Source organism: Nyctibius grandis, chromosome W (genome assembly GCF_013368605.1).
Source record: "Nyctibius grandis isolate bNycGra1 chromosome W, bNycGra1.pri, whole genome shotgun sequence".
In the NCBI taxonomy this organism is placed as follows: Eukaryota; Metazoa; Chordata; class Aves; order Nyctibiiformes; family Nyctibiidae; genus Nyctibius; species Nyctibius grandis.
The window spans coordinates 18,610,075-18,682,163 of NC_090694.1; the positions used below are offsets into that span (position 1 = coordinate 18,610,075).

The 72,089-nt window shown below is 43.9% G+C and overlaps 1 pseudogene; it reads right to left on the reverse strand.

The window, feature by feature from the left end:
- Positions 1 to 1,394: 1,394 nt before the first annotated feature.
- Positions 1,395 to 42,954, reverse strand: LOC137675720 (myocyte-specific enhancer factor 2C-like; annotated as a pseudogene).
- Positions 42,955 to 72,089: the final 29,135 nt, after the last annotated feature.

Sequence of the window (72,089 nt, forward strand, 5' to 3'; positions counted from 1 at the left end):
TGCATGGGGTTGTTCCTCCTCAGGGGCAGGACTTTGCACTTCCCCTTGTTGAACTACCTGAGTTTCCTGTCAGCCCATTTCTCCAGCCTGTTGAGGCCCCTCTGGATGGCAGCATGACCCTCTGGCTTATCAGCTACTCCTCCCAGTTTTGTGTCATCAGCAAACTGGCTGGGGGGTATGCTCTGCCCTATCATCCAGCTCATTAATGAAGATGTTGAACAGGACTGGACCCACTATTGATCTCTGGGGTACACCGCTAGTGACTGGGCTCCAACTGGAATTTACGCCATTGATCACCACTCTCTGGGTCCAGTCATTCAGCCAGTTTTCAATCCACCTCACTTGTCTGCTCATCCAGCAGATGAGCAGATCTCTATGAGGGTCTTATGGGAGACAGTGGCACTCTATTCAGTGATTAAAATCCAGGCTTCACTGAAGTTAGAGACAGGATTTCAATTTCAAATAAGTGAGGGTATCTGGCCATTAACTTCTCTTGTTCACAATTCTGCTGGTAAAGTGTGAGTAATGGAATTTCCTCTGACTTTGTGGGATGATGTGTGGTGGGGCATTAACATTTGTGAGGCACTGAGATGCTCATGGTGTGTGACCAATCAATGAAGCCCTACAATGGAAGAAGGCTCAGAGAACATACGTAAGGGTGATGAGCTCATGAACCTCAGAAAAGAATATAGGGAGCGACCACAGCTAGCATAAAGGAAGCTGAATTTATCTCAACACCAAGGGGACCAAAGGGTAGCCTTTTTTGTAGATAAACAACTATCGAGTGCATCAACTGGTTATGTAAATGGCCTTCCTAAAATAATCAATAGAAAGTATTATCTTCCAGAGCCAGACAGACCAATATGGGGGAAGGGTATATGTTGCTCAGCCTAACATAAAGTATAAAAATCAAACAGCCAACAAAATGAACTTTGAAGAGAGCAACAGGCTTGAGCTTGCTTCAACCCATGTATTCCTTTCCAGTGATTGGAGACACTCAGTGTTGTGATGGTGAGCATATAGATACTGGTAATGGGAATTATATTTGTACTGTGATTCAGCTGTATATTGCAGTGTTGATTCTTTTGTGTGTTACAGTGCAAAACATTACAAATGGAACATTATTTAAATTAATAAAAAATACACCATATACACTGTATCACTAAGCAAGCCATAACTTTACTGATTTGTCTGCAAAATACAAGTTGTACCTTATTTCCAGCAGGAGAATCTTCTGAAATTTTCCAATTTTTGTTCACTACAGACAGCTGAATTAAGTCACTTGAGATACACAGATGTGGTTTAACTTAGTTATCTTGTCATCTAGTGGCAACAAAGTCCAGCTTATGCTGCTGAAAAAAATCTGAGGACAACAGGTATTTTTATGTTATTCATTAAAATTTGCTGAATTCCTCTTCTGAACTGCTACAGCTGCTCAAACTGTCAACAGGAGATCTTCCTGCTTCATGGCACATATGCTGTGAGTATCTTGAGGGTGCGTTGGTACGGTCTCTAGGAGGAGAAACAAGTTCTGACTTGATGTTGAGGCTTTGAGTAGAAGGCAGGGAGATATTTGTATTCTGAGATAAATGAGTGCTAGTGCAAGCTCTGTAGGAGGAAAGGACTGAGGAGGCATGGAGCCCCTGGAAATGCACAAACACACAAAACATCAGTGTAAAGGCTCATGCAATACTGGTGGATGCTGGGAGAATGAGGACTGTTTACTAGGAGGTATTGTGAAAAAAAATCAGGGAGATGAAAACATCACAACAGACATGGTTCTCTTGAATGGCTCTGGGATATGCCTTGGGATTGAAAGTAAGTCTTTCTCTTTCGTTCTCTCATAACAAATAACATATCAACATATTTGTCATAACAAATTTTGGAAGCTGAGTCTTTGCACTGTTGGAACCACCTGTAGGTTTCTTTATAACTAATGCTTGTGTGTGTGTATGCACTGGCTGAGACAGGGGAGGCATGGACTTTCTGCTGGGATTAATTTGATTAGTTCAAACGCACCAAACATTTTTATCACTGTTCATTTTGTCATGCAACTTTAGATGCAAACTGTATAACAAAAATTTGGGCTCTGTACATGTTATAGCTTTTGGAATGCAGTTAAATTTACTGGTCCTCAGATTAACATTGATAAAATACCAGAGACAAGTAAGGATTTAGATATGATTTTATGGTATAAATGTATGAATTCATAATTTACACCAGAATTTTAATGAATAAACTACCAAAGAGAAGCTGAAAAGTAGTGGAAGGTATCAGAAGAGTATATTGATTTGCATGTAGGAGAACCCAACTCAGAGAATGTTGCAAACATCAAGAGAAACTGTTGCTCTAAAGCTTTTAAAAAGATGAGCTATATACCTATTCTAAGTTCATTTTCTTTTTGTAGGCAGGTTATGGCAGAAGAAAGCTGAAGTAGGCAAGGGGGAAAGTGAATACTGAGAATGCATTTTATGTCTACGGGAGAAAATGAGATCACTTGCATCTGATGAATGCTTTGTACAGAAGCACCACCTACCGGTAAAATCTGACTTTATTTTATTATTAAAATACAGTTCTCAATATGTAATTCCCATTATGCTCTTACACATTGTTCCAGTTCAGAGACCATTTACTAGTCTGAAGTTAGTGCCTAATCCCAAACACACAGTTTCAAGGTTTCTAATAGTGAGGATTTATACAGGGAGAGATTGAAGGTAATAGGGGCAATAGGCCACTCGGCCACAGAAGATTTTAAAACCAAAGGAGTATTCAAACATTTTTACAGCAAGCAGAAGGCATTTTGAGATTTGGAAGTATGTTTTAAACATGTAGGAGAAACTGTTAAGTTTAGACGTGGTCATTTCAATTTCTTGAAATATTCCACTTTTTCTGATACCTCATTGAGTTGAGCTTTACTTAGGCAACGTCTACTATAAATTTCATGAAAGGCAAAATGTTTTATTTTCTTTTGACACATTTATACTTGAAACTATATGGCTTCACTATTGAATGATATCAGCTGCTTTTATCACTACTTATCGCAATGTTAAATAACAGAAGGATCTTGTTAGACAACAGAGAAAACAGGATGTTCTATCTCCAATTGCTTTCTTACCCTTCATTCCTATAGAGACAAGTTTGTCAAAATTTGCAGCAATCCCTTTCATGAGTCAGAGAGTTAGTGACTAATAGCCCTCACTGTAGCAAATGTAGGTATTTTTCTGGCAAACAGGACATTTTTTGCTTTTGTAACTATTAAATAAACTGTATTGTGTCTGGCTGGGATGGAGTTAACTTTCCCCATAGCAGCCCTCATAGTGCTGTGCTTTGTATTGGTAGCTAGAAAGGTGTTGATAACACACCAATGTTTAGCTACTGCTGACCAGTGCTCCCACAGCATCAGGACTGTCTCTCCAACCCCCCACCCCCAAAGGCCAGTAGGCTGGGGATGGGCAAGAGGTTGGGAGCGGACATAGCCAGGACAGTTGACCCAAACTGACCAAAGAGATATTCCCTACCAATGACTTTTTTGCCTCAGTCTTCACCGGCAAGTGCTCAAGCCACAAGGCCCAAGTCGCAGAAGGCAAAGGCAGGGACTGGGAGGATGAAGAACCGCCCACTGTAGGAGAAGATCAGGTTCGAGACCATCGAAGGAACCTGAAGGTGCACAAGTCCATGGGACCTGATGAGGTGCCTCCACAGATCCTGAGGGAACTGGCGAATGAAGTTCCTAAGCCGCTATCCATCATTTTTGAGAAGGTGTGGCAGTCTGGTGAAGTTCCCACTGACTGGAAAAGGGGAAACATAACCCCATCTTCAAAAAGGGAAAAAAGGAAGACCTGGGGAACTACAGGCCAGTCAGTCTCACCTCTGTGCCTGGCAAGATCATGGAGCAGATCCTCCTGGAAGCTATACTGAGGCACACGGAAATCAAGGAGGTGATTGGTGACAGCCAACATGGCTTCACTAAGGGCAGATCATGCCTGACAAATTTGGTGGCCTTCTACGACAGGATTACAGTGCTGGTGGATAGGGGAAGAGCGACTGATGTCATCTACCTGGACTTGTGCAAAGCATTTGACACTGTCCCGCATGACATCCTTGTCTCTAAATTGGAGAGACATGGACTTGACAGATGGACCACTCGGTGGATAAGGAATTGGCGGGATGGTCGCACTCAAAGAGTTATGGTCAACAGCTCGATGTCCAAGTGGAGACCAGTGATGAGTGGCATTCCTCAGGGGTCGGTATTGGGACTGGTCCTGTTTAACATCTTTGTTGGCGACATGGACAGTGGGATTGAGTGCGCCCTCAGCAAGTTTGCCGACAACACCAAGCTGTGCGGTGTGGTCGACACGCTGGAGGGAAGGGATGCCATCCAGAGGGACCTTGACAGGCTTGAGAGCTGGGCCTGTGTGAACTGCATGAAGTTCAACAAGGCCAAGTGCAAGGTCCTGTACCTGGGTCGGGGCAATCCCAAGCACAGATACAGGCTGGGCAGAGAATGGATTGAGAGCAGCCCTGAGGAGAAGGACTTGGGAGTGATGGTTGATGAGAAGCTCAATATGAGCCGGCAATGTGTGCTTGCAGCCCAGAAGGCCAACCGTATCCTGGGCTGCATCAAAAGCAGCATGGCCAGCAGGTGGAGGAAGGTAATTCTGCCCCTCTACTCCGCTCTCATGAGACCCCACCTGGAGTACTGCGTCTAGCTCTGGGGCCCCCAACATAAGAAGGACATGGAGTTCCCGTGGCAGGGGGGTTGGAACTAGATGATCTTTAAGGTCTCTTCCAACCCAAACCATTCTGTGATTCTATGATTCTATGATTCTATGACGTTGTGCTCAATAATAAAAGCTAAGAGAAAGGAGGAGGAGGGGGGGCATTTGTTATTAAGGCATTTGTCTCCCAAAGCAAATGTTACGTGTACTGAAGACTTACTTCCCAGGAAGTGGCTGGAAATTGCCTGCTGATGGGAAGAAGAGAATAACTTTTTTGTGTTTCCTTTGCTTCCATGTGCGGCCTTTGCTTTTATTTATTAAACTGCCTTTATCTCAACCCACGAGTTTTTCATTTTATTTTCTCCTCCTGTCCAGCTGAGGAGGGGGCAGTGCTAGAGCAGCTTGGTGGGTACTTGGCATCCCGCCAAGGCCAGCCCACCACATAAACATATATAAGAAACTGTAGCTATCAAACTTGGTCATTTCAATTTACTGAAATATTCTAGTCTTCTCCTGAAAACTTGTTGAAAATAATCCAACAAGAATAAAAAAATACATGCCTGGGTTTTGTTTTGCTTTTAATTTCCCGTGACATTATTTTTCAGTTGCTTAGGAGATGCTAGGACTCACATGGAAAAACAGGCTGGCAGTTTAGCACGTATGATAAGATTACATATGATTTTAGATGACAAATCTATAGCTAAACCTGAAAGTCCCTTAACACAGTATGGTGGAGCCTGAGGATTTGTTTTAAAAGTGTTTGATAGAAATGAAGATCAGGTTCGAGACCACCTGAGGAACCTGAACATACACAAGTCCATGGGACCCAATGAGATGCATCCTAGGGTCCTGAGAGAATTGGCTGATGTAGTTGCCAAGCCATTCTCCACCATATTTGAAAATTCAGGCAAAGTCCCCAGTGACTGGAGAAAAGGGAATAACATATTCATTTTTAAAAAGAGTAAAAGGGAGGAACCTGGGAACTACTGACCAGTCAGCCTCACCTCCGTGCCCAGTAAGATCATGGAGCAAATCCTCCTGGAAGACATGTCAAAACATATGGAAGACAGTGAGGTGATTACAGACAGCCAACAATATTTCACCAAGGGCAAATTGTACCTGAGTAATCTGGTAGCCTTCTATGATGGAGTGACTGAATCAGTGGACAAGGGAAGAGCTACAGATGTGTACTGGGTCTGGATGAGATGGAGTTAATTTTCCCCATAGCAGCCCTCATAGTGCTGTGCTTTGTATCCATAGCTGAAAAGGTGTTGATAACACACCAGCATTTTGGCTACTGTTAAGCAGTGCTCCCACAGCATCAAGGCTGTCTCTCTAACATTCCCCCCCCGCTCACCAATAAGCTGGAGGTGGGCAAGATCTTGGGAGGGGACATAGCCAGGACAGCTGACCCAAACTGACCAAAGGGATATTCCATACCATATGACGTCTGCTCAGCAATAAAAGCTAAGAGAAAGGAGCAGGGGCATTTATTATTACGACATTTCTCTTTCGGAGCAACCACTACACGTACTTGTCCTGGTTTCCTTGGGATTTTGTTTGAGTTTGTGGCCAGCCATGGTGATCAGGGCCATTAGCAGCTAAATCCAGAGCAGCTGACCCAGGCTGGCCCACAGGTGTATTCTATGTCATTAACAATCAAGTTCACTATAAAAGGGAGGGCTTGGGGGGAAGAGAGGGGCCTATTTTTGCTCTCCTCTCTTCTGGTCTTGCTTTTTTTCCCCTCATTGCTGGTGATTGCTATTCCTGGACAGCTTGCTGCAACCTGTAGCTAAGTATACTTTTTTGTTTTGTGTTAGCATTTATATTGGTTTCTTTATTTTGTTAAATCTGTTTAATTTTAACCCATGAGTCTACCTCTTTTTATCAATTTCCTTCCTCAGTTGGGAAAGGGTTATTGGGTGAGAGAAAAACTGTTATTGTTTAGCCCTGGGTGCGGGCTAAACAAAGACAGTACTGAAGCCCTGCTTCCTGGGAAGTGGCTGGACATCATCTGCTGATGGGAAGTAGAGAATAAATATTTTGTTTTCCTTTGCTTCCATGTGCGGCCTTTGCTTTTGCTTTATTAAACTGCTTTTATCTCGGCCCATGAGGTTTTTTTCTGTCTTTTTTTCCCTGCCCTGCTGAGGAGGGGAGTGATAGAGTGGCTTGGTGGACACCTGGCATCCAGCCAAGGTCAACACAGCACAGGATGTTATCTACCTGGACTCGTGTAAGGCTTTGATATGGTGCCACACAACATTCTTGCCTCTAAATTGGAGAGATATGGGTTTGATGGATGGACTAATCAGTGGATAAGGAATTGGCTGGATGGCTGCCTCCCAAGAGTTACAGTCAATGGCTCAATGTCCAAGTGTAAACCAGTAACAAGTTGTGTGTCTCTCAACGGCCTGTACTGGGACCAAAACTGTTTAATAACTTCATCAATGACAGACAGTGGGATTGAGTGCAACCTCAGCAAGTTTGCTGACGACACCAAGCTGTGTGGTGCGGTCAACACCCTGGAGGGAAGGGATGCCATCCAGAGGGACCTTGACAGGCTTGAGAGGTGGGCCTGTGTGAACTACATGAAGTTCAACAAGGCCAAGCGCAAGGTCCTGTACATGGGTCAGGGCAGTCCCCAATATCAATACAGACTGGGGGATGAACTGATTGAGAGAAGCCCTGAGAAGGACTTGGGTATATTGGTGGATGAAAAACGGAATGTGAGCTGGCAATATGTGCTAGCAGTGCAGAAAACCAATTGTATCCTGGGCTGCATCAAAAGAAGTGTGGCCAGCAGACTGAGGGAGGTGATTCTTCTCCTCTATTCCACTCTCATGAGACCCCACCTGGAGAACTGTGTCCAGCTCTGGGGTTCCCATCATAAGAAAGACATGGACCTGTTAGAGGAGGTCCAGAGGAGGGCCACAAAGATGATCAGAGGGCTGGAGCACCTCCCCTATGAGGACAGGCTGAGAGAGTTGGGGTTGTTTAGCCTGGAGAAGAGAAGGCTCCGGGGAGACCTTCTAGCAGCCTTCCAGTACCTGAAGGGGGCCTCCAGGAAAGCAGGAGAGGGACTTTTTACAAGGGCATGTAGTGACAGGATGAGAGGGAACAGTTTTAAACTGAAAGAGGGTAGATTTAGATTAGATATTAGGAAGAAATTCTTTACTGTGAGGGTGGTGAGACACTGGAACAGGTTGCCCAGAGAAGTTGTGGATGCCCCCTCCCTGGAAGTGTTCAAGGCCAGATTGGATGGGGCTTTGAGCAACCTGATCTAGTCGAAGGTGTCCCTGCCTGTGGCAGGGGGGGTTGGAACTAGATGATTTTTAAAGGTCCCTTTCAACCCAAACCATTCTATGACTATTCTATGGTTCTATTTGAGAAGATGATGTCACTTTGCAAAGCTGGGGAAACTGAAAAACCCATGCTAGTTAAAAAAACTACACATATTAATTCAAATTTGTTCATGTGGAACAAATTTGACTGTTACATGCATACTATTCTGTTACAGCCCCCAAAGGACCAAATCTAAAGAGATAAGCTGCATTTTCTAAGAAATACAGCTAGTATTGTTATACTGCAATGTTACTTTTCTAATAGTGTTTCAGAAGTGAGTATAAGGATGCATTTCTATAGACACTTCTTCAGATTCCTTGTGATTCTTCACAGGTGTTATGTAAATAAGTGGCATACAAGTTTGTGGCAGTCAAAAATATTACAGATTGATCTGCATTTTGAACACTTAAAATTGGAAAAAATCATTTTGGCAGATCAGGACTAAAATTTTGAGGTTTAAAACTATAAATATTAAAACAATTGATATGAAATATTCAAATTTTTCATTTAAAATATTGAAATATTGTCTTAAAAAAATTTTTTACTAAAACTATTTCATAAATTTAATAGGTGTTTTTGGTGATGATAATGTACATTATTTGGTTAAAATCTTCTGAAACACTTTTACTAGAATCTCATATAAGCTGACATGGCCAATTACAAGGGAATCGTACTGTTATACATAGGTGTAAATGGTAAAAGAGTACATACTTAGGTGCAGTATTTAGTCTTGTATTTTAAACAGAGTATTTGACCTCTACTTAGAATGGAAGCTTTCTATGTTATAAAAAATGAGAATTCTTTTTGCTACTAAAGGATTTCTTTGTGTGTATGAGTGTGGAAATGGCTGTTTATGTATCTGTATGTAACGATGTATATTTTACACAGTTGCTTCATATAAATATGCAGTTTTGGTCCAGGCATATATTATATTCATCATTTGAAACCTGCACTAAGTTCACTGAAAACCAAATAGAGAGAAAGAAATCTACTGAAGAAAGAAGGAACCTCACATATATGTTTTCTTTTAAACCCATGCTTGTTTCTCTAATTTACCTTACCTCCTCACTTCAAATAAACTTTTTGTTCATAAATGTATATAAGGAAACAGTGAAAAATCACTGTAAAAATTAGTTATGTCTGTAACTAGGAGAACAGTGGATATTTTTGACTTGCTAGTAATTATTTTTTTCAGGTAAAAGCAAATTATTTTTTCACATTTTTGATCAAAGCAGAATAACAATTTTTGTGTCATGATATTTTGATTAGCTTTCACACTTCAAGGTTTATACTTTTAAAGGGAATTTCTAAACAAAGAATAATTGGAAATGGAATCACTGGAACATCTTATTTACAATGGTGGCTGTCCTGGTTTGGACTAAAACAGAACCAATTTCCTTTCAGTGATTTTTCTTTTCCTTTCAGTGATTTTTCTTTTCCGCTAAGTCTCTTCTAAGTAACTGCACTTTCTGAAACTAACTGCATGTTTTGCAGACAGTGTCTGCTTCTAGGATCGATAACACTCGAAGTTTATAGTTATCACTGAGGTACTGGTAGGAATGGTATGCAGAAAGGCTCTTGCTTGTACTTGCAAGCTATCTCAATCCTGTTGTCTGCCACGGTGATTCTACCCCCATCTGCTACTAGTGCTCAGTGCAGATGCTCTATGGCTACTACAACCCCCTTGGGAAGCACTGCAGATGGACCAGAGAACCAACCCATGCCAGCATCAATTACCCCTGTAACCAGGAAGAAATACCAGAAGAAATCAGTTAGTGTAGTGAAAGACAAGAATGGAGATGAGGGTCTTTCTCAAGCAGGGCCATCCCAGGGGGAAGAGTCAGAATCAGAGGTAACCATCCACTTCTTATCCCTGAAGGAGTAGTGAAATATAAGAAAAGATTTCAGCTGTCATGGAGGTGAGCCACTTATGACCTGTTTGCTCTGATGCTGGGATAATGGGGCCAATAGCTTGGACTTGGAGGGTAGAGAAGCCGGACAGTTGGTATCCCTGGCCAGAGAAGGGGGTATTGATAAAGCGCTTGGGAATAGGATAAACACTCTCAGCCTATGGAGGTGAATCTTGTCAGCTGTAAAGAGCAGGTATTCCTATAAGGATGATATTGTATGCTGAGAAGCAAATGGACCACTATGGAAAAAGGTATTAAGTACCTGAGAGAATTAGCTGTGTGAGAGAGAATTTATAGTGACCCACAGATAATTGTAGATCCTGATGAAGCGTAATGCAACTGACCTATGTTGCAGAAGTTTGTGCAGAATGCACCATTGACATATGCCCATGCATTGACAGTATTGATCTGGGGAGGAGATGAAGAGACAGTAACTACTGTGGGTGAGGTGGCTAACAAAATGCAACAGTATGAAGACAGTCTTTCTTCCCCAATGCAGGCCTGCATCTCAGCTGTAAAACAACTGACTGAGAAAAATGAGAGCTTGTTTGAAAAACTCTTGGACAAAATGTCCAAGATAGAGAATAAACTTGACTCTCCACCTGCACGGGCCTGCATTGCAGCCATTAAGAGAAGATGCCCTCCTACAAGACTGGCTCAAGGGAAACGGAACATGCTGTGAGATACCCTGTGGTTTTCCCTGGATGATTATGGAGAGGACATGAGAAGATGATAGGATAGAAAACCTACTACTGCCCTACAGGCACGAGTATGTGAGTTGCAAGGTAAAAGAAATATCAGAGTGTGTTTTTCTAGGAGGATGGCTGCTCCAGTTTCCAGTGAGCAGTACCCCAGTCAGGGTAGATGGGCCTCAGATCCCTATGTACCAGATATGAATGAGGGGAATGAAGGTCTAATCCACATTAGCTGCATGAATCCATTCCTTAATTAGAGGGGCCTTGCTTCCAACCAGGTGGAGGAGAGGGACAACTGAGTTTATTGGACTGTGTGGATTTGATGGCCTGGCACATTAAAACAACAAAGGTATAGAGCCCTGGTAGACACTGGTGCACAGAGCACCCTGATGCCATCAAATCATATAGGGACAGAATCCACCAGCATTTCTGGAGTGACAGGGGGATCTCAGAAGATATCTGTATTGGAGGCTGAAGTTAGCCTAAATAGGAATGAATGGAAAAAGCACCCCATTGTGACTGGCCCAGATGCTCCATGCATCCTTGGCATAGACTACCTCAAGAGAGGGTATTTTAAGGACCCAAAAGGGTATAGACGGGCCTTTGGTATAGCAGCTGTAGAGACTGAGGACATTCAACAGCTGTCTACCTTGCCTGGCCTCTCAGAGGATCCTTCTGTTGTGGGGTTGCTGAAGGCTGAAGAACAGGTGCCAATTGCTACTACCACGGTGCACCGACGGCAATATCGCACCAATCGAGACTCCCTGATCCCCATTCATAAACTGATTAGACAATTAGAAAATCAAGGAGTGATTAGCAAGACTTGCTCACCCTTTAATAGTCCTATATGCCCAGTGCGAAAGTCTAATGGGGAATGGAGACTAACTGTAGACTATCGCGGCCTGAATGAAGTCATGCCACCACAGAGTGCTGCTGTGCCAGACATGCTAGAACTTCAATATGAACTGGAGTCAAAGGCAGCCAAGTGGTACGCCACCATAGACATTGCTAATGTGTTTTTCTCTATTCCCTTGGCACCAAAGTGCAGACCACAGTTTGCTTTTACCTGGAGGGGTATCCAGTATACCTGGAATTGACTGCCCCAGGGGTGGAAACACAGCCCTACTATTTGCCATGGACTGATCCAGACTGCACTGGAAAAGGGTGGAGCTCCAGAACATTTCCAATACACTGATGATATCATTGTATGGGGTGACACAGTAGCAGAAGTTTTTGAGAAAGGGGAGAAAATTATCCAAATGCTTTTGAAAGCTGGTTTTGCAATAAAAAGAGGCAAGGTCAAGGGACCTGCTTGGGTGATCCAGTTTTTAGGGATTAAATGGCAAGATGGGCGTTGCCAGATCCCGATAGAGGTGATCAACAAAATAACAGGTATGTCTCCGCCAACAGCTAACAAAAAGGAAACACAAGCCTTCTTAGGCATTGTGGGCTTCTGGAGAATGCATATTCCAGATTACAGCCAGACTGTATGCCCTCTTTATCAAGTGACCAGAAAGAAAAATGATTTTCAGTGGGTACCTGAACAATGACAGGCTTTTGAACAGATTAAACAGAGGATTGTGCATGCAGTAGTCCTTGGACCAGTCTAGATGGGAAAAGATGTTAAAAATGTGCTCTACACTGCAGCCGGAGACAATGGTCCTACCTGGAGCCTCTGGCAGAAAGTACCAGGGAAGACTCAAGTTCAACCCCTAGGATTTTGGAGTTGAGGCTACAAAACTCTATACTCCAACTGAAAAAGAGATACTGGCAGCATATGAAGGAGTTAGAGCTGCTTCGGAGGTAATTGGTACAGACGCACAGCTCCTCCTGGTGCCCCGATTACCAGTACTGGGTGGGATGTTCAAGGGTAAGGTTCCTACTACTCATCATGCAACTGATGCTACATGGCGTAAATGGATTGCATTAATCTCACAGCGGTGTCATGGTTTAAAGCTGGGCCAGCTATTAAACCTGCAGCAGACACTCTCTTTTAACCCTTCCCCCCCCCCCCCCCCCGCCCCAAGGGAAAAGGAAAAGGGAGAGAGACTTCGGGGTTGGAAAGTTAAAACAGTTATAATAAACTATAATAATGAGAAAGAGTATAATAATAAAAGAAATAATCAAAATATATACAAATATATACAAAACCAAAATCCAGCTCCCCCGATGTCGGCCACGTCACCACCAGCACTGCAGGGCAGGCTTTGGGAAGGCCCAGGCTGGGCCTAGCGACAGTCAAGAGCTGGATACAGGAATGCATGGATTGGGGGCAGCAGGAAAACGGACAGAGTCCTCTTTGGACACCGGCCATAGCAGAAAGAGAGCGAGACCCTCGTAATCCCCCCCGCTTTATACTGAGAATGACGTGTATGGGATGGAATACCCTCGTTGGTCAATTTTTGGTCACCGGCCCTGTCTGCTCCTCCCTGCAGGTGCGCCCCCCTCCTTCGGCTCTTCACTTGTAAGCAGTAAGGAATTTAGCAGTGACCTTAGTTTCTCTAAGACTAAGTACAGCAAGAGCCTTTCTGCATAACATCCCTACTGGTGCCTCAGCGATAACTACAAACTTTGAGCGTTACCGGTTCTGGAAGCAGACACTGTCTGCAAAACATGCAGTTAGTTTCAGAAAGTGCAGTTACTTAGAAGAGACTTAGCTGAAAGTAAAAATCACTGAAAGGAAAATTGGCCTGGTTTAGGCCAAACCAGGACAAGCGGGCTCGAATAGGAAACCCTAATCACCCAGGAATCTTAGAAGTGATCATGGACTGGCCAGAAGGCAAAGACTTCGGAATGCCACCAGAAGAGGAGGTGACACGTGCTGAAGAAGCTCCACCTACCAGAGGATGACAAGCGGTATGCCCTGTTCACCGATGGATCCTGCTGTAGAAAGCTGTTGTATGGAGTCCCATATGACAAGCCACTGAAGGACAAAGTGAATCAAGTTAATTTGCAGAGGTGAAGCCATCCAGGTGGCTTTAGACATTGCTGAACGAGAAAAGTGGCCAAGGCTTTATCTCTATACTGACTCATGGATGGTGGCAAATGCCTTGTGGGGGTGGTTAAAGCAGTGGAAGCGAAGCAACTGGCAGCGCAGAGGTAAACCTATTTGGGCTGCTGAATTGTGGCAAGACATTGCTGTCCAGCTAGAGAAACTAGTCATAAAGGTATGCCATTTAGATGCTCACATACCTAAAGGTCAGGCCACTGAGGAACATTCAAACCACCAACAAGTGGACTAGGCTGCTAAAGTATTCCAAATAGATTTGGACTGGGAACATAAAGGTGAACTATTTTTAGCTCGGTGGGCTCATGACACTTCAGGTCATCAAGGGAGAGATGCAACATATAGATGGGCTCATGACCGAGGGGTGGACTTAACCATGGACGCTATTGCACAGCTTATCCACGATTGTTGTTATAGAAATTTTCACATTAATGTAAAAGTTCTTATGAGTTAGGGAGACAAGGATCAATAGGGGTGAAATAGAATGAAGAATAGAATAATTAATATAAGTCTATCTGAATAAACACAGGTGGGCTTTCACAATCCATGAATATTGTTCTCAAAGCTCCTTGTGTAATCCTGACCTATGACTGAACAAATCATCAATCAAAGCTTAATGAGTAGCTAAGCAGGAGTAGGCCTAGAAGTATTACCTTCTGATGATTTTAGTAAAGGGGATGTATGGTTAACCTTTTCTTTACCTTAAAAGAAATATAGGATACTTAGAAATAAACATTAATAGAAATAAAGTTCTAAATAGACTTTAGCTATTTTAGGTTAATACTTAGGAGACGCTGGCAGTGGAAACCAGACTCTGGTCAACCCGGATCAAGACGGGACGCTGATCACAGCAAGAACATTAAGGACGGGGTGTCGACCGGAGTCGGAGCGGAACCAGAACATAAAGATCAGCTAAGCAATGGAAAAGAATGGACTTTTGTGGACATCTAACAACTGAAGAAAAGAATTGAAGTAGCTAGTAGAATTTTAACAGAAGCTTATGAAAAGTTTATGATGCAATTGATTATTAGTTTCTATATAAACCGATAGTGAATTTGAGTCAGGTACCGTTCACTGCGGTGGTGGTCCAACTCTGAGATGTTTAATAAAACCAGCAAACCTAGAGACCCGGACTCTGCCAATTTTCTTTAACATTGTAAAATGTGTGCTGCAATTAAACAAGCTAAACGGTTATAACTTTTGTGCTATGGGGAGCGGTGGTTGAAATATAAATATGGGGAGGCCTGGCAAATTGACTATATCACACTCCCTCAAACCTGCCAGGGTGACTGCTATATGTCTACCATGGTGGAAGCAACCACCAGATGGCTGGAAACATACTCTGTGCCCCATGCCACTGCCTGAAACACTATCCTGGGCTTCAAAAAGCAAATCTTGTGGCGACACGGCACTCCAGAAAGCATTGAGTTGGACAATAGGGCTCATTTCAAAAACAGTCTCATAGACAACTGGGCCAAAGAGCATGGCATCGAATGGGTATATCACATCCCCTGTCATGCACCAGCCGCTGGTAAAATTGAATGGCTGTTAAAAACTACCCTGAAAGCAATGGGGGGTGGAACCTTAAAAAAACTGGAATAAGCATTTGGCACAAGCTACCTGGTTAGTTAACACCAGGGGATCTATCAATCAAGCTGGCCCTGCTCAATCAGACCTTCTACATACAGTAGAAGGAGATAAAGTCCCTGTGGTGCATGAAAGGAATTTGTTGGGAAAAACTGTCTGGGTTCTTCCTGCTACGGGCAAAGGCAAACCCATTGGTGGGATTGCTTTCATTCAAGGGCCTGGATGTACTTGGTGGGTGATGCTGAAGGATGGTGAAGTCCGAGGTGTCCCTGAAGGTGATCTAATCCTGGGTGAGAATACTTAATTCTGAACTGCATGATGTTAATTGCTGCATAATACTAATAGTGTTCATAAGTGTCTTTCAGGTTAATGCAGTGATAATGAGACCGGAGCTAGCTTCATCAAGTGGCATCCAGTAACCTCCTCAAGACTGACATCTTTAACCTGCAACCCGTGGGCATGAACCGTGACAAAGCTCATACCATCTCTCCTGCCCTGAGAGACTGCTATGCCAGATGGAAACCTGCAGTCATGAACTTAATGAACTTTTTGTATAGAGATGAATCATAAGCTAGTCATATCTGTATATATTTGAAAACAGAAAAGCAGTAGTGACCTGATCCTTATGTAAATGGTATGGAATAAGGGATGGAATGTCCCAGTTTGGACTAAAACAGAACCAGTTTTCCTTTCAGTGATTTTTACTTTCAGCTAAGTCTCCTCTAAGTAACTGCACTCTCTGAAACTAACTGCATGTTTTGCAGACAGTGTCTGCTTCTAGGACTGATAATGCTCAAATTTTATAGTTATTACTGAGGTACCAGTAGGAACAGTATGCAGAAAGGCTCTTGCCGTACTTAGTCTTAGAGAAAACAAGGTCACTGCTAAATTCCTCACTAATTACGAGTGAAGAACCGTAGAAGGATCATACCTCCAGGGAGAAGCAAACAGGGCAGGTGACCCAAAATTGACCAACGAGGTATTCCATCCCATACATGTCAGTCTCAGTATAAAGCAGGGGGATCACGAGGGTCTCGCTCTCTTCTGCTATGGCCTGCATTCGAAGAGGTCTCTGTCCGTTTTTCTCCTGCCCTCGATCCCAATCTACATTCCTGAATGCAGTTTCCGTCTGTCGCTGAGTCCAGTCTGGGCCTTCCCGGAGCCTGCCCTGCAGCGCCCGGTGGTGATGTGACTGTCATCGGGGGAGTTCGATCTTGGTTTTGTATATATTTGTAAATATTTAATTATTTCCATTATTATTATACTCTTTCTCATTGTTATCATTTATTAAAACTGTTTTAACTTTCCAACCCGTAAGCCTCTCTCCCTTTTTTCCTTCCCCTTCTGGGATGAAAGACATTAATAGAGAGCATCTGCCACCAGTTGAATAGCCAGCCCAGCTTTAAACCATGACAGTGGCCTAAGAAAAAAGGCTCAATCTGAAAAATTTTAGGCTTTAATTCAAAACAAGGAAATTGGCAGAACTGATACAAATTCACAAAACATGATGTCACTACCTCTAATTTTTTCAGTTAAAAGTAGTCATTGGAAAATATTTGTCCAGGCCCAGTTACATCTACTAACCAAAATTAATCATTGCTGATTAATCAGCTTGGAGGATAAGAATCACAGAACAAGTCAAAAGCATGTATGAATTTGGGTAAATATTTCATTCAGTTGGGCAGAAGTTTGGAGAGACTTCTTGTATGTAAATAATTATCTATATTGAAGATTCTTGAGATGGAATACCATGACTGAGTTTGCATTTATATTTTATGAAAGCTAAACTTTCACCTGTGGATGACACTTAAGGCAGAAAAGATCCTCTCTTAGACTGATAAATATGGAAGAAAGAGAGTGGTTTCCATGTAATGGCCTTGTGCCTAAAAAATACTGTTTATTTCTGTTAGGAATGGAATCCCCTCCTGGTTAACAGCAATTAACTTCTGATAGAGTCTTTGGTCCATGTTAAATAAGTGGTAACCCTCTCTGTAGAAGACATTGCAACAATATTCAGACAAAACCCCTTAAATTTTGTGAGGGATACATTTTGGTTTTTAATGGGATTAATGTGTATTTTTTCCAGATGTAGACCCAGTCAAAAGACTGTGAAAATAATATTTTTCTTTTTAATCTAAAATGTTAAAATGTTTGACTTGCTTTAATGTCACAATCATATCAAAACAGACTCTATGGTGTTATCTTATTCACCAGGCTTAGCAAAAGGCCAAAAGCTTTACAGACATAGAAAGTGAACTACTCCCATATGGTCAGATATTTTCCCTTAGGCCCACTGGCACTAGTACAGTTGTTAATTGCAGAGCCAACATGGAGAGTTAGAGTTTGATTGTAGAAATCTACACTTATCTGAAAGATGGTTCTGACAGTGCTGCTGAAACTGTTGGGGACTTATCTGGAGAAAGCCAATATGTCAATTACTAACCACATTCTTCTGCCATGCATTGAGGAAGAGGAGATGATAGTGAAGCTTTAGGCTCTTGTGAAAAACAAAAAAACCTGCTGGAGAATTGGGATACCTCTCCCAGTAACTTCTGTTCTTTCTTAGGCACTTAGCCACAGCTATTACACTTCTACTTTCTGTGATATGAATTAGAAACAGATAATGATGTATGACATACGTGAAAAAGCACACAGTTACTTCAGGATTTAATTTCTACTTTTTTTTGGTTAACCAAATAGCCTTATTACATTCTTTGATACACCACTGGAAACCATCAGCTTATTGTAAAGTTATACATAGATATTTAACATGTGAGATTTCAATTTATTTGAGACTTTATGCCTTTAGTTGTATAGCTAGCCTGAATGTTGACACAGAAACAGTGCAAGCCTCAAAAGAAAAGAAGTAGAAAGTTAAGACTATTTTTTCTAATACAACAACTATTTCAGTTGTATGTTTTTATGTAGTTAGTATCTATATATGCTTATTTATATAGAAGAGTAGTTCAAAAAGTGTATGTGTCCTCTAAAACATTTGTATAGTTGTCCTTTAAAAACCCAAACCATTTGTACATGGTAATGAACTTACAGTAAATTACAAAGTGCAGTCAGAAAAATTAGAAGGAGAATTCTGAAGTTTTATAGTATTAAATACTTTCAGATTATGGCAACTGTCATAAAAAAAATTAGTGTGCGTGCACAATACCTCTTTCTGAAAAAATATACTCCAGTTGATTTCATAGAATCATAGAATGGTTTGGGTTGGAAGGGACCTTAAAGATCATCTAGTTCCAACCCCCCTGCCACAGGCAGGGACACCTTCCACTAGACCAGGTTGCTCAAAGCCCCATCCAACCTGGCCTTAAACACTGCCAGGGAGGGGGCATCCACAACTTCTCTGGGCAACCTGTTCCGGTGTCTCACCACCCTCACAGTAAAGAATTTCTTCCTAATATCTAATCTAAATCTACCCTCTTTCAGTTTAAAACTGTTCCCTCTCATCCTGTCACTACATGCCCTTGTAAAAAGTCCCTCTCCTGCTTTCCTGTAGGCCCCCTTCAGGTACTAGAAGGCTGCTAGAAGGTCTCCCCGGAGCCTTCTCTTCTCCAGGCTGAACAGCCCCAACTCTCTCAGCCTGTCTTCATAGGAGAGGTGCTCCAGCCCTCTGATCATCTTCATGGCCCTCCTCTGGACTCGCTCCAACAGCTCCATGTCCTTCTTATGTTGGGGGCCCCAGAGCAGGACACAGTACTCCAGGTGGGGTCTCACGAGAGCAGAGTAGAAGGGCAGAATCCCCCCCCTCGTCCTGCTGGCCGTGCTTCTTTTGATGCAGCCTGTGGAAGACCCTTGGCCTGCAAGCAGGTGTGCTTTACTTGGGGAGCAGAAGATTCACTTGGGAACGCTGCACTGAGAATAGTTTTTGCTTGCTTCTAAGATAAAGGAGACGAGACCAGTTCACAGGGCATTTTGAGGCATGAAAGAAGTAAACATGTGTTGAAGGTCAGTTCTGAACACAGAACTGAAAACAAGGAATGGTTGTTGATGTTTTGAGCCCAGAACACTGTGGCTCTTCCCAGAATGGGTGATGAGTGCTTAGCGTGTGAATGTTGATGTTATCTTGAACTGCATAGTCCGGCTCCTGCATTGTAGCAGTTAAATAGGGTAGTAGAATAACAATAAAAAAAGGCCTTAGGCCTTTCGGCTTCAGGCCCTTGCGTCCTTGATCTCAGAGGCCGTGCTTTCTTTTCCACCTGCCGCAAATGGCGCCCGAAGAAGGTTGAAGATTAATGAAGCGGCAGCGACTCTGATCGACCGATTGTCAGGGGCTAGCACGTGCCAGGATTGGAGAGTCCCCAGGACCGGAGAGTCCCCAGGACCGGAGAGTCCCCAGGATCAGTGAGTTCCGCGATCGCAATAAACATGGGACAGGCTAGTTCCCAAGAGCATAAGCTCTACACTGAGGTATTACAGCGTATATTACACAAACAGGGCTATAAGGTCCCATTAGCGAAATTGGTGCAGTTATTAGTATGGATCAAAGACAGCTGTGCCTCGTTCCCTGTATCAGGGACTTAGGATGCAAAGATCTGGGCGAAAGTGGGGGTAGAAATACAAAAATGGAACACGTTGCAGTCTGATATTCTAGAGGATTTAGAAGGAACGTGGAGGGTTGTTTTTACAGCACTCTCTGCACTCCAGCCTGCAGAGGAGTATTTGCAATCTCTGGCATCCACTCCTATTAATACCTTGGTGGATATGAAGGAGCAACAGGAGCCTGCATATGAAACAGTCTCTGGAGAATCAGACGATCCTTATGATCTTGATTTCACAGATCCAGACAGACAGTCCAATTTATACCCACCATTAACATCGGTAAAAGAAACGGCTGCGGCCGTCCCTTCAGTATGGGGGAGTCTCACAGCAGTAGTGGCAGCGGCTACGGCAAGAGCACAGTTAACACCAACAGCTCCTCCGTATCCTGCATCTGCGGAGCCACCTACTGGCCTTTCTGAAAAGGCACCAGAATCTCGGGTAACGAAATACAAAACACTGGCAGAAAAATGTAGAGAGGAAGCTGCTCGTAAAGGAGATTTTTACCATGCTGACGGCGATGCCGGTAATCTATCGCCCAAATCATCCTCCTGAGTATCACTACCTTAGTTATGAAATGATTAAGGAAGTATGGGCTGCAGTGAGAGACTATGGTTTGCACAGTAACTATACTTTAAGTTTAATAACAGTCATGGGGGAATCCTATACTATGACTCCACATGATTGGAAGTCACTTTTACGGATGATTTTAACACCTGCACAATATTCAGTGTGGCTGGCAGAGTACCAGGAGGCTGCTTCTGCAGACACTTTGGAAAATATGGAAGCAGGCTTAGATGAATATTTGGGAACTATTCACTATGTGACACCAGAGGTATAGGCACGGCTACCTTGACAGCGTTTACAACAGATCTCTGCATTGGCTTTAAAGTGCCTGAAACGCCTTCCGGAGGCAGGGAAACGCCAGCCCTCTTTTGCGGCAGTCAGGCAAGGAGCTCAAGAACCCTATGTAACATTTATTGATTGTTTACAAACTGCATTGATCAGGCAGACTGATGATGAAAATGCAGTAGAAACGCTGTTATTACAATTGGCTTATGAAAATGCAAATGCAGATTGTCAGAAAATTTTGGCCCCTCTAAGAAACTCTTACAGAAGTATAGCAGAATTTGTTAAAGCCTGTCAGAACGTAGGCTCTGAAGAGCGTAAAGCTACTTTACTTGCAAGTGCCTTGGCTCAGCAACTCGTTGTGGGATGAGCAGAAATGAAATGTATTGAGTGTAATCAAATGGGACATATTAGAAAGAACTGCCCAAAGCTGACAGTAAAGAAAAGAGATGAGCAGAAAGGATCAAAAAGACCTAGAACACCCCGAGGATTATGTCCTAAGTGTGAAAAGGGCTATCATTGGAGCAATCAGTGTCGATCAAGGTTTGATAAGGATGGAAACCCCATGCAGGGAAACTGGAGGAGGGGCACGAGGCCCGGTGCCCCCCAATACAACAGGGTCTGTTGTGCACATGCTCAGTTAGAGAATCCCATAAACGGACAGTCTCAGAACTCGTTGCCAGCACAGCCGGCAGCGCCGGGTTGGATCTGGCCTCAGCCACCGATACAGAATTGAATGATAAAAGGACTAAGATCATAGATACCAATGCATATGGGCCTCTCCCTTCGGGACTGGTAGGACTGATTTTTGGGCGTTCTTCTGTGGGAAAGCAAAATATATTTGTCATACCAGGAGTTATTGATTCAGATTATATGGGCCAAATTAAAATCATGTTATGGACATCAGAACCACCTTGTTTTATACCTAAAGGCCAGTGTGTGGCGCAGTTGCTATTGATACCATATACTGTGCCGCCAGCTAATCCACATCCACACGGCACAGGAGGATTTGGCAGTACTAATACGCCACAGGTGTTGTAGAATCAAAAGGTAACTAATGATCGGCCTATGCTCACAATAAAAATTGATGGATGGTTATTCACAGGTCTGTTAGATACTGGAGCAGACGTGTCCATCATCAGCAAAAATGACTGGCCGTCAGATTGGCCTCTTAAACAAGTAGCTGCTGCTGTAAATGGAGTAGGAGGGTTGCAAATTCCATTGCAAAGTGCATGTACTCTGTGTGTGGTGGGCCCTGAAGGAAAAACGGCAGCCTTAGTTCCTTTTGTTCTTTCAGTTCCTTTTACATTGTGGGGGCGTGATCTTTTAGCTCAGTGGGGAATTGTATTGTCAGCTATGATGGCGCATTTAACCCAAGGGTCACTGATCTCTTACCCCGGCTCAAACTGACTTGGCTAACAACAAAACCAGTTTGGGTAAATCAGTGGCCCTTTAACGGGGAGACACAAAAACGGGCAGAGGAATTAGTAAATGAACAATTAAGGGCTGGACATATAGTACCCTCAACTAATCCTTGGAACACCCCTATATTTGTGATACCAAAGAAATCTGGCAAATGGCGATTATTGCAGGATCTTAGAGCTGTCAATGCAGTGATGCAGCCTATGGGAGCTTTACAGCCAGGTACACCCAGTCCAGCAATGATCCCTTCTGACTGGCAGTTATATATAATTGATTTGAAGGACTGCTTTTTTACTATACCTCTCCATCCTGACGATCAGCCACATTTTGCTTTCTCTGTACCTTCCATTAATAATCAGGCACCTATGAAAAGGTACCAATGGACGGTTCTCCCACAGGGCATGATGAACAGTCCCACAATTTGTCAGTTAGTGGTCTCTGCTGCAATAGAGCCGACTCGAAGTGTTTCTAAACAGTCTCTTATTTACCATTATATGGATGACATTCTCATTGCAGCTTTGACACAGACAGAACTGATGAAAACTGTAAATCATCTAAAAGACTCTTTACAACAATTTGGGCTGCATATTTCCCCAGAAAAAATACAGACAGAACCGCCCTGGAAGTATTTGGGATGGTTACTGTTTACCAGAACCTTACGACCACAACAACTTTGTTTGGTAAACAATATCTCTACATTAAATGATTTGCAGCAACTACTAGGGACAATTAATTGGATTCGTCCTGTGCTGGGTATTTCTACTGAAGAGTTAAGTACCCTGTTTAACACCTTGAAGGGGGATTCAGATTTAACTTCGCCTCGAATCCTTTCTGACAAAGCAAAACAGGAATTGGCATTGGTAATTAAAAAACTTACAACTTCCCAAGCAGGACGTATAATCTTACATTTGCCTCTTTTATTTTTTGTGATTCACACGAAATTCCAGCCTTATGGGCTATTTGCTCAATTGACAGAATCACAGCAATTAGTTACCCTGGAACGGGTTTTCTTATCACGCACCTTTACAAAAACAATTATGACCCCTTTGGAGATGGTCATTATGGTGATTCAGAAAGGACGGTTCAGGATACAGCAGCTGACAGGTTGAGACCCTGACATTATTTACCTACCCTTTCATAAGGAAACCCACATTACTCTGATGAGGGACAGCCTTGAATTTCAGGCTGCTCTGGCTGATTATTTGAATGATAACCATTTTACTTTGCCACAGAATAAAATCTTGCAAGCCTTACCTTCCCTCTGTTTACAGCCACAGAGAGTGATGCTGCCTCACCCTATACCAAATGCAAAAATGATTTTTACAGACGGCTCAGGTAAAACAAAGAAGGCCGTAGTGGCCTGGAAAGAAAAGGCACAATGGCAACACACATCAATTACTGTGGAAGCGTCCACTCAGATTGTTGAATTGTCTGCAATACATTTAGCTTTTACATTGTTTGCAAGCAAACCTATTAATATTGTATCATCAGATTCACTATATGCTGTTGGCGCTATTAACCGCTTAGAAGCTGCATTTATCAAAGAAATTAGCAATCAAGAGCTGTATAAACTTTTCCTTGCTATTGCAACTCTGCTTCAGCAACGACAGCATCCTTGCTTTATTGTTCATATTCGATCTCACACTCGCTTGCCAGGACCTCTGGTAGAAGGGAATGCAGTAGCTGATAAGTACACTGTTTTGCCCATAACATCATCCTCCCTTACTCAACGATTTCAACATGCACAATTCTCTCGCTCCTTTTTCCATCAAAATGCTTGCAGTTTACAGAAAGAATTTGCTCTGACAAAAACGTAGGCCCGTGATATTATTCAGGCATTTAACGATGGTCAATTATATAATGCTGCAACTTATCATAATGGTGTAAATGTCAGGGGACTGAAGGCTAATGAAATTTGGCAAACAGATGTTACACATTATCCACCTTTTGGCAGGCAAAAGTATGTTCATGTTACTGTGGATACCTTTTCTGGTTATGTTGTTGCTTCTGCAGCTACAGGGGAACGGACTCAGGATGTTAAGAAACATTGGACAAGGTGCTTTGCACTTATGGGCCTCCCCAAACAAATAAAAACTGATAATGGACCCGCCTATGTATCTCAAGCAATGGCCTTCTTTCTACAACACACCGTCTCACGTTACAGGTATCCCACACACCCCCACCGGACAAGCCATAATTGAACGGACACATCAAAACTTGAAAAACATGTTACAAAAACAAAAAAGGGGGAGTGTAGCCACAATTCCTCAAGAACAATTAGATATGGCTGTGTTCACTTTAAATTTTTTAAATCGGTCATCTTCTCGATTAGATACCACGGCAGTGGAACGACATTTTCAGGCTAAAGTTCTTTTTACACAAAATCCTAAGGTTTGGTATAAAGATCTGCCAGGCCCAACTGATGGACGTGGACTAGTAGGACGTGGACGTGGACCCCATTGTTGACATGGGGGAGGGGATATGCTTGAGTTTTACTCCCAACAGGTCCTCGTTCGCTACCTGCGAGATACGTGAAGCCATACCATGAGCTGGAGAAACCACAACCATAACCCGGTACTGGAAATGGAGACGCTGAAAGTACAGGGACCACAGAAGCGACGTAGAACAGTCAACCCGACACCAGGCATTACTTGGGGAATGCTGAAATGACTGGATGAGCACGCAAGTAGCATGCTGCAAGGGGTCTTGGGTGGTCTCTGGTGGTCGTGGTCCCCCCATAGTTGTGCTGTCTTCTGTGTGGCCTCTCTTCCATGCAAGCATGGTTAAGGCCTTTCTGTTGACACATGCAGGTGGCTCTGAGGAGGAGATACTGTTTTGGTTCTCACAGCAGTTATCTCTTCTAGAGCGTGTGAATCAAGTCAATTTGGACACTACAGGGATGTTGTTCACAGTCTTGTTTATCTTTGGCCCTTCTTTGTAATTAGTGATGCTACAGCATCATTGTATAGATATCAATGTTTATTCCCTTTTCTAGATGTATTTATTGCATGCCTCTGTATATTACTCTGTTCTACACCCGCAAGCCAAATGTACACATCCAGCTTTGCACTCCCCAGGAGAAGCAGTCTCTTGAGCGAGGGGGTAGAATGTGGGAATATAACGGAAGATTGGCGAGGAGGATTGTGAACACGCTCAAGTGACTTGCACCTGGGGTGTCGAAAAACAAATCTATCATACTACTAACTGTTGTTTAGTCTTGTGTGCTGGACAAGTAGAGCATCTGCATTCAGATAACATAGGCCTGTGATAAGACTCAGGGGCACCTAATTGTTTATGCCCGAGATTCCTGCCCTGCTGTGAGAAAGATCAAACCACAGTGGAAAACTACCGCCTGCAAGAAACCCCTAATATACAGGCAAAGGCAGCAGGCCCGGAATCTGTCTCTAGCAGGAACCGAGCTCCATGGTGCCTGTGTCTCCGCTTGTGTGCCTTTGCCCTGGGTGCTGCTTCAGAGATCCCTTGGTTTGCGAGTCCTTCACTTTACCTGGTCTACAATCAGAGGACTCTGAAAAGCCGAAGCCCACATCATGACCAGCCTTGTCATCGAATAAACAAAAAAGGGGGAAATGTGGAAGACCCTTGGCCTGCAAACAGCTGTGCTTTACTTGGGGAGCAGAAGATTTGTTGGGAACGCTGCACTGAGAATAGTTTTTGCTTGCATCTAAGATAAAGGAGACGAGACCAGTTCACAGGGCATTTTGAGGCATGAAAGAAGTAAACATGTGTTGAAGGTCAGTTCTGAACACAGAACTGAAAACAAGGAATGGTTGTTGATGTTTTGAGCCCAGGACACTGTGGCTCTTCCCAGAATGGGTGATGAGTGCTTAGCGTGTGAATGTTGATGTTATCTTGAACTGCATAGTCCGGCTCCTGCATTGCAGCAGTTAAATAGGGTAGTAGAATAACAATAAAAAAAGGCCTTAGGCCTTTCGGCTTCAGGCCCTTGCATCCTTGATCTCAGAGGCCGTGCTTTCTTTTCCGCCCGCCGCAGCAGCCCAGGATACGGTTGGCATTCTGGGCTGTAAGCACACATTGCCAGCTCATGTTGAGCTTCTCATCAACCATCACCCCCAAGTCCTTCTTCTCAGGGCTGCTCTTAATCCATTCTCTGTCCAGCCTATATTTGTGCTTGGGATTACCCCGACCCACATGCAGGACCTTGCACTTGGCCTCGTTGAACTTCATGCGGTTCACAAGGGCCCACCTCTCAAGCCTGTCAAGGTCCCTCTGGATGGCATGCCTTCCTTCCAGCGTGTCGACCACACTACACAGCTTGGTGTTGTCGGCAAACTTGCTGAGGGCGCACTCAATCCCACTGTCCATGTCGCCAACAAAGATGTTAAACAGGACCGGTCCCCATACCGACCCCTGAGGAATGCCACTCGTCACTGGTCTCCACTTGGACATCGAGCCGTTGACCACAACTCTTTGAGTGCGACCATCCAGCCAATTCTTTATCCACCGAGTGGTCCATCTGTCAAGTCCATGTCTCTCTAATTTAGAGACAAGGATGTCACGCGGGACAGTGTCAAATGCTTTGCACAAGTCCAGGTAGATGACATCAGTCGCTCTTCCCCTATCCACCAGTGCTGTAACCCCATCGTAGAAGGCCACCAAATTTGTCAGGCATGATCTGCCCTTAGTGAAGCCATGTTGGCTGTCACCAATCACCTCCTTGATTTCCGTGTGCCTCAGTATAGTTTCCAGGAGGATCTGCTCCATGATCTTGCCAGGCACAGAGGTGAGACTGACTGGCCTGTAGTTCCCCAGGTCTTCCTTTTTTCCCTTTTTGAAGATGGGGTTATGTTTCCCCTTTTCCAGTCAGTGGGAACTTCACCAGACTGCCACAACTTCTCAAAAATGATGGATAGTGGCTTAGCAACTTCATTCGCCAGTTCCCTCAGGACCTGTGAATGCACCTCATCAGGTCCCATGGACTTGTGCACCTTCAGGTTCCTTCGATGGTCTCGAACCTGATCTTCTCCTACAGTGGGCGGTTCTTCATCCTTCCAGTCCTTGCCTCTGCCTTCTGCAACTTCGGTGGTGAGGCTAGAGCACTTGTTGGTGAAGACTGAGGCAAAAAAGTCATTGAGTACCTCAGCCTTCTCCATATCCCGGTGTTATGAACTGGTCACAACTAGTTCATAAATCCCTTGGAGTAAATTAAGGTGAAACGACACCAAAGAACTGGTATGAAATTAAGAACAAGTTATTAAAACAGGGAAAGTGGCATGGATGTAAGTGTCTTGGGTTTCTAAAGGCATTGAGAAAAGAAAGAAAAGGAAAAAGGAAAAGAGAAAGAGGATAGAGACTATGAGAGAGAGGAAAAGAGAGATCACCACCCTTGGATCCAGCAATGTCAGTTGTCTGTAGAGTTGGTAAGTTGCTTGCAGAGTTGCTCCTCCAGTAAATCACTTGCAGGATCTGTCCTCAGGTGGCTGGCGGGAGCGCGCACCAGCATCCCAAGTGAGAAGGTCTAAATACTTTAGGTCATTTGCATGCAGATAGGAGAGGGTGGTAACATCCCTCTTGCCTCCCCTCCCCTGCTCGTTTCTCATGCTAATTGGGACGCCTGCGCTTTGTAGTCTTAGATTGTTCTCGAAATGAGCCGGTGGTCCCCCAAGGGGTGTCTGGTGGTCGTGATCCCCCCTAGTTGTGGTGTCCGCTGTATAACCCCGCTTCTGCACAAGGGTGGTTGATGCCTTGCAAAGTTGTTGCATATGTAGGCTGGCCCCAAGGAAAAGATACCATCCTGCCTCTGCAGGACTTATCTCTTCCTCCAGCCAGAGATATAAATCACAACAATTAAAGCACAGCAGGGGTATTGTTCTGTTCCCAAGGCCCTTATCTCTTGCCAGACTTGCAGGCCTCTGTAGCACCCATACCCTCCTCCAGCCAGAGTTGTCAAACAAGTTGTTTAAGGCATACAAACTCTGTCATCACACCCGGGTATCCAGGTCTCATGTTTCCTTCTGGAGAGCGCCCACAGTTTCCTAGTCTTCCTTTTATCACTGACATACCTATAGAAGCATTTCTTGTTGTCCTTGACATCCCCGGCCAGATTTAATTCTGTCAGGGCTTTAGCTTTCCTAACCTGGTCCCTGGCTTCTCGGACAATTTCTCTGTATTCCTCCCAGGCTACCTGCCCTTGCTTCCACCCTCTGTAGGCTTCCTTCTTGTGCCCGAGTTTATCCAGGAGCTCCTTGTTCATCCATGCAGGTCTCCTGGCGTTTTTGCCTGCCTTCCTCTTTGTTGGGATGCCTTGCTCCTGAGCCTGGAGGAGGTGGTCCTTGAAGACTAACCAGCTTTCTTGGGCCCCTCTTCCCTCCAGGGCTTTATCCCAAGGGACTCTCCCAAGCAGGTCCCTGAAGAGGCCAAAGTCTGCTCTCCTGAAGTCCAGGGTGGTGAGCTGTCTGCGGGCTCTCCTTGCTGCCCTATGGATCTTGAACTCCACCATTTCACGGTCACTGCAGCCAAGGCTGCCCTTGAGCTTCACATTCCCCACCAGCCCCTCCTTGTTGGTGAGAACAAGGTCCAGCATGGCACCTCTCCTCGTCGGCTCCTCTATCACTTGGAGGAGGAAGTTATCATCCACGCATTCCAGGAACCTCCTGGATTTCTTGTGCCCAGCTGTGTTGTCCTTGCAACAGATATCAGGGTGGTTGAAGTCCCCCATGAGGACCAGGACTTGTGAACATGAGGCTATTCTGTCTGTAGAGGGCCTCATCTGCTCTGTCTTCCTGGTCAGGTGGTCTGTAGCAGACACCCATTATAACGTCTCGGGTCCCTGCCTTCCCTTTAATCCTGACCCATAAGCTTTCCGTCGGCTGTTCCTCCTCCATCCCCAGGCAGAGCTCCATGCACTCGAACTGGTCATTGACATAGAGGGCAACAGCCCCCTCATCGTCTCCCCTGCCTGTCCTTCCTAAAAAGCCTGTATCCCTCCATTCCAACGCTCCAGTCATCAGAGCCATCCCACCACGTCTCCATGATGCCAATAAGGTCGTAGCCTTGCAGGTATACGCACGTCTCTAGCTCCTCTTGTTTGTTCCCCATGCTCCATGCGTTTGCATAGAGGCATTTCAGTTGGGCCCCCGATGAAGCTGCCTTACTGCCTGAAATTCCTTTCTGCTGCTCTTCCAGCGCTCTCCTGCTGACCTGCCATCCTTCTCCAGTCTCTGGGCACCTATTGCTGGCCCTGGCATCAGACCGGCTGAATTGGGATGGACTGAGGTTCCCCTCCCCTGGCAAATCTAGTTTAAAGCCCCCTTTACCAGCTTGGCAAGCCTATGACCAAAGATGGTCTTGCCCTTCTCTGAGAGGTGGACCCTGTCAGCTGCCAGAAGACCAGGTTTCTCAGAACAAGTCCCGTGGTCTAAGTAGCCAAACCCCTGGCTGTGGCACCAGTTCTGTAGCCATGTGTTGATTTGCCTAATTCGACTGTCCCTTTTAGTCCCCTTCCCTTTGACCGGGAAGATCGATGAGAAAACCACCTCAGGCTTCAAGAGAAGCCTCTTCCTCCTGCTGGTTCTTGACTTTAAGACCCTCCATCCTTCTGCAGTTTTATCCCCCTTCCTCCAGCGGAGTGTGCTGCTGGCAGGGGGCTTTTGCTGTTTGGCCATGGACTGCAGGGCCACTGCAGACTGCGCTTGGACCCCATTATCAAACTCCTTCTCAGCCTCCTTGATGCCACACAGCCTCCTCACTGCCTCCTGCAGCTCAGCCACCTGCTGCAGGATGTCCTCTACCTGGGCACACCTTTTGCAGGCAGGTCTCCTGCTGCCCATCCCTGCCCCAAGCAAAAGATCAAGGCATTTACCGCAGCCTGAGGTCTGCACTCCAGCCTCTCCCTTCAGCTCCATCTGGGTGGAGGCATCAGTCACCGCTGGGGTCGATGGTGCAGATCCCCGAGCCGGAGCTGCAGCCCTTGCTCTCAGGCAAGTGCCTACCGATCTGCCTTGAGGGTCAGGTAGGGTGTCTGCGCTTGCCCTGTGTCGCTCTCCCTGCGCACCCTTCCGCGCAAACTGCCGCGCCACGCTCTGTTTGCCCGCTCTGGTCGCTGGCGCTCCCAAGGCCGCCTTTTGTAGGAGGGGCCGCGGTTGCTCTGGCAATGCCTCCGCCTCGTCAGCGACTCTCGGCGAGAGCCGCCGGCTCCGGGCGACTCTCGCCGCTGCCCTGGCGTTTCCTTACCTCAGGAAAAGCCCCTGTACGCCAAGATTTGCCGCTCCGCTGCGGGACGGGCCGGCTCCGGAGCAGCTCCCCTCGGCGACTGACAAGCTTTCAGCTTGTACTTTTACAGTGAAAACTTTTAAAATTCAAACATGTCTGGCCATATCTTAGGTTAAGTGTGGACTGTTGGCAAATTCTTAGGATCTTACTCAATAGAAACTGCAGATACTAGGATTTTTGAAAAATCATACTCTTAAAGTTTATTTGAATTAGCCAATAGGTTACTTTTTCAATAACTCATTAGGTGATTTCCTTGTGTGAATTTTCACACTTTAAAAAATACTGAAATAATTTAGCAGTATGCTTCACCAACCTTGAATGAATATCTTGAAATTAGCCACTAGGAGGGCTGTCCTCCTCAACATATGCAAATCACAATGTTTTATGGGCTGCCGGGTTCTTAGGCTTAATTATGTTATTTGCTTGTACAAAACATTTTGAAAGAAATGAAATTTGTATGTCACAGCTGAGCAGATGGGAGCATATGATTATTATAGAAGGTTAAGGCTTGATCTAAAGTAAAATCATTATGTCACTGATTAAAAATAATTAGAAATTTTTCAAGTTTATTGTAAAAGTTTGTGCAATAGTAACTGCAAATAAAAGGAATAAAGGGCAAAATAAAGCAACAGTGTTTAGTTTTGTCTTTAGTGGTGAAATAAAATGCTATTTAAAAAAATAAAGAGCAAAACATGAGCAGTAATCTTTACTACTGAGAAAATGTCAGGGACAGAGAATATTTCATTTTAGCTACCTGAAAAGCTTTTAATGAAATATGTAGTTTCAGTTTTTGGAAATGGAGCTGTTATATACAGTAAATATTTGCTGATATGTTGTATTGATATATTCCAGATTTGGGATTACTGGGGATACAGAAGTCATTGTAGAACAATATGATAGTTTAAAGTAAACACTGCTTACCCCAATTGACTAAGGGTAGATGGTGGTATATTATGTAGGTGTTGCTGTTGCCAGCCAGTCACAGAACCAAGATGAAGAGCATTGGCTGTATTAAACCCAGAGAGAGATGATATATCTGCACTACTCAGAGAATATTCTAGATTTGAAAACAGAAAAGACAATAATTAAAAGAGAATTAAGGAGGAAGGGATTAAACAATAACTAGCCTCATAATTTGCACATCACTTAATATGCCTTTTAATTTTAATTACACCAATCATATTAAGTTGCACTAGGAAAACCAGACTCTCCTCTTCAGTCAACTCATTCATTTGGGAGCAAATAATGAACTAAAAATAATTCTGTAATTTACCAGGGCTTTTCTGGATCTGAAAGATCTAAAGTATTCTTAGCCTGTATATCCATCATAACTATATATGCATTTTCATGGAGCCTTGAAAAACACTGTAATATTTCATTTGTGATCTTCCTCACAGAACCTAGTAGGTAGGCTGTGTATGAACAATGCATATCTTGTCTAAAAGCATCTGATATGTATACCAACATGTTTTATACAGTAGCAATGTGCATGGGAACTGGAAAGCATGTCTTGGGGCTTCATTTCTAGGTAACTACATAATAGCCCACAAACTTATTGAACTCCATTTTGAAACCAGTGAAACCGCTTGCTCCCACTACACTTATGACTTTAGGAAGGTGCATTCAATACCTAGGTGAAATTATCTGTTGTATTAAGAGGATTAAGAAGTCTCTTTTAAGTTACATTTCTTATTAAAGCCAATGGAAGAAAGCTATCAAAGCAGTTTTCCATTCAAACAAAATATCTATTTTTAAATAGGTATGTCTCAAGTCAGTGACAGATACAGAATAAGTAAATGAAGTGTGAAAGCATATCAGCTGTGAATTTTTCAGTTTAGCCCAGCAATCATTAGCTAATTCATTACTACCAAGACAGACATCAGCATCTTGTTCCCTCCCCTACCTTTTACACTGATACTTACCAGTACTATATGTTGTTGAGATGGCTGATGGGTATCCTCCCTGGTAGAGTAGGAGTTGCTATGGAAACCACTGGAGTAGCCAATGACTGAGCAGACTGGGAGTTATTTATCCTCTGATTCTTTTAAAGTAAGTAAAATAAACATATTATTGACTAGCTTTAAGTCAGTTAAGTGTATTAGCTTTCTGGGTATGATTTGTGCATAAGAAATACAAGCTGATACAAATTTCTAGAAATTAATCGTTTAACATGTGGCTTTCATGAACTCTGTCAACTCTATAATTTACAATCCTTCAAGAGACCAGTTGTCACCATAGTAACCCATTACATCAGTATCTCCTGGGTAACTGAACTAGTAACAAGTAAGATTGCTTTTATTGTGGATAGAAAAACAGACCGTATGAAAAACTGATGAAATATGTAAATGCTATTCCTATTATTTTGCTTTTCATTCAAATGAAAAAACAAGAAAGCGTTAATGGATTTTATGCTTAATTCAGTGAGTGGCACCCCAATAGAACTGAATACTGAACTCTTTATAGCAGCAGATGGTGCTCTGCCTACTTTGCTTTTTGTAATAGCAAAACAAACTTCAAGGAGTATTAGGTAGCAAAGCAGTTACACATTTACCTTTAACTCTGAGGCACTAGATGCTGTATTGTAAAAATTGCATTTGAGAACTCCAGTCCTGTGAGTGACAGGACAAAACATCCAGAGAGCCACCAAAAAATGTAAGAAGGCCATGTCATCTTCAAGAGCACAAGATTACACACTAGCAAAACTCCAAGCTCCAACAATAGGAAAGCTTTATTTTAACATGCATAATTTGAATATGTGCAAAAAGTGCATCTTTGTCTTCTATATTGCTAGATTTCAAAATTATGATTCTTTTGTTTATAATATAGTAACAGTAAAGTTTTTTATTTCAACCACCACTTCTACACAAATATCAATCAGACAAAAGAACTGGTTTTTTTTCCCTGTTATTAAGATGAAGGTCACTACCACTTACCAAAAGCAGATCAACATCCTCAGACTGAGAGCATAGGAAAGGAGCATTAAAAATTGGTGAATGTGTATATTTACCAGGGTGCAGATTTTCTAGTCTAATGAACAGCTTCATCTGATAGGGGTAGAAAATTAAATATTTTCTGAGCATAGCTTAGAAAAATAACAGTTCATATATCTGTTCTTTGTCCTTTTAATGAGATATTTGTATCAACTGTGAAGACTATCCAGTTTTCAGCACAACTCTGTCTTAGAATTAATTATTTCTTCCACAACCCCAGTGGCTGCAGGTAGTGTTGCTATACCTGGTTTCAGGAGACCTGACCATTCACAGAATTCCTTGGAAAGTATCAGTTTTTAAGGACCTTCAAATAAAACATTTAATGAAGACAGCTTGTCACTGCCTTGGTTGATTTTGAGTATAGCCCTGTAGGAGACTATTTATTACTTATCCTCTCAGAGGACAGCATCACATTTATGGGGGGTTTATTTAGATATTTAAAGTTAATTTATAATGCATCAAGTTAAAGTAGCCAACTTGGAAGTTGTTTTAATAGTGTATCTGTTAAATAATGGAAAAATGTGTTTATAGCGTCACTTAAATTCACCATCAAGATATTTTTTTAATGAAGTTCACTTTTAATGTTAAATCACTCATAAAAGACTTACTTGCAACCACTAATCAACTTTACTTGTAACCACTTTCAGTAGGGAACTGAAAGATGCTCACATGACACTGTGAGGGACCAAATTGGCAAATAGATGTCTCAAAGTTTGCCTATCCGGGTGTACCTGGACACTTGTGTGTAGGAGAACTTGTCTAGACAGCCACTTGTCCCTGTCACTCAAACTTGTTACACTGGAGTGAGCACTGGTCCCCATCACCTGCCTGTCAACACTCAGGCCCGGGACGCATGGACACATCCATTGGATCGAGAAAGCGCGGGCACACGCCCATTGGACGGGACAGGTATGCACACCTGCCCTCACTCCCCATAAAAAGAACTGCACAGACAGGCCTGCAGTTCCCGCTTCTCCCACTGCTTCTACCTCATCTGCGTGGGCTCGCCTTTTCCACTGCTTCTACTTCATCTGTGCGCACTGTTGCCTTTACCCCGCTGCGTCACTCACCACTGGAAGACAGAAGACTTTGCTGGACCCACGGTGGTGACTATCCCTGCGCATCTCTCTCTCTTGGAACACTCGCTTATTTTTCCCCCTTTATTTCCCACCTTTCCTGTCACTCAGTTTTCCTTTGCCTTTGTGCAATAAAGCGGCTTCTTTGGCAGCATTTGGCCTTGTTTGTGCCTTATTCTCACCTCTTGGGATCACAGAGAACCTTCCCAGGGCCCAGACTCGAACCCGGGCTCTGATATAAAACCGGGCTGGTTTTATAAGACAACAGGCGTGACAGTGATACATGGGAAAGGTTTATGTCGTAGGGGAAAAAGGGTTCTGGGACAGGAATTAGCAGGGCTCATTCGGAGAGCTTTAAACTAGATTCGAAGGGGGATGGGGTAGTAGCTGGGCTTGTACCACTGGGGCAACGCTCTAGTGTTGAGGTAGACCAGGAGGCTTCCCATCCCCCTGGGGTGAATTCAGGGGGTGAATCTGGGATGAAACCGGTGTGCCCAGCTCGCTCCCTGAAATGCCTGTACACCAATGCACGCAGCATGGGGAATAAGCAGGAGGAGTTAGAAATCCGTGTTCGGTCGGGGGGCTATGATCTAGTGGCAATTACAGAGACTTGGTGGGATGCCTCGCATGACTGGAATGTGGTAATGGATGGCTATGTCCTGTTCAGGAAAGACAGGCCGCTAAGGAGAGGTGGTGGAGTTGCTCTTTATGTGAGTGAGCAGCTAGAATGTATTGAGTTCTGTCCAGAGGCGGATCAGGAGCGAGTTGAGAGTTTGTGGGTGCGAATTAAGGGGCAGGCTGGCAGGGGTGATACTGTTGTGGGTGTCTATTACAGGCCACTGGATCAGGATGAGGAGGGTGATGAGGCCTTCTACAGGCAGCTGAGAGCAGTCTCGCAATTACAGGGCCTGGTTGTTGTGGGGGATTTCAACTACCCTGATATTTGCTGGGAGGCCTACTCAGCCAGCCATCCCCAGTCCAGGAGGTTCCTCCAGTGCGTTGATGATAACTTTCTGATGCAAATGGTGGATGAGCCAACTAGGAGAGGAGCGCTGCTGGATCTGATCCTCACTAACAAGGAGGGTCTGGTTGAAGCGGTGAAGGTTGAGGGCAGCCTTGGTTGTAGTGACCATGAGATGGTAGAGTTCAGGATCTCATGTGGCAGGAACAGAATAGCTAGCAGAATCACAACCCTGGACTTCAGGAGGGCCAACTTTGGCCTTTTCAAGCAATTGCTAGGGGAAATCCCATGGGACAGGGTACTAGAAGGTAAGGGGGCCCAAGATAGTTGGCTAGCATTCAAGGACTGCTTCTTCCGAGCTCAAGATCAGAGCATCCCAGCAGGTAGGAAGTCAAGGAAGGGTACCAGGAGACCTGCATGGCTGAACAGGGAACTGCTGGGCAAACTCAAGTGGAAGAAGAGGGTGTACAGATCGTGGAAGGAGGGGCTGGCCACTTGGGAGGAATATAAGTCTGTTGTCAGAGGATGTAGGGAGGCAACTAGGAAAGCTAAGGCCTCCTTGGAATTAAACCTTGCAAGAGAGGTCAAGGACAACAGAAAGGGCTTCTTCAAATACATTGCAGGAAAAGCCAACACTAGAGGCAATGTAGGCCCACTGATGAATGAGGTGGGTGCCCTGGAGACAGAGGATAAAAAGAAGGCGGAGTTACTGAATGCCTTCTTTGCCTCTGTCTATACTGTTGGAGGCTGTCCTGAGGAGCCCCAGACCCCTGTGGCCCCAGAAGAAGTCAGGATAGTGGAGGAATCTGTCTTGGTTGATGAGGGCTGGGTCAGGGACCAATTAAGCAATCTGGACATCCATAAATCCATGGGCCCTGATGGGATGCACCCGCGGGTGCTGAGGGAGCTGGCGGAAGTCATTGCTAGGCCACTCTCCATCATCTTTGCTAAGTCGTGGGCAACGGGAGAGGTGCCTGAGGACTGGAGGAAAGCGAATGTCACTCCAGTCTTCAAAAAGGGCAAGAAGGAGGACCCGGGTAACTATAGACCGGTCAGCCTCACCTCCATCCCCGGAAAGGTGATGGAACAACTTGTTCTTGGTGCTGTCACTAGGCACATCAAGGACAGGGGGATCATTAGGGGCACTCAGCATGGCTTCACCAATGGGAAGTCATGCTCAACCAACTTGATAGCCTTTTATGAGGATGTTACCCGGTGGATAGATGATGGTAAAGCTGTGGATGTGGTCTATCTCGATTTCAGTAAAGCGTTTGACACGGTCTCCCACAGCATCCTCGCAGCTAAACTGGGGAAGTGTGGTCTGGATGATCGGGTAGTGAGGTGGATTGTGAACTGGCTGAAGGAAAGAAGCCAGAGAGTAGTGGTCAGTGGGACAGAGTCCAGTTGGAGGCCTGTGTCTAGCAGAGTTCCGCAAGGATCGGTTCTGGGACCAGTTCTATTCAATATATTCATTAATGACTTGGATGAGGGATTAGAGTGCGCTGTCAGCAAGTTCGCTGATGACACCAAACTGGGAGGAGTGGCTGACGCACCGGAAGGCTGCGCAGCCATTCAGAGAGACCTGGACAGGCTGGAGAGTTGGGCGGGGAGAAATTTAATGAAATATAACAAGGGCAAGTGTAGAGTCCTGCATCTGGGCAAGAACAACCCCATGTACCAGTACAAGTTGGGGACAGACCTGTTGGAGAGCAGCGTAGGGGAAAGGGACCTGGGGGTCCTAGTGGACAACAGGATGACCATGAGCCAGCAGTGTGCCCTTGTGGCCAAGAAGGCCAATGGCATCCTGGGGTGTATTAGAAGGGGTGTGGTCAGCAGGTCGAGAGAGGTTCTCCTCCCCCTCTACTCTGCCCTGGTGAGGCCGCATCTGGAGTATTGTGTCCAGTTCTGGGCCCCTCAGTTCAAGAAGGACAGGGAACTGCTAGAGAGAGTCCAGCGCAGAGCCACGAAGATGATTAAGGGAGTGGAACATCTCCCTTATGAGGAGAGGCTGAGGGAGCTGGGTCTCTTTAGGTTGGAGAAGAGGAGACTGAGGGGTGACCTCATTAATGTTTATAAATATGTAAAGGGCAAGTGTCAAGAGGATGGAGCCAGGCTCTTCTCAGTGACATCCCTTGACAGGACAAGGGGCAATGGGTGCAAGCTGGAACACAGGAGGTTCCACTTAAATTTGAGGAAAAACTTCTTTACGGTGAGGGTGACTGAACACTGGAACAGGCTGCCCAGAGAGGTTGTGGAGTCTCCTTCTCTGGAGACATTCAAAAACCGCCTGGACGCGTTCCTGTGTGATATGGTCTAGGTAGTCCTGCTCCGGCAGGGGGATTGGACTAGATGATCTTTCGAGGTCCCTTCCAATCCCTAACATTCTGTGATTCTGTAATTCTGTGATTCTGTGATATTAATTGGCATAGTCAGCAGGATCCCTTGAGGCGAGTGCGCTGCATTTTCTCCGAATAAAGCGGCTTGTTTGGCAGCATTTGGCCTCATTTGTGCTTTAATCTCGCCTCTTGGGATCACAAAGAACCCTCTCAGGGCCCAGACTCGAACCCAGGCCCTGACAGACACCTTAACGATTCAACCATCTATCATACTATTCTGCTTACATTTTTTTACTGCTGGCAGGAGATACAGAAATCTGATGCCCCATTTTATCTTGCTCTATCTATTTACTACCTCTCATCATTATTTGGCCTTTGGAGATCAGTGTGATAGAATTCAAATTAATTTATTTGTAGTTAATCTGCCATCTTCTGAGAATCTGTGTGGTGAGCTGGTTTTGGCTGGGATAGAGTTAATTTTCTTCATAGTAGCTAGTACGGGGCTATGTTTTGGATTTGTGCTGAAAACAGTGTTGATAGCATAGGGATGTTTTAGTTATTGCTGAGCAGTGCTTAAACAGAGTCAAGGCCTTTTTTCTTCTCACACCACCCCACCAGCGAGTAGGCTGGGGATGCGCAAGAAGTTGGGAGGGGACACAGCCAGGACAGCTGACCCCAACTGACCAAAGAGATATTCCATACTATATGATGTCATGCTCAGCAATAAAAGCTGGGGGAAGAAAAAGGAAGTGGGGGACATTCAGAGTTATGGCGTTTGTCTTCCCAAGTAACCGTTGTGCATGATGGAGCCCTGCTTTCCTGGAGATGGCTGAACACTTGCCTGCCAATGTCGTGAATGAATTCCTTATTTTGCTTTGCTTGTGTGTGCGGCTTTTGCTTTACCTATTAAACTGTCTTTATCTCAACCCACGAGTTTTCTCATTTTTAGTCTTCCGATTCTTTCCCCCATCTCACCAGGGGCTGTGTGGTGCTTAGTTGCCGGCTGGGGTTAAACCACGACATGTGGCTAAATATTTAAGAAAAATATAGTGTATTAATGAGACTTAGGGTTAAATTCAGTCTTTATAACAAATCCAGGAAAGGCTCTTCCAGCTACTAGGAAGGAGAGTGCACAAGTTTAGACTGTGCAGGACACAGTTCCCGTTTTGTAACTCAGTAGAAAAATGAAGTAAAAATGACTTCATAAAAGCAATCAAATAATAGGCTCTGCAAAATGTCAAGCCTTAAGGTTAGACAGAAAGACTAAGTAAGCAAGAATATAGAATGTTTTTCTACTGATTTTAGTGGGTTTAGCAGGCCTTGAAATTCTTAAATATCTCTTATTTGAAAGGAGAAAAAAAGCTTTGAGAATCACAGAATCACAGAATCAACCAGGTTGGAAGAGACCTCTGGGATCATCGAGTCCAACCATTGCCTTGACACCACCATGTCAACTAGACCATGGCACTAAGTGCCATGTCCAGTCTTTTCTTAAACACATCCAGAGATGGTGACTCCACCACCTCCCTGGGCAGCCCATTCCAATGTCTAATAACCCTTTCTGAAAAGAAATTCTTCCTAATGTCCAACCTGAACCTCCCCTGGAGAAGCTTGAGGCTGTGTCCTCTTGTCCTATCACTAGTTGCCCGGGAGAAGAGGCCGACTCCCACTTCACTACAACCTCCCTTCAGGTAGTTGCAGACTGCAATAAGGTCACCTCTGAGCCTCCTCTTCTCCAGGCTAAACAACCCCAGCTCCCTCAGCCGTTCCTCGTAGGTCAGACCCTCCAGACCCTTCACCAGCTTGGTTGCCCTCCTCTGGACTCGCTCCAACACCTCAACATCTTTCTTGAAGTGCGGGGCCCAGAACTGGACACAGTAGTCAAGGTGCGGCCTCACCAGTGCCGAGTACAGAGGGACGATCACTTCCCTAGACCGGCTGGCTACACTATTCCTAATAGAGGCCAGGATGCCATTGGCCTTCTTGGCCACCTGGGCACACTGCTGGCTCATGTTTAGCCAGCTGTCAATCAGCACCGCAACTGCTGAATGCATTACCACTGATGGCATTGTATTTTTGCTACCAGGTGGAATAAGCACTCGGAGATCTCATTTATGGTTGTTCGTTCCCAAATTCATTGTGGGTAGAGATTTTGCTTGCATATTCTTATTCAAGTTGCCACATGAGACCAGCAGACCTGGTGAGTTGTGGCGGTTGCCATACCCATTTTCTGCTAAAAAAAAAAAGATAAAAGAAAAAAAAAGAGAGAATGGTCATAAGCTCAAAGGTATTTCTTAAGACTGGACATTAAAAATTTCAAATAAAAAATTCAAATACATGTATCAAGTAATGTATCTATATAGGAAAATACAACTCATGCCATATTTGGAACAACTGGTCTTAAAATGCTTTCTTTCATGGCAGACAACATTTCACTGATGTGCTGAATTTTAACTTGATTATATGGCTCTATTTATAGTACTATAGTATATACAATGATATACTGTGCACTCAAAAGAGCCAAGATCTAACTTTTGCCTTAAAGAGAATTAGGAAAGTCAGACAATATTATGGCTTAATAAAAAAATTCAAAGCTAGGCTGTGTTTTCTCAACAAGTACAGAGGATTCTGACTTGCCTGACTCAGCCCTTTCAAGTTCATGATTTTGTTTTGTTTTTAACCAAAGGATGAATACAGCAAGGCTATAATTTCCAGAAAAGGCAGGGGGAGGAATAGGAAGATTCTTAATTGTTTTTGGCTCTCTTTCCCCACACTTTTTGGATCTGATTCTGTCAACACTAAAGTCAATGGAAGCAAGAGCATGTCCTTATTTGGAATATGCCTCCATATTCTTCATCTTCATTTCTTTGCTGCTTTCTGCAAGCCCCAATAACAATTCTGAGAAGCAAATGCTTAATTATTTTTTTTCAGAAATGTTTCCTTCTCTCACTAAATAATACTGACAATTGTATATCAGTACTGTTACTGACCTACCATCCTGCTAAAAATGAGACCTCCCTTTTTAATCCATCTGATTTCATCTCCTACCCTCACAAAGTTTGGGGAAAAAGATGACTTTTTAGTGTAGCCTTGAAATTCTGTCATTACAGGGTCAAGAGAAATACAGAAATTGCCCAGTCATAGTGAGGAAATAGTATGAAAATTAATATATAAAGAGAAAAATTTCACATATAAATACCAAGAAAACAAATTTTAGGGAAGACATTCCATTCTGGGTTCATCTTTTGTTTACAGCTAGCAAGCTGCAACACATAAGCTAAAAACAGCATGGGAAGATGAGCTAGTGAGCACAGAACAGACCTATGAATTAGAAGCCGTGGAATTTCACAGTTTCCTTTTTAATCCCAAAGTCAGTGAAGCACTCAGTATCTCACTTTTTTCATACGTGAAATGAGGGTTACAGCCCTAATGAACATAACTGCATAATGGAAATAAATTTAATAAAGTCTATGAGGTGGCCATAAAAATAACAGTAAATGAGAGTGAATTTGTTTTCTAGTTTGGATAATAAAGTATGCCCAAGCATTACTACCATTAAATCATATTTTTATTCTGCAAGCACATTAACTATTTGTATTAATCAGATTAGCAAATTCATGAAGAAAATTGATCAAGGGCTATTAAATACAAAAATACCACTTCAGGCTCTGGAACACCCTGAACCATGAAAACTAGGATTGAGACACAGGGGAAGTATTACTAAGTGCTTGACTCTCATATTCTTTGAGTACCTGCTATTAGCCACTGGTCTGCCCTGGCTTGTTTATTCTTATGCTTTTACTTATAATGATCTTCCAACACTTTGAAAAAAGAATTAAGATCAAAACTTAAATGCACTCAGATCACTTCAGAGATTTTAAACAAAACTATTATTTATAGTTAGTCTGGTTGTTTATTTCCTTAAAAATATCTTACAGTTACTGAGACAAAATGAGTTAATTTAAAAAAAAGTGTATTTTACACTTATCAAGCAAAAATAACAGAGCACTGGCAAGAATTTCCCATTTCATGTTAGTAGGATTTTTCTTAAGTCAACAATTTCTCTTAACATGGATTTGCTATATTTTAAGCTCTAACTAATGCTATGTGTTCTTACAGGTGAACAGATTAAAAGGGGCATTTTAAATATACAATTTTTTTTTTCTAGAAACTACAGTGCCTTTTAAAAAGCTGAACTTCAGTTTGTCAAACTGAAGACTGGAAAATCAGTTATGACATGGTGAAAGGATCAAGAGAAGAAACTGAAGAAAAAGAAGAGTTTTTCTGGTGCTGGTTTCATACAGGAGCTATTTTACCAAAAGGAAGTAAAACTGCCTTGTGAAATCTGTTGTAAAACAAGCATTTGTTCAGAGTGTAAAAATAAAGCTGTTTGAAGAAACAATGTAGTTTTTTAAAATTCTGCAATATACTATCTAAGATAATTAAGGAAACAGCATGCACTGTAGCCTATATGTTTGTTTTTATGCTTGCAATTTTTGGAGAAAAGAAACCTTTACAAGAAAACACTCCTGTTTCCTACAGAAGATTTACTTAATATAATTTTCTATTAAAAAACTAAAAGAATGCATCCTTATCAAATTATACTGTTCAGAAACTTTATTCAGACCTTTAATATTATTCACCTACTGATGTAAAATATTTTGAACAGTGATAACATTTCTTACATTTATATTTTTAGAACTTTTTTTTTTAAGAACTACTGCAATCTTCTCTTTACCAATGGATTTCTGCTGTTCGTGGCATATTATGCCAGCTAGCATTTTTGAGCCATAAAATAACCATTCTTCCTTCCAGCCACCAAATTGTTATTCTTTTGGTATAATGTGGATTCTGGAATGTAAGACTGTGGAACTTAAACCAATGATATAGAAACCCATTATTTAAAAATCAATGATGAATGCATGCATGTGGCTTGCAGCTAAGAAAAGTCTGCATTTAAACTCTCTATTTAAACCATATCCTCTCTACTCAGAAAGCTGTGGCTTGCTCTGAGGCAGCTGTCCCAACTTCAGGTAAATCCACCAAAGAGAATGCTCTCATTTACATTCAGAGGCACACACACACACAAAGTATAAAATGCAGCATTTTTTTTCTCCTTTCTTAAATATGTTATCACAGAGGCTCTACCAACATCACTGATTGGCTCAGCTTTGGCCAGCGGCAGGTTTGTCTTGGAGCCGGCTGGAACTCTCTCCGTCCAACATGGGGGCAGCTTCTGGCATCTTCTCACAGAAGCCATCCCGGCAACCCCTCCCACTACCAAAACCTTGCCATGTAAACCCAGTACAATAATGAAAATAAAAACAGTAGATGCACAAGTTTTAAAGGGCATATGTCAGAATTTGTAAAATTTAGAGTATTTTCAATTTTGGAAATTTTCAGAGAAAATTATTTTTCTTAATGTTGTTTGTTATACTGATCTGAAAGAGTAAAAATATTTTACACATAGAAGAGCTTATTTCTAGACAGAATTAGTAGAGCAGCACTTGTCATGAAATGTAGTGCCAGACTTTGTATTTGGACTAATGGCACAATATAAAAAAAAATGCTTTCTGAGCATATAATGCTCTTCTTGGGCATGTTCCCATATACTGCAATTAGGCACAAATGCCATTAACTCTAGGGAGAATTTTGTCCAAGTATGGAGTGCATGATTAATCCTTATGATATCACTTTTTAAAAACTCACATCCAGAAAAGCTATTTTTATGCACCAGTAGTTAGTCATACAATAAAAATTAATACAGAATATTAATCTAGTCATGGAAAACTACTATTTGAACTATGTTCCAAATTAAAGTACAACTATCTTAAATGCTCACTTCTGTATTGTAAGAATTTAAGGGTAAGAATAAGGCACAAGTTTATTCAGGATAGTACAGACAGCAAAGTTTATTTCTCTTCCTTCATACCCCATTAGTAACATCTCCACCTTACATATAGTTTGGGTCACTGATATGACAATGGTTGCAAACTGGCAGGAATTCTCAATATTCTCAGAGTTATGGAAATGCTTCTCTATCGAGCATTTAAGTTTGGAACCTTTCCACATATTAAGGCAACACAAATGAGTGAATAATTTATTTCCATATCTCTCAACATTCTTGAACAGCATTGTCATGAGTTCAAAGTCTCAAAGTATGAAAAATAAGACAATTTTTTGTATTTTGACTTCTTGAAGTTTTGATTCTGTTGATTTTTTATTTTATCATTTCAAAGAGACAAAAATACAATTAATGAACAAAAACTCTATGGTAGTCCTAGAAGAGTTAAGAACAAGTCAATATATATGTCCTTTCTCTGCTTTTTTCTTTCATTTATTCTAATGCTTTTCACTGACCATATGGGTTGAGAATTTAGATGATGTTTAGGAACCTGGGATGCCTACTTTGCATTCATTTTACTAGGAAAGAGCTTTCAAATTTTTGAAGGAGTTTGAATAAATATTAGTGATCATTTCAAGTTCTCAACAAGCATATGCTCTTAATTGTGGAAAATATCATAATTCTTCCAAGAAGAATATGTAAACTCCATTTCATGGAGTATTCCTATTTCTTACTGGGTTACATTAAATACAAATACCATATATGTGACATCATGACTGACCACCAAGACCGTCAAAAGGAATGTTAAATTTAGAATGGGTCTATATAAATATGAGATCAAACTATGCTATAAATTACCCTGGAATTTATAATATAAGAAAAACAAATGAAAAAAGAATAAATGCAGTAATAGAAATTTTGCTATTTTCACATTCAGTTTTACACTCTTCACTCAATTTGGTTTCCCACTAAAAAAAAAAGGGAAAAAGTCCATGGGACCTGATGAGGTGCATCCACAGGTCCTGAGGGAACTGGCGAATGAAGTTCCTAAGCCACTATCCATCATTTTTGAGAAGTCGTGGCAGTCTGGTGAAGTTCCCACTGACTGGAAAAGGGGAAACATAACCCCCATCTTCAAGAAGGGAAAAAAGGAAGACCCAGGGAACTACAGGCCAGTCAGTCTCACCTCTGTGCCTGGCAAGATCACGGAGCAGATCCTCCTGGAAACTATACTGATGCACATGGAAATCAAGGAGGTGATTGGTGACAGCCAACATGGCTTCACTAAGGGCAAATCATGCCTGACAAATTTGGTGGCCTTCTACGACAGGGTTACAGCACTGGTGGATAGGGGAAGAGCAACTGATGTCATCTACCTGGACGTGTGCAAAGCATTTGACACTGTCCTGCACGACACCCTTGTCTCTAAATCGGACAGACATGGACTTGACAGATGGACCACTCGGTGGATAAACAATTGGCTGGATGGTCGCACTCAAAGAGTTGCGGTCAACAGCTCGATGTCCAAGTGGAGACCAGTGACGAGTGGCGTTCCTCAGGGGTCGGTATTGGGACTGGTCCTGTTTAACATCTTTGTCGGCAACATGGACAGTGGGATTGAGTGTGCCCTCAGCAAGTTTGCCAACGACACAAAGCCGTGCGATGTGGTCGACACGCTGCAGGGAAGGCATGCCATCCAGAGGGACCTTGACAGGCTTGAGAGCTGGGCCTGTGCAAACCGCATGAAGTTCAACGAGGACAAGTGCAAGGTCCTGCACATGTGGGTCGGGGCAATCGCAAGCACAGATACAGGCTGGACAGAGAATGGATTGAGAGCAGCTCTCAGGAGAAGGACTTAGGGGTGATGGTTGATGAGAAGCTCAACATGAGCTGGCAATGTGTGCTTGCAGCCCAGAAAGCCAACTGTATCCTGGGCTGCATTAAAAGCAGCATGGCCAGCAGGTCGAGGGAGGTGATTCTGCCCCTCTACTCCACTCTCGTGAGACCCCACCTGGAGTACTCCATCTAGCTCTGGAGCCCCCAACATAAGAAGGACATGGAGCTCTTGGAACGAGTCCAGAGGGGGGCCACGAAGATGATCAGAGGGCTGGAGCACCTCTCCTATGAAGAGAGGCTGAGAGAGTTGGGGCTGTTCAGCCTGGAGAAGAGAAGGCTCCGGGGAGACCTCATAGCAGCCTTCCAGTACCTGAAGGGGGCCTACAGGAAAGCAGGAGAGGGACTTTTTACAAGGGCTTGTAGTGACAGGACGAGGGGGAATGGTTTTAAACTGAAAGAGGGCAGATTCAGATTAGATATGAGGAAGAAATTCTTTACTGTGAGGGTGGTGAGACACTGGAACAGGTTGCCCAGAGAAGTTGTGGATGCCCCCTCCCTGGCAGTGTTCAAGGCCAGGCTGGATGGGGCTTTGAGCAACCTAGTCTAGTAGAAAGGTATCCCTGCCTGTGGCAGGGGGGTTGGAACTAGATGATCTTTAAGGTCCCTTCCAACCCAAACCATTCTATCATTGTATGATTGATTCTAGGATTCCCACTACTTAGAAGAACGGTAATTGTGCCTAATAGTAATTACAAGGCAATGAATAGGTGCCTTTCTCTTCTTGCATCTTATGTGTATATATATATATATATTTTTAATGCATACACATTGTTGGAACACCCGAACAAAATCGAAACCAACAATAATGCACTAATGCCAGGAAGTTGTACTGAATGAAGGAATTAAAAACCAGCTCTCTCTCTTCAGATCTTCATGTTGAGTACTGCCAACTACCTTAATTAACTGTTTACATGGATGAAATAGTCAAAATTAATCCTAATCCATGAACTAGTGCCATCTAAAATTTGGAACATCCTTAGAATCTGTTGTTACATGTTGAATGTTTGCAGGTGCACACATCAATTGCTGAAAAAGGGCATGTATGTCCAATACTGCAATGACCAGGCTCAGAGTTCCTTCAAGACAGAGGCTGCTTCTCAGGCAGAAGTTGAAAATAAAGGAGTAGCTCTTTGGCCAATTGACAGTGCAGAACACACTGCAACACACATTTCTGGAAATCTAAGGCAGTGTCACAAATCTAAGAGGCTAAAAATCTGAGATACTTTTTCAACCAGAGAAACAGATGAGTTTATTCACACACAAAGTGAAAGACCATGAGAACAAAACTATGACTTGTCCATCACAGACCATTACATTTCATGCAAATACTTGAATGTTGAATCAAGTACATGACTAAGTATATGGCAAGCTCATCTGATCACCAACACTGTGGTTTATATTTTTCTACTATAATAAAATACATATTAAAATGTTTTTAAAGTTCTTGCACTAAGCATTCTCCCACCTTAGACTACATAAGGAATTCACACCTTAATAAAATAAATGTGAAGGTGGCACCTGACTACAGAATTAGCCTGTGATCACCTACATGAGGAACTGTAAGCAACCCTTCAAAGCATTTCTTATTGCAACTAGGTTTCCCAAGCTGCAGGCAGACATTTCAGAACATCTCTAGCCTCCCTCCTTCCAACCTTTGTAATAGGTTGTCTTCATTTAGCCCACACCTGGGGCTAAACAATAAACAGTTTCTCTCTCACCCAATATCCCTTCCCCAAAAGAGAAAGGAAGATGGGAAGAGGAGGGAGACTTGTGGGTTTGAAGTTAAACAGATTTAATAAAATAAAGAAACCAATATCAATGACAACACAAAACAACCAAAAATATACTTATCTAGAGAACACTAGCAAGTTGCTCCAGGAGTAACAACCATTAGTAAAAAGAAGCAGGAAAGAAAAACAAAAACAGCCCCACCTCTCCCCAGCAAGCCCTCCCTTTTATAGTGAGCTTGATGTCAATGATATAGAATACACCTGTGGGCCCATCTGGGTCAGCTGCCCTGCATTTAACTGCTGAGGGCCTTGATCACCATGGCTGGACACAAACTGAAACCAAATCCCAATGAAACCAGGACAGGATTCCACCACTTATTCTATATAATTTACATCAAATCACTACTATTTTCCCCATCCCTCAACATAAATGCACATCCACATATACACACAAATGTTCTCTCCAGTCCATGGGCCATCTCTCCAAGAAGTCCATTGAATTAATTCAGTCCAAAACCGTGGGTTCCATGTCTTATAATAGTCTCTCAGGGCAGAAGAAACATTGGTGTGGGATTCATTCAGTTGGCAGATCAGGACCAGGCCTCAATAGAGTGTCATGGACTGGTGAAGGTGGGCACAGCAGGATGATGTATTCCACCTGTAGCTTGCAGCTGGTGTATCTGGTGCAGCCCATGTCCACTGTCTGGGATGATTCTTAAAGGATAATTAGCATCATACAGTTATTGGCGATTCTTGCCCAGAATCAAATCTCCTTGGGGTACACATTTAACTTCCTCATCCTCCTGCATCACCCACCAGGTACACCCAGGTCCTTGAGCAAAAGCAATCCCACGCATGGGTTTGCCTTTGCTCGAGGCAGGAGTAATCCAAACTGTTTTCCCCAACATATTCCTTGCGTGCACCACAGGGACTTTATCCCCCTCTACAGTACGTAACAGTTCTGATTGAGCAGGACCAGCCCAGTTGACAGATCCCCTGGTATTAACTAACCAGGTGGCTTTTGCTAAGTGTTCATCCCAGTTTTTGGATGTCTCAGCACCCATCGCTTTCAGTGTAGTCTTCAACAGTCCATTACATCGTTCCACTTTTTCCCACAGGCTGGTGCATGGTAGGGGATGTGATATATCCATTCAATACCATGCTCTTTAGCTCAGGTGTCTATGAGGCTATTTCAGAAATGAGTACCATTGTCTGACTCTATTCTTTCTGGAGTGCCATGTGTCCTGGTTTGGCCTAAACCAGGCCGATTTTCCTTTCGGTGATTTTTGCTTTCAGCTAAGTCTCCTCTAAGTAACTGCACTTTCTGAAACTAACTGCATGTTTTTGCAGACAGTGTCTGCTTCCAGGACTGATAACGCTCGAAGTTTGTAGTTATCACTGAGGCACCGGTAGGGATGTTGTGCAGAAAGGCTCTTGCTGTACTTGTTCTTGAGAGAAACCAAGGTCACTGCTGAATTCCTCATTGCTTACGAGTGAAGAGCCGAAGGGGGGTCGCAGCTGCAGGGGGGAGCGGACAGGGCAGGTGACCCAAAATTGACCAACGAGGGTATTCCATCCCATACACGTCATTCTCAGTATAAAGCGGGGGGATCACGAGGGTCTCGCTCTCTTTCTGCTATGGCCGGTGTCCAAGGAGGACTCCGTCTGTTTTCCTGCTGTCCCCGATCCCGATCCGTGCGTTCCTGAATCCAGCTCTTGACCATCGCTAGGCCCAGGATGGGCCTTCCCGGAGCCTGCCCTGCAGTGCCGGTGGTGACGTGGCTGACTTCAGGGGAGCTCAATCTTGGTTTTGTATATATATTTGTATATATTTGATTATTTCTATTATTATTATTATACTTTTTTTTTCATTATTATAGTTTATTAAAACTGTTTTAATTTTCCAACCCAGAAGTCTCTCTCCCTTTTCCCTTTCCCTTTCCCTCTGGGGGGATGGGGGGGATAACAGAGGGCATCTGCCGCAGGTTTAATAGCCAGCCCAGCTTTAAACCGTGACAGATTTATTGGCGCCCAACGTGGGGCTCGAGAGAAGCTCCGACAGGTTGCTCTGATAAGTTGAATCCCAGCTCCAGTGGGAGGAGACCCGGAGAGCTCAGCCAAGAGAGTATCAGATTTCTTCCTTTGAGATTTACGAGGGGTTGGAAATTAAAACAGATAGCTAAGATGATAATGTTATTTGTGAGCCTTGTGTTACTTCTTTTCTTTATAAAGCTTGTTTTAGAGTTAAGTGTAATAATACCTTACTTGCCGTATGCGCTGTGTGTTAGTGCTTTCATGTGGTTTAACAGGGCGTGCTGGTCAAAATGTGTCATTTTGGTATGGGTTTTGATACTGATTTATGTCGTGATAAACTGGGCAGTTATTATTCTGATCTCTTATCTCTATGATACAATGATGGGCAGCTTTAATCGCGAATCGGTAGCTGCGCACACCAGGCGTCTTTTAACTGATTTTGATAGTATCTGCTCCTTTTTTGCCAAGCTGATCCCTGCAAAATTCGAACAGGGCATGTCGTTATTTTCGTGTGTCCTGAATGTGTTACTGGTGTGGTATGTGATTAGATGTCAGTGCAGCAACAGTGGTAGGTATCATGCTGCCCCTGTAACCAGGAGAAAACACTGAAAGAAATCAGCTAGTAAAGTGAAGGATGATGACTCAGAGCCTTCTAAGGCAGAGCCAGCACAGGACCCAGGTGAGGGCCCTTCTCAGTCAGAGTCAGGGCCGGACACAGAGGGGGGTTTCCTTGATCGTCTTTTTAAAGAAGGCCCATTACACAAGAAGGACAAGAAAGGTCCTTCTAAAGCAGAACAATCACAGGAGGACTCGGACTCGGACGTAGAGATAACCTACCACTCCTTATCCCTGAAAGAACTGCGAAATATAAGAAAAGATTTTAGTCGTTATGACGGTGAGCCAATTATTACCTGGTTGCTCCGATGCTGGGATAATGGGGCAGATAGCATAGAATTGGATGGTAGAGAAGCCAGACAGTTGGGATCCCTGTCCAGAGCCGGTGGTATCGATAAGATGCTTCCAAGAAGGTCGAACACTATCAGTCTCTGGAGGCGACTCTTGTCAGCTGTAAAGAGCAGGTATCCCTATAAAGATGATGTTATGAGCCACCTAAGCAAATGGACCACTATAGAAAAAGGTATTAACTACCTTAGACAACTAGCTGTGCAAGAGATCATTTATAAACACCCTCAGGACATTGTAGATCCTGTAAATCCTGATGAAGTGGAATGCAACCGATCCATGTTCCGGAAGGTTGTGAAGAATGCTCCACCAACACATGCCCATACATTGTCAATATTAGTCTGGGGAGAAGATGCTATGGCACGACCTAGTGTGGGTGAAATGGCTAACAGAAATACCAGAGAGAATTTTCCTAGGAGGATGGCTGCTCCAGTTACCAATGAGCAGGACCCCAGTCAGGGTAGATGGGCCTCAAATCCCTTTTTTCCAAGAGTGAATAGGGGAAATGAAGGTCCAATCCCCGTGAGCTGCACGAATCCAATCTTTAATTAGAGGGGCCCTGCCTCCAGCCAGGAGGAGGAGAGGGATAACCGGATTTATTGGACTGTGTGGATTCGATGGCCTGGCACATTAGAACCACAAAAGTATTGAGCCCTGGTAGACACTGGTGCACAGTGCACCCTCATGCCATCGAATCATAAAGGGACAGAATCTGTCAGTATCTCGGGAATAACAGGGGGATTTCAAGAGTTATCTGTATTGGAGGCCGAAGTGAGCCTAACTGAAAATGAATGGAAAAAGCACCCCATTGTGACTGGCCCAGATGCTCCATGCATCCTTGGCATAGACTACCTTAAGAAAGGGTATTTTAAGGACCCAAAAGGATATAGATGGGCCTTTGGTATAGCAGCTGTAGAGACTGAGGACATTCAACAGCTGTCTACCTTGCCTGGCCTCTCAGAGGATCCTTCTGTTGTGGGGTTGCTGAAAGTTGAAGAACAACAGGTGCCAATTGCTACTGCCACGGTGCACCGATGACAATATCGCACCAATCGAGACTCCCTGATCCCCATTCATAAACTGATTAGACAATTAGAAAATCAAGGAGTGATTAGCAAGACTCGCTCACCCTTTAACAGTCCTATATGGCCAGTGCGAAAGTCTAATGGAGAATGGAGATTAACTGTGGACTATCATGGCCTAAATGAAGTTACACCACCTCTGAGTGCTGCTGTGCCAGACATGCTAGAACTTCAATACGAACTGGAGTCAAAGGCAGCCAAGTGGTACGCCACTATAGATATTGCTAATGCATTTTTCTCTATTCCCTTGGCACCAAAGTGCAGGCCACAGTTTGCTTTTACCTGGAGAGGTATCCAGTACACCTGGAATCGACTGCCCCAGGGGTGGAAACACAGTCCTACTATTTGCCACGGACTGATCCAGACTGCACTAGAAGAGGGTGGAGCTCCAGAACATTTGCAATACATTGATGACATCATTGTATGGGGTGATACAGCAGCAGAAGTTTTTGACAAAGGGGAGAAAATAATTCAAATTTTTCTGCAAGCTGGTTTTGCCATAAAAAGAGGCAAGGTCAAGGGGCCTGCCCGGGAGATCCAGTTTTTAGGGATTAAATGGCAAGATGGGCGTCGCCAGATCCCGATAGAGGTGATCAACAAAATAACAGCTATGTCCCCACCAACTAACAAAAAGGAAACACAAGCCTTCTTAGGCGTTGTGGGTTTCTGGAGAATGCATATTCCAGATTACAGCCAGATTGTACGCCCTCTTTATCAGGTGACCAGAAAGAAAAATGATTTTCAGTGGGGCCCTGAACAACAACAGGCTTTTGAACAGATTAAACAAGAAATTGTGCATGCAGTAGCCCTTGGACCAGTCCGTATGGGACAAGATGTTAAAAATGTGCTCTACACCTCAGCTGGGGACAATGGTCCTACCTGGAGCCTCTGGCAGAAAGTGCCAGGGGAGACTCGAGGTCGACCCCCAGGATTTTGGAGTCGAGGATACAAGGGTTCTGAGGCCAATTACACCCCAACTGAAAAAGAGATACTGGCAGCATATGAAGGAGTTAGAGCTGCCTCAGAGGTAATTGGTACTGAAGCACAGCTTCTCCTGGCACCCCGATTACCAGTACTAGGCTGGATGTTCAAGGGTAAGGTTCCTACTACTCATCATGCAACTGATGCTACATGGAGTAAATGGATTGCATTAATTACACAGAGGGCTCAAATAGGAAACCCTAATCGCCCAGGAATCTTAGAAGTGATTATGGACTGGTCAGAAGGCAAAGACTTCGGAATGCCGCCAGAAAAGGAGGTGACACGTGCTGAAGAAGCCCCACCATATAATGAACTACCAGAGGATGAAAAGCAGTATGTCCTGTTCACCGATGGATCCTGCCGTCTTGTAGGAAAACATTGGAAGTGGAAAGCTGCTGTATGGAGTCCTATACGATGAGTCACAGAAGCCACAGAAGGACAAGGTGAATCAAGTCAATTTGCAGAGGTAAAAGCCATCCAGCTGGCTTTAGACATTGCTGAACGAGAAAAGTGGCCAAGGCTGTATCTTTATACTGACTCAGGGATGGTAGCAAATGCCTTGTGGGGGTGGTTAAAACAGTGGAAGCGAAGCAACTGGCAGCGTAAAGGTAAACCTATTTGGGCTGTTGAACTGTGGCAAGATATTGCTGCTCGGCTAGAGAAACTAGTCGTGAAGGTACGTCATGTAGATGCTCACGTACCTAAAAGTCGGGCAACTGAGGAACATTGAAACAACCAACAAGCAGATCAGGCTGCTAAAGTGTTCCAAATAGATTTGGACTGGGAACATAAAGGTGAACTATTTTTAGCTCGGTGGGCTCATGACACTTCAGGTCATCAAGGGAGAGATGCAACATACAGATGGGCTCGTGACCGAGGGGTGGACTTAACTATGGACTCTATTGCACAGGTTATCCATGATTGTGAAACATGTGCCGCAATTAAGCAAGCCAAACGGTTAAAACCTTTGTGGTATGGGGGACGGTGGTTGAAATATAAATATGGGGAGGCCTGGCAAATTGACTATATCACACTCCCTCAAACCCGCCAGGGTAAACATTATGTGCTTACCATGGTGGAGGCGACCACCGGATGGTTGGAAACATACCCTGTGCCCCATGCCACTGCCCGGAACACTATTCTGGGCCTTGAAAAGCAAATCTTGTGGCGACATGGCACACCAGAGAGAATTGAGTCGGACAATGGTACTCATTTCAAAAACAGTCTCATAGATAACTGGGCCAAAGAGCATGGCATCGAATGGGTATATCACATCCCCTATCATGCACCAGCATCTGGGAAAGTTGAACGGTATAATGGGCTGTTAAAAACTACCCTAAAAGCAATGGGAGGTGGAACCTTTAAAAACTGGGATAAGCATTTGGCACAAGCTACCTGGCTAGTCAACACCAGAGGATCTATCAATTGAGCTGGCCCTGCTCAGTCAGACCTTTTACATACAGTAGAAGGGGATAAAGTCCCTGTGGTGCATGAAAGGAATCTGTTGGGAAAAACTGTCTGGGTTCTTCCTGCTACGGGCAAAGGTAAACCCATTCATGGGATTGCTTTTGCTCAAGGACCTGGATGTACTTGGTGGGTGATGCTGCAGGATGGTGGAGTCCGATGTGTCCCTGAAGGTGATCTAATCCTGGGTGAGAATACTTAATTCTGAACTGCATGATGTTAATTGCTGCATAATACTAACAGTGTTCATAAGTGTCTTTCAGGGTGAAGCAGTGGTGATGAGACCGGAGCTAGCTGCAAGTGGCATCCAGTAACCTCCTCGAGACTGACACCTTTAACCTGCAACCCGTGGGCACGAACTGTGACAAAGCTCATACCATCTTTCCTACCCTGGGAGACTCCTAGCCAGATGGAAACCCACAATCCTGAACTAAATGAAGTTGATGAACTTTTTCTTTTTTGTATAGAGATGAATCATAAACTAATGTTATCTGTATATATTTTAAAATGAAAAGTTAGTGGTGATCTGAGTATGACGTGAATGGTATGGAATAAGGGGTGGAATGTCCTGGTTTGGCCTAAACCAGGCCGATTTTCCTTTCGGTGATTTTTGCTTTCAGCTAAGTCTCCTCTAAGTAACTGCACTTTCTGAAACTAACTGCATGTTTTTGCAGACAGTGTCTGCTTCCAGGACTGATAACGCTCGAAGTTTGTAGTTATCACTGAGGCACCGGTAGGGATGTTGTGCAGAAAGGCTCTTGCTGTACTTGTTCTTGAGAGAAACCAAGGTCACTGCTGAATTCCTCATTGCTTATGAGTGAAGAGCCGAAGGGGGGTCGCAGCTGCAGGGGGGAGCGGACAGGGCAGGTGACCCAAAATTGACCAACGAGGGTATTCCATCCCATACATGTCATTCTCAGTATAAAGCGGGGGGATCACGAGGGTCTCGCTCTCTTTCTGCTATGGCCGGTGTCCAAGGAGGACTCCGTCTGTTTTCCTGCTGTCCCCGATCCCGATCCGTGCGTTCCTGAATCCAGCTCTCGACCATCGCTAGGCCCAGCCTGGGCCTTCCCGGAGCCTGCCCTGCAGTGCCAGTGGTGACGTGGCTGACTTCAGGGGAGCTCAATCTTGGTTTTGTATATATATTTGTATATATTTGATTATTTCTATTATTATTATTATACTTTTTTTTTCATTATTATAGTTTATTAAAACTGTTTTAATTTTCCAACCCAGAAGTCTCTCTCCCTTTTCCCTTTCCCTTTCCCTCTGGGGGGATGGGGGGGATAACAGAGGGCATCTGCCGCAGGTTTAATAGCCAGCCCAGCTTTAAACCGTGACACCATGTCACCACAAAATTTGCTTTTCAAGGCCCAGGATAGTGTTATGGGCAGTGGCATGAGGCACAGGGTATGTTTCCAACCAGCCGGTACTTGCTTCCACCATTGCGAGCACGTAGCGCTTGCCTGGCAGGTTCGTGGAAATGAGATACAACCAATCTGCCAGGCCTCTCCATACTTATATTTCAGCCATCATCCTCTATACCAGAGGGATTTTAGTAGTTTGGCTTGTTTAATTGCAGCACAAGTTTCACATTCGTGGATGACCTGTGCAATAGTGTCCATGGTCAAGTTCACCCCTCGGTCACAGGCCCATCTATATGCGGCATCTCTGCCTTGACGCCTGATGTATTATGGGCTCACTGAGCTAAAAATAATTCACCTTTATTTTTGCCGCTTGTCTGCGGCAAGCTCCGTTCGGTTGCTGGCTGGCCTGAGGCTATTCGCACCCCAGGGCCATTGAGCACTGACACCAATGAGAGGATGCAACAAATGGCGTTTATTTAACTGCGCAACAGCCTTATATAGTCGTCTTGTCCCGTACGAACTCGCATGATAATGACACATCCTGCTCCTTTCGCCACGCCTACCTTCCGTTACAGCCCGAGATTTTCCGGTCGCCGTACCCTAATCTACCTACATTTCCCCCTCCCCATGCTTCAAGTCATGCGAAGTAAAGCGTATCGCTGATTCTGGAGCCTTGCGTCAAAGCGTAAGCGTAGCTGGCGGATACAACATCCCGAGCCCAGGTTCTCCAGTAAGATTCCCCTGCAACTCCTGAGATGCAAAGCAAAAGCAAGCTAATCATGAGCGCATTGTTCAAAGCTTTTGTTTCACTCAGCAACGGCCGCCGTTCCTCATCTTTCTTGGCGCCCCGCCGCTTTACCAGACTCTCTGTACTGTCATGACTCCTCACGTCTGAAGGTCGAGGCTGGTGCTGTTTCGGCTTCCCCCACAGGTACTCCTGCAAAACATAAAGCTCGGACAGCGTACATATTACTTCGGGTTAGGATTTTGTTTTAAATCAGGGCGCAAACAGCGTGTAGGGACCCACTGTATAACATCATCCCGTTTGATGGCGGCATACCCCCTCCCGTGATGTAGCAGCTCCCAACCTGTTTCCCACTCCGCTGTCCCAGGGAACCGAACCTTGACTGGGGGGCCCACTTCTGGCACCCCTGGACCCCAATGTCACTCAATTGGGGCACGCTCTTGGTCTCCCCGGGCAAAATGATTTAAAGAATAAAGAGGGCGATGTAAAATGTGAGATTGGTAGTTGACAGGAATTACGTCTGGGAATCCTTCCCCCTCCCCAAGAATCTTAATTCTGTGTTTTTGTTTCTTACTCAAACCTGGTTCCCTGTGTCTCGCAGAGCCCAGTCAGAGAATCCCAGCCTTGGTTACCCATAAATCCTGCTCTCTGTTGTTGAGCCACAAAGGTTGTATTGACCATTCGTTGCACAGTTTTCTGCAAACATGCAAACAAACAGGGTAACACAAGTAGGATAATGCCTATTATAAACATTCCCATAAGCAGACTCTATCTACAAAACATGCAGTTTACTTCAGAACATACTGTTATTCTCTATTATTCTAGCTGAAAGGAAAATTACTGACAGGAAAGCTGATTCTGTGTAAAGGTAACACAGAGCAGGCCTTTTAGAGCCTACTCTGAGGCCTACTCTTGCTAAACCGTTGCTAAACCATCCGGTATCAATTTCCCCCTTTGGAAGTAGTTAGATTTATTATCTCTCTACTTCCATATACTATTCTCAATGATTGCCTCAACACAACCCACGCAGATCCCTATGATAACTATAATCACAACTATATAAACTATTCCCTCTAATAATGTGGCTAACCATCCTTTTAGAGACAATCCACCTAATTCTTGCAGGATTTTGTTGAGCCAATTATTTCCTGCTGCATCCCTGATTGCCCTGCTGTCTTCTGCTACTCTCTGTCAGATCTCCGGATCTAAATCCCACCTCCACATATGGTTTAATACACTTGATCGGAAACCACCGTACTCCTGTGCCTGTAGAGACAGAAGCGTATCCTCGACCCATTACTAATAGTTCCCCTGGTCCTAACCACTTGTTAGTACCTGGTTCCCTATACCACACTTTGCCTTTGTTTTGCACATAGCTTGCTCCCTGTCGAACTGCCTCCCAATGTATTACAATCGGGGGTCGCTCCTTATCTCCTGCTAAAGTTAAATGGTTAAGTACATAAACAGCTTTTGCAAGTCTCTCAGAAGGTTCAGTCTCCTCTCCCCCTTTTTGTTTTTGCAGAAGCTGTTTCAATGTACTATGAGCACGTTCCACAATCGCCTGACCCGTAGGCGAATGAGGAATCCCAGTGACATGTGTAATACCCCATAGTTGACAAAATTGACGAAAAATCTGTGAACAGTATGCTGGTCCATTATCAGTCTTAAGTTGTTGTGGAACCCCAAGACTCGCAAAGCAAGCAAGTAAATGTCGTTTGACATGACGACCTGTTTCCCCAGTTTGTGCTGTTGCCCATATTACATGTGAAAACATATCAACAGATACATGAACATATTTGAGCCTTCCAAATTCTGCAACGTGAGTAACATCCATTTGCCACAGTTGCAACGCACTCAGTCCTCGAGGATTTACCCCTATTCCAATTCCCATGCCAATTTTCTGACAACTAGGACAAACACTAACTAATTCACGTGCTTGTGCCATGGTGAGGTGAAATTGTTTCGCTAACATTTTCGCTGATTGATGAAAGAATTGATGGGATAGGTGTACTTGTTCAAATAAATTTGGTGATATTTGCGTATAGGACACAAGTGTGTCTGCTTTATTATTTCCAATGCTCAAACCTTGATCAAATTGATGACTACGAATGTGGGTGACAAAATAAGGTATCTCTCTGAGGTTTATTGCTTGATGCAACTGTAGCAAAATGGTGTAAAGTCGCATATTTCTTATTGGTCGTATAAAAGCTTTTTCAATTCGAGTTACAATGCCTGCTGCATAAAGAGAGTCTGTTACAATATTGACAGGTAAATCCTTCCATTTTACAAAAACCTGATATATCGCAAAAAATTCAAGTGTCTGCAATGAGTCCTCAGTAAATTCCTGAGAATTTACAATGTTTCCATTGTCCATCCTCTTGCCAGGTAATAACTGCTGAATGTGATTGCTTTCCTGCATCAGTAAAAACAGTTAGTCCAGTCACAGGTATCTCTGATCTGATAGGTTTTTCTTCCCAATCCTGTCTGCAAATAAACTGTAGCTTTTTATCTCTTGGCAAATGTGTTAACAATTGTCCAGTAAAGTCCTGTAAGGCCATTTGAAAAAGAGTTGACTGATTTGTTAACCACTGTAGATATTCCTTTCTGATAGGTAAATAGATAGCATCTGAGTCTAGTCCGGTAATGTCTGTAACCCTTTTATGCACTTTGACAAGCAATTGTGCTATTGCTTCCACTCTGGTACAAATTGTTGTTTTAGGATGAAAAACCAAAGAGTCCACTCGAGCATTGCCTTCTGCAATAAACCCAGGCAAATTAGTATGATTTCTTACATATAAAACATAAAACAATGCAGTTCGGATTTGAATTTCTTGCCACAGAGCTCGCAGCAATTCAAAAACACACTGATTACATATATGCTCTATAACAGATCTATCCAATTGTTTTATAATGCCAGCTACATATGCTGAATCAGTAACCAAATTAAAGGGAATGGGAAAATTCTGAAATATTTTTAATACAGCTCGTAATTCTACCACCTGAGGTGAACCCTTTTGTTGTACTACCATAGATTCCCACTTGCCATCAGAATACCAGACAAGGCCCGCCTTGCCTGTGTTCCCAGATCCATCCGTAAAAATGCTAGTTCCATCCACAGGAGTGTCTGCGCACAACACTCTCATGGCAATTGGAAGTTCCGCACTCAATTTTATAACAGGATGGGAGGGCAAGTGGTAAACAACCTGTCCCGAGAAATTCTCCATGGCTGTTTGCAAAGCAAAGCTATTGGCCATACACCACTCAAAGTATTGAGCTGCAATAGGAAAGGTTAGTGATGCAGGATCTCTGGCCACAAGCTCCCGACATCGCATCCGTCCTTTGATGATAATCTGTGCCAATAGCTCTGCAATCATGGGGACAGTTTTCTTTGTTCTTGAAGGTAGAAACAACCAATTCTAATACATGTAACAAATCTGATCATTCTGAATTCTATTGACCAATTATTGCATACGGAATTTGCCTATCAAACAAAGTGATAATTTGTATTTCCTGATTCAAATCAATACGATGTACAAATTTGGAATGTAGCCTGCTTTCTATTTCTGTAATCAGTTGCTGTACCTCTGAAGTAGTGTGTCGTGGTGCTGTTAAAGTTGTGTCCCCTGTTAATAATTGGAATAGAGACTGCAATTGTGACGACGTAAGCCCCAAGTACGGCCGCAGCCATAACTTGAGCCTTATGTTCCACAGTACCCACTTTTGCACATGCCTTTATCATAGCATTCAAATCTGTTTTTCCAGGTAAAGCTTCAATGATCTTTTGACAATCAGCATTAGCATTATCCCTGTTTGCCACAGGTCCAAGGCTTGGCAGCCGCACAGGTTAACCCTGCGTGGAAACACCAGTCCTGCGCTCCCTGCGGTTTGGGCTGCGAGTTAACTGCTTAGGCCTGGAACTGGTTGGGAAGATTCATTTGTGTCAGCACAAGGTTCCTCCCCACATTCTTTCTCCAGTTTCCCTGCATTCTGCAGCTGGTTGTTATCAGCTGGCCTTGAGCATTATACTGAGACCTGCACAGCTTCACAAAATGCCCTAGCTTCCCACAGCAATGACACATCAAAACAGAGTTATCTCTCCCACTCAGCTTCAACTTCTAAGGCAGTTTTTCTTAAAGTGACCTTCCTGTTCGCATGTATAACAACGATGAACTACCTTAATTGCTGCCGCAAAAGTTTTTGCTAAATACTCCATCTGAAATGTGGTGGTTCCTACTTTCTCACAAGCATCCATTAGCTCAGTTAAGGTGGGGTTACGATTTGCCATCCCCGCAACAACCCCTCTGCAGTCCTCACCTGTGTTGTCCCTCGCCAACTATAGTGGCAATGCTTCTCCCACAACCCTCCAATCCAACAGTTGCCAAATATTTCCTCCCTCAGGACCCGCACCCACAATCACCGGATATGCCCGTGGAATCACAACTCCTTCTAATAACGCATCTCGAATGACCCCTTTCCATTTCACTCCTCCCTCACCTCCCCCCCCTTCCCCTGTATACGCGGGCGGATGCTGATTCTCTCCCTCACCTCCCACATTACCAGATGGATGCAAACCTCCCCCCCTGCCCTGATCTAAAGGTGGAGTAGGGAGTTGTAAAGGAGGTTGAGGTGGCCCTAATACTTGTCCCGAACACAGAGGGGGGTTTTGGGGGAGACATAGTCACGTGTCCCGAGGCGTTGGCTGAACGATGCTGCTGCAATTCCGTCTTTAATTCTTCCAGTCGTCTACCAAGCTCTGTCATGTCAAGTTCGTGTCCATTTCGTGATGGTAACAGTCCTTTAAGTCCTTGTGACTCTGGTACTGCTGACTCCGTAAATGGCGAATCCGGTAAAGGTGGGTACAAAGCATGTTTACCCTCCTTCTTGTCCTCCTGCTCAGCCTCATCCGTAGAGAGATCAATGAGAGGGAGGGGGTTTCGGAGGGGGTTTCTGCCAAGTCTCCTGTTCAGCGTCTGAATCAATTAGTTCAAATCGAGTTTGTGTTTTAGGGCGCACTACCGGTTCTGATGGATCTGTATCTATTTTACTTGCTCCCCGCTCCTCAGCTTTTTTCGGAGCCGTCCGTACCGACGGCGATAAAGGAGCTGCCACCGGTACAGCCACCGGGGCCGTGGGAGGTGTTGGTCCCGCAAACAGTGAGGGGGTAGTAGGCGCCTGTGGTCCTAAAGCCATAAAAGCTGTATGTGTGACTTCTCTCTCTGCTTTTATTCCTTTTAACGCTTCACTAACCAGCCTCCATGTAGCAGACAATTTAAAGGCTTCCTTATCACCACTTGACACCACATTCCAGAGCGAGTCACCAATCTTCTCCCATAAAGGCACTTCAAAGACATCATTAAAGGTTGTAAAATGTCCTTTATCTTTTGCCCAAAACAGTAACTGCTTTAACGCAGCTTCGTCATATTTAATTCCTCTCTCAGAGAGTATATGTTGGAGGAGTTTCACCACTGCCACTTCTGTCTTGGTCAGGGTAGACCCCATGTAAACACGTCCGAGCCGCATCCCATGTCGCCCAGTCCTCCCGCGCAGCCCGTAGCAGCCACAAGATAACTCCCCATGTTTTTAATTCTTTGGCAGAACCCACTGCCATAGCTCGCTCAGCGAGCTGCATCGAGCACCGCTCCCAGGTATTCGGCTGTAAACAATCAGTCGGTCCTGCCACCGCCCCCCCCTTTAACGAGACGGTCCAGACACTGGGCTACGTCTTTCGATTTCACAGAAATCTTAAATTCCCCGCCCAGTAACGAAATCACCTTTATCAAGGTTTCCATGGTTCGCGAACCCACTCCGACCGCCTGCGGTCCGCCAGCCCAGCAATCACGTCGGGGTCACCATTTGTTGCCGCTTGTCTGCGGCAAGCTCCGTTCGGTTGCTGGCTGGCCTGAGGCTATTCGCACCCCAGGGCCATTGAGCACTGACACCAACGAGAGGATGCAACAAATGGCGTTTATTTAACTGTGCAACAGCCTTATATAGTCGTGTTGTCCCGTACGAACTCGCACAATAATGACACATCCTGCTCCTTTCGCCACGCCTACCTTCCGTTACAGCCCGAGATTTTTCCGGTCGCCGTACCCTAATCTACCTACATTTTATGTTGCCAGTCCAGATCTACTTGGGACACTTGGATCTTAGCAGCTTGATCCACCTGCTGGTTGTTTTGCTGTTCCTCAGTGACTCTGGTCTTGGGTACTTGAGCATATACGTGACATACCTTCACAACCAGCTTCTCTAATCGGGTAGCAATATCCTGCCATAATTCGGCTGCCCAGATGGGTTTGCCTCTGCACTGCCAGTTGTTTTTCTTCCATTGCTTCAGTCATCCCCACAGGGCATTTGCTACCATCCAGGAGTCAGTATACAGGTGCAGTACTGGCCATTTTTCTCAATCAGCAATATCTAGAGCCAGCTGGATGGCTTTTACTTCTGCATAGTGACTCAACTCACCTTCTCCCTCAGCTGCTTCTGCCACTCGTCATGTAGGACTCCACACAGCAGCGTTCCACTTTTGCTGCTTGCCTACAATACGGCAAGATCCATCAGTGAACAAGGCATGATGCTTCTCATTCTCTGATAGCCTATTGTATGGTGGGGCCTCTTCAGCGCGCATGACCTCCTCCTCTGGCAACATTCCAAAATTTTTGCTTTCCAGCCAGTCCATGATTACTTCCAGAATTCCTGGGCGATTGAGGTTCCCTATGTGGGCCTGCTAACTAATCAATGCAACTCACTTACTCCATGTAGCATCAGTTGCATGATGTGTAGAGGGGGTCTGTCCTTTAAACGTCCAGTTCAACACTTGCAATTGGGGTGCCAGAAGGAGCTGTGCCTCAGCGACAATTACTTCTGAGGCAGCTGTGACAGACAGAGTTTGTATGCCTTAAACAACTTGTTTGACAACTCTGGCTGGAGGAAGGGATGGGTGCTACAGAGGCCTGCAAGTCTGGCAAGAGATAAGGGCCTTGGGAACAGAACAATACCCCTGCTGTGCCTTAATTGTTGTGATTTACAACTCTGACTGAAGGAAGAGATAAGTCCTGCGGAGGCAGGATGGTATCTTTTCCTTGGGGCCAGCCTACATATGCAACAACTTTGCAAGGCATCAACCACCCTTGTGCAGAAGCGGGATCATACAGCGGACACCACAACTAGGGGGGATCACGACCACCAGACACCCCTTGGGGGACCACCGACTCATTTCGAGAACAATCTAAGACTGCAAAGCGCAGGTGTCCCAATTAGCATGAGAAGCGAGCAGGGGAGGGGAGGCAAGAGGGATGTTACCACCCTCTCCTATCTCGCATGCAAATGACCTAAAGTATTTAGACCTTCTCACTTGGGATGCTGGTCCGCGCTCCCGCCTGCCACCTGAGGACAGATCCTGCAAGCGATTTACTGGAGGAGCAACTCTGCAAGCAACTTACCAACTCTACAGACAACTTACATCGCTGGATCCAAGGGTGGTGATCTCTCTTTTCCTCTCTCTCTCATAGTCTCTATCCTCTTTCTCTTTTCCTTTTTCCTTTTCTTTCTTTTCTCAATGCCTTTAGAAACCCAAGACACTTACAACCATGCAACATTCCCTGTATTTATAAATTGTTCTTAATTTCATACCAGTTATTTGGTGTCGTTTCACCTTAATTTACTCCAAGGGATTTATGAACTAGTTGCGACCAGGTCGTAACAGCAGCTCAAACTCCTTCATAGGCTGCCAGTATCTCTCTTTCAGTTGGAGTATAATGGTCCTCTGATCCTCTGTATCCCCAGCTCCAAAACCCTAGGGGTCGACCTCGAGTCTCCCCCAGTGCCTTTTGCCAGAGGCTCCAGGTAGGACCTTTCTCTCCAGCTGCAGTGTAGAGGACGTTCTTTACATCTGGTCCCATCCGGACCAGTCCAGGGGCCACTGCATGGACTCACTCTTGTTTAATTTGCTCAAAAGCCTGTTGTTGCTCAGGGCCCCATTTAAAGACATTCTTCTTCCTGATACCAGACGGTTCAATTTAGCAACGTTTTAGCAAGAGTAGGCCTCAGAGTAGGCTCTAAAGGCTTGCTCTGTGTTACCTTTACACAGAACAAACTTTCCTGTCAATAATTTTCCTTTTAGCTAGAATAATAACAATAGGTTCTGAAGCAAACTACATGTTTTGTAGATAGAGTTTGTTTATGGGATTGATAACAAGGTTCTAGTAAACAAAGATTCATGCTGTTTACGCTTAGTCCTAGAAAAACAAAGGTCTCTGCTAATTATATAAGGCCAAAAGACAAAACAAAACTGTGAAGAACAACTTTGTGATGTCTAAATTAACTTGATTCATAAACTCTTGTGTCAGAGGAGAGATAAGTCCAAAATGATATCTTCTTCTTGAGAACACATGTACTTGTAAACAAGAAGGCCTCGACCACGCTTGCGCACAAGCACGATTAAAGGGGAATTGCGACCACCAGCGACCCCCAGAGGCCACCCAAGACCCCTTCCCCAATTTAGTACGCATGCGTAAAGACATTACGTAATGCATTACATAACGTATTATGCATAAGGCTTTTTTTTTGGAATGCGTGGGCTTTGCTTGGAATTATGTATATAAGGAGCAAGCTTTTGTTCTTAGGTGTGCATGCTAGGAGGAGAGATCCCCCATGCACCCAGCGCTGCAATAAATCAATGTCGGCTTTCTAAACTATCATTTGGTTTGGAGAGTTTTCTTGGTTACTATTTTCCGGTAACAGAATTTGGCACCCCAGATGGGACAAGCTCTCCGGAATCTCCACAGACCAGAGGAATCGTGAGGACTCCAGCGCGCACTGGAGTATTTTCAGTGAAGCCTCCGATTCCTGGTCGGGTGAGTTTCCGAGACAGCTAACAGCTATCTGGGATATTAACGACATTGGTTGTGAGTATTGGTACCGGTATTTTAATTTGGTTACTTGGTTGTTTGGTTGCTTACAAATAAGTCGTACCTGAATTAAGTGCGCGTTGTTAAGCTATTGGTTTTGGGTTGCTTACAAATAAGTCGTACCTGAATTAAGTGCGCGTTGTTAAGCTATTGGTTTTGGTGTGCACAATTGTGATAATCCGTACGCTACTACGGGGACGCCTGGAGTCCGGATTTTGGGTTGAATATTGGTTTTGTATATATATTTGTATATATTTGTATATTCATTGCCGCTTAGCGAAACTGCTTTTGACTTTCGGCTTGCAAGTTTCTCTCTGTGTTCTCCATTCCTTCCCTTTCGGGGGAGGGAAAGGAGAAAAGGGGGAGGCGAGCGGCGTTTCCCGTTTACTGTTTGCTATCAGTTTAACAGCCAGTCCGGCTTTGAACTGTGATAGATTTATTTGTTGTGGTAATTGTATAACTTTGTTCGGGTATTCGTGTTAATTTTGAAACTTTGTAAAATGGGAAACAAACAGTCTACTGAAGGGGTGGATTAGAGTCCCACTGAAAGTGGTGTAAGGGATTCGAGTCGCCTGAAAATGGTATAAGGGGTTTGAGTCCCCAGCATCTTGTTATTTTGTGTTAAGTCATTGGTTTTGTGTTTGTGTTAAGTCGTTGGTTTTGTGTCTGTGTCTGTGTTAAGTCGTTGCTTTTGTGTCTCTGTGTTTTAACACTGCTTTTGTGTTCTGATATTATTTTGCAATGGGTAACAAACCCTTGGTGAAAGGGGGATTCTGAAAAATCTCCTCTAGGATGTATATTGAAACATTGGAAAAAGGTGTGGGGGGGAGACTCTCTCACCCAGAGGCAGCTTGTAGAATATTGTAATCACCGGTGGCCTTTGTATATCCTAGATGATAAGGAGAAAAGAACAGGAGTATAAATTACAAAACAATACTGCAATTAATGTTGTTCTGTAGACGAGAGGGAAAGTGGGATGAGATGCCGTATGTGAATTTGTTCTTTGCATTACGGGATAATTATGATGTGCGTAAGGAATGTGGTTTGATTGTAAGCGAAGGTGAGGTATTGGTGTTACAGGCAGGGAAAAAGAAAGTGCCTAAGCGTTGTTGTTCAGCATGCAGCATCGGCAGGCGGTGCAACAAGTATAAGGAGAAAAGAGAGGAGGAGGAGAACGAGGAGGATGTTCAGATGTTAGTTGGACCTAGAAGGGGTAATGAACAGAGTGATTCGGACAGTACTGATGGTGAAGCAGGTTTCAGTCCGGTAGCAGGTAGGACTACCAACGATTGATTTTGCATGGTGTTCGGAATGCTATTCCAAAGTTAAAGAACTAGTCTAAATTGTATCAGGTCGTTCAGGGAAAGAATGAGGATCCCTCCTCTTTCCTTGAAAGACTAACAGAGGCTGCAAGAAAATACACTGATTTGAATCCGGAATATGATGTAGATGCTGTCTCGTTAATACACATTTTTATGGGACAATCTAGTGCAGATATAAAACGGAAACTGCAGAAAATAGAGGGGGGCAGATGCCCGCTCGCTGGACAAAATGTTAGAGAATGCCTGGAAAGTGTATAACAACAGAGAAAAGTTAGAGGAAGAAAAAAAAAAAAAAAAAAAGGTGTTTCAAAACAACCAGCAACTGGCAGCAGCTATAGCCCAGGAAACTGGTAGGGTTAGAGAATGAAATTATCAGGGGAGGCCAAAGGGAAGAAAAATCTTCCGATGAAGTACCAGGTGCTGCAAAGCAATTAGAAAAAAATAGTGTGCTTTCTGCAAGCAGAAAGGGCACTGGAAAAAGGAGTGTCCGCAATTAGCTCAGCGAGGCCTTGGGAAAATGCCAAGGAAAGCTGCTAACATGATAACTTTAGATTCAGACTGAGGAGGACTGGGGGAAGAATCGAAACCCTCCCCAGCAGAAACCCTGGTTATAGTAAGGTTGCAAAATGAGAAAGTAAAATTTTTTTTTTAGTAGACATGGGAACTACCTATTCAGTAGTAAATACATGCAAGGGTAATTTGAGTGATTAATGCATGCCAATTATTGGTGCCACAGGGCAGAAAGAGGATCGGTCAGTTTTCCAGCCTTTAAAATTTGGAATTGGGAAAAGGGTGTTAACCCATCAATTTCTCTACATACCAGATTGCCCCATGCCGCTGTTAGGATGAGATATGCTAAGTAAATTGAATACACAAATTACTTTTACAAAAGGAAAAATCCAAAACCATATCCCTGAAAATAAAGCTTTGGATGCCCAAGTTTTTATATTACAGAAGGCAGCCGAGTTACAGAAGATACCAGAAGATGCTGTGACGCCTCTCATATGGGCTTCAGGAACACTGGGACGATCCTGAGCGGCAGGACCGGTAACCATCCAGTCAAAGCCAGATGCTGGACCGGTAAGATGAAAGCAAATGAATTTTGGACTCATTGCCAAACCCTTATACGAAGCTGTACAAGGGGAGGGAAACCTCCTTGTTTGGACTCAGCAATGCAGAGGTGCATTTGCAAAACTAAAACAGACTTTAATGAGTGCTCCAGCTCTGGGCCTCCCGAACTTAGAAAAAACCATTTGAACTATTTGTACATGAAAAACTGCATATTGCTCTGGGAGTGTTGGCCCAGAAACTAGAATCACGGAAAAGACCTGTGGGATACTTTTCAAAACAACAAGACAATGTCAGTAAGGGATGGCCAGCATGCCTTCGAGCAGTGGCAGCTACAGTACTACTGATCCAAGAGGCCCGAAAATTGACACTCGGGCAAAAGCTAACTGTGTTTGTGCCCCATGCAGTTACAACTGTTCTAGAACAAAAAGGAGGACGCTGGCTGTCACTGAGCCGGATGCTGAAATATCAAGCCATCCTTCTGGAACAAGATGATGTGGAACTGAAAGTAACCAGCATCCTGAATCCAGCAACCTTTCTGACTGCAGATCCTGGTAGGAAAAAATTAACACATGACTGTTTGCAGGCGATGGAACAAACATACTCCAGCAGAGACCTTTATCAGGAGCAACAAAGAGAAGAAACAATCCAGAAGACTATTGGCAAATAGACTTTTCCGAATTACTGCGGCAAAATGGGTATTGGTATCTTTTAGTAATGATAGATACTTTCACAGGCTGGCTGGAAGCTTTCCCCTGTCGCACCAACAAGGCAAGAGAAGTAACAAAAATATTACTTAAGCAAATAATACTGAGATTTGGGGTACACGATAGGACTATCTTCAGATAGGGGCCCACACTTTATAGCAGAGGCTGTTCAAAGTTTGGCTAAAGTGTTAGGGGTAAAATGGGACCGCCATACCCCATGGAGACCTCAATCAAGTGCAAAAGTAGAAAAAAAAAAATGAATCAAAGCTTAAATAAACAGATGAGTAAAAATTTGCCAAGAGGCTCAGATAAAATGGCCAGGTGCTTTACCCTTATCTTTTCTATGAAATCCTAAAACTAAAGAAAAGGTTAGTCCTTTTGAAATCATTTATGGTAAACCCTATCGAGGTGACAGAAACAGGAGTTGATCCTGAGATCATGGGGAAACATTATCTGAAAGAACTATGTTATCTCTCTAGGAAAGGTTTTGTCCTCCCTCCACAGGTACATCACTGTGAGTGCACCAGTTATCCCTGGACGTGCCTGTGCATCAGTACCAACCTAGGAGACTGGGTGTACCTGAGGACATGGTCAGATGAACTGCTAAAAGAGAAGTGGAAAGGACCTTTCCAGATTTTGCTCACCACCTACTACAGCTGTCAAGCTCGAGGGAGTCACTCCGTGGATACATCACAGCAGGATTCAAACCAGCTTCATCACCAGAATCAGAATGGACTGTAAAACAAGGACCTTTGCATTTAAGATTAACTCGGGCATCACAAGGTTCTGGGTTCTCTCCCTTGCAGTGATGTTCAGGAAATGTAGAAATTGATACAGGATGGAGAGGCCAATACGGAACATAAATGAGAACTTAATTCTAACTCTGATACAAGGGTTTGGTAGAATGAAGCAATCTTACTAGTGTAACAGCATGAATCCCAATTCCTCATTAGCCAGTCAGCCTATCCCCTGGGGTCACAACTTGAATGGGGATTTCAAAGTTTCCTTTTACCAGGACTGATGGCTTTAGAAAATCGGATGCTAATAGAAAATCTAAACGTGGTAAGTAGAATCTTTATCAAGAGCCACTCAAAAGGGATTCCAAATTGTTAACAAACAGATCCAAGCCAATACTAAAATGACTCTGCAAAATAGACTGGCCTTAGACTTGCTATTAGTCAACGAACAAGGAGTGTGTGGATATCTTAAGTTAGACAAAGAGCACCTGCTGCATCCACATCCCAAACATCACTGATAACCTGCAAGAGCAATTGGATAAAATGAAGAGAGTAGCAAAAGACAGCAGGGCAATCAGGGATGCAGCAGAAAATAGTTGGCTCAACAAAATCCTGCAAGAATTAGGTGGACTAGTCTCTAAAACGGATGGTTAGCCTACATTATTAGAGGGAATAGTTTATGTAGTTGTGATTATAGTTATTATAGGGATCTGCATAGGTTGTGTTAAGAGAATCATTGAGAAAAGTATATGGAAGTAGTGAGATAATAAATCTAACTACTTCCAAAGGGGGGAATTGATACCAGACGGTTCAATTTAGCAACAGTTTAGCAAGAGTAGGCCTCAGAGTTAGCAACGTTTTAGCAAGAGTAGGCCTCAGAGTAGGCTCTAAAGGCTTGCTCTGTGTTACCTTTACACAGAACAAACTTTCCTGTCAATAATTTTCCTTTTAGCTAGAATAATAACAATAGGTTCTGAAGCAAACTACATGTTTTGTAGATAGAGTTTGTTTATGGGATTGATAACAAGGTTCTAGTAAACTAATGATTCATGCTGTTTACGCTTAGTCCCTAGAAAAACAAAGGTCTCTGCTAATTATATAAGGCCAAAAGACAAAACAAAACTGTAGAAGAACAACTTCTGTGATGTCTAAATTAACTTGATTCATAAACTCTTGTGTCAGAGGAGAGATAAGTTCAAAACTGATATCTTCTTCTTGAGAACACATGTACTTGTAAACTAAGAAGGCCTCGACCACGCTTGCGCACAAGCACGATTAAAGGGGAATTGCGACCACCAGCGACCCCCAGAGGCCACCCAAGACCCCCTTCCCCAATTTAGTACGCATGCGTAAAGACATTACGTAATGCATTACATGACGTATTATGCATAAGGCTTTTTTTCTGGAATGCGTGGGCTTTGCTCTGGAATTATGTATAGAAGGAGCAAGCTTTTGTTCTTAGGTGTGCATGCTAGGAGGAGAGATCCCCCATGCACCCAGCGCTGCAATAAATCAATGTCGGCTTTCTAAACTATCATTTGGTTTGGAGAGTTTTCTTGGTTACTATTTTCCGGTAACAGAATTTGGCACCCCAGATGGGACAAGCTCTCCGGAATCTCCACAGACCAGAGGAATCGTGAGGACTCCAGCGCGCACTGGAGTATTTTCAGTGAAGCCTCCGATTCCTGGTCGGGTGAGTTTCCGAGACAGCTAACAGCTATCTGGGATATTAACGACATTGGTTGTGAGTATTGGTACCGGTATTTTAATTTGGTTACTTGGTTGTTTGGTTGCTTACAAATAAGTCGTACCTGAATTAAGTGCGCGTTGTTAAGCTATTGGTTTTGGGTTGCTTACAAATAAGTCGTACCTGAATTAAGTGCGCGTTGTTAAGCTATTGGTTTTGGTGTGCACAATTGTGATAATCCGTACGCTACTACGGGGACGCCTGGAGTCCGGATTTTGGGTTGAATATTGGTTTTGTATATATATTTGTATATATTTGTATATTCATTGCCGCTTAGCGAAACTGCTTTTGACTTTCGGCTTGCAAGTTTCTCTCTGTGTTCTCCATTCCTTCCCTTTCGGGGGAGGGAAAGGAGAAAAGGGGGAGGCGAGCGGCGTTTCCCGTTTACTGTTTGCTATCAGTTTAACAGCCAGTCCGGCTTTGAACTGTGATAGATTTATTTGTTGTGGTAATTGTATAACTTTGTTCGGGTATTCGTGTTAATTTTGAAACTTTGTAAAATGGGAAACAAACAGTCTACTGAAGGGGTGGATTAGAGTCCCACTGAAAGTGGTGTAAGGGATTCGAGTCGCCTGAAAATGGTATAAGGGGTTTGAGTCCCCAGCATCTTGTTATTTTGTGTTAAGTCATTGGTTTTGTGTTTGTGTTAAGTCGTTGGTTTTGTGTCTGTGTCTGTGTTAAGTCGTTGCTTTTGTGTCTCTGTGTTTTAACACTGCTTTTGTGTTCTGATATTATTTTGCAATGGGTAACAAACCCTTGGTGAAAGGGGGATTCTGAAAAATCTCCTCTAGGATGTATATTGAAACATTGGAAAAAGGTGTGGGGGGGAGACTCTCTCACCCAGAGGCAGCTTGTAGAATATTGTAATCACCGGTGGCCTTTGTATATCCTAGATGATAAGGAGAAAAGAACAGGAGTATAAATTACAAAACAATACTGCAATTAATGTTGTTCTGTAGACGAGAGGGAAAGTGGGATGAGATGCCGTATGTGAATTTGTTCTTTGCATTACGGGATAATTATGATGTGCGTAAGGAATGTGGTTTGATTGTAAGCGAAGGTGAGGTATTGGTGTTACAGGCAGGGAAAAAGAAAGTGCCTAAGCGTTGTTGTTCAGCATGCAGCATCGGCAGGCGGTGCAACAAGTATAAGGAGAAAAGAGAGGAGGAGGAGAACGAGGAGGATGTTCAGATGTTAGTTGGACCTAGAAGGGGTAATGAACAGAGTGATTCGGACAGTACTGATGGTGAAGCAGGTTTCAGTCCGGTAGCAGGTAGGACTACCAACGATTGATTTTGCATGGTGTTCGGAATGCTATTCCAAAGTTAAAGAACTAGTCTAAATTGTATCAGGTCGTTCAGGGAAAGAATGAGGATCCCTCCTCTTTCCTTGAAAGACTAACAGAGGCTGCAAGAAAATACACTGATTTGAATCCGGAATATGATGTAGATGCTGTCTCGTTAATACACATTTTTATGGGACAATCTAGTGCAGATATAAAACGGAAACTGCAGAAAATAGAGGGGGGCAGATGCCCGCTCGCTGGACAAAATGTTAGAGAATGCCTGGAAAGTGTATAACAACAGAGAAAAGTTAGAGGAAGAAAAAAAAAAAAAAAAAAAGGTGTTTCAAAACAACCAGCAACTGGCAGCAGCTATAGCCCAGGAAACTGGTAGGGTTAGAGAATGAAATTATCAGGGGAGGCCAAAGGGAAGAAAAATCTTCCGATGAAGTACCAGGTGCTGCAAAGCAATTAGAAAAAAATAGTGTGCTTTCTGCAAGCAGAAAGGGCACTGGA